Here is a 70304-nt window from a genome sequence, read left to right as displayed (position 1 = left end):
CTCACCTTTCTTAGTCCCTACTCTGCTCACCTCCTGGCTCTTTTGAAAACTGATGACTTTATGTTACATGAGCTCAAGTCATGGAAAAAACTGACCAGTGAGGTAAAAGGGATTTCAGTCATGGCAGATACTTGAATTTTTCAGGACTTGTGTCAGTTTGGCTCATGCTGTTGTTACGTAGATGATCCTATATAATGCCACCTGATTCTAATTACATAGTGTGGGTACTGATGCGGGAGGAGAAGGGATAGAGAAAACTGACACTTACAGCCTGGCTATTTCGGCACAAGGCACCTTAGCCATCATGACAGCTGCATGAGTGAGATCAGTGACTGTGCCTCTGTTGTGAAAACAGTACAAGTTCTGAGGACAGGAGCCAGTGCCTGAGATCTCTCACTGCTCTGTGAGGAAACTCCAAAGACTCCAGCCATCTGCTGTGCTGTGTGGACCAGTACAGGCCTAAGATTGGCATCCTGGAGAAGGGTAGGAGGCTTCTGTGTAGCAGCCTAGAGAGGTGGCATGGAAATGGACTCAAAAGTGCAGAATGCAGCAGTGGACACAAGATCTGGTGCATTTGAAGGTGACACATTGTAAACAAAGGCATGGTGACCCCAACATTTACAGGAGGGAAGGAAACACAGATTCTACAGAGAGAGAGTACCAGAACGTGCTACACAGATCAGCTGGTGAGATGGCAGGAAACACAGGATGATGTGGATGGGCAAGGAATTGCCTACGGGGAATATCTTTGAACATTTGGGATGGAACCATATGGAACGTTCTGCCACTAGTGACACAGCCCTGTTTATGGAAAGCAAGGGTTTTGTGCTTCCAGTGCCAGACTAGCCATGTGATATATTCTTTTGGCACTCGGGAGAGCTGCTAGAGAACACATTCTAGAGACCTACTAGCCCCAGCAAGATCTCCTGTTTTGGTTTCTGGTTAAGGGAAACCGACCATGTCAAAGTCCATTGCACCCCTTAGCTTCTCCAGCCTTGCTGCATTGTATCTGGTTAAACGTACACAGAGAAAATTGGTCACTGGTATGAAGGTTCTGTGGTGGCAGATATGATCTCACTGATAGATTCCATAGGAATATCCCCCTCACATGGGATCTCCTTGACCTCTTTCAGATCAGGAGTCATTTGTGTTCCTATTTTATCCTGGTTTTCTCTACAATCCAGAAGATGCTTTACACACAACACTTGTGATGCTCAATGCCTTTGAGCATGAAAACATACTGGTCCCAGGAAGAAGATCACTGGATTCTTAGCTGCCTGGTTTTTGATGAGGCTAAGAGAAAATCCTGATCCCAAAAGGAAATTTGACTGTAAATTTGTTCTTCTATAAAGGAATTGGGAAAAATGAGGGAAGAAATAGGATTCATTTCTCAAGAGATACTTTGTCTTTTTCATGTCTAGCTTTTTACAAGGATTATTGATCCATTTGGCTGAAAAATAAGGTAAGCAGTATTAGTATCTTGGAAGAAAATAATATCTAGGATTTTTGTGCCCACAACAACTGTAATAGTTTCAAGTATGTGTTCATGTGTAGATAATACATGCACAATGCACAAATCAAGACAACTTCGTTTCACACAACAGAAAATAATATCTTTTAAAACATAAAAAGGGAAACAATGGATAAACTCTCTTTTCCGAGACTGGGTGAGCCTGCAAAGTGACAGGTGCTGATGCAAGGTGAGAAAATTTTTGGGTGAGAGTGGAGTATAGAGTGCCCTGGGCTGCCAAGGCAGATTGTAACATGGGAACCTGGGCCACTGTCAGCCAGCCAGATCCCACCAAGACGACTTTAGCTCTTGCCTTTCAAACTTTTCAATATCCTTTCTTCCAGCTATGGAGGATGGGCAAGGTGCCCTGACTGACATCCAGCCAGCTGAGGAAGGTCTGCTGTTTCAGGATGAAGTTATACAGGCCTTTGGACTTCATGGCGTAGAAGACATTGCTGCCTTCAGGGATCTTGAATACTGTGGGAATGAGCAAAGAGCTGGTCATTGGTGCTCATAGGGGACCATTTCAAGCACCCCCAGCTGTGGAAGTCCTCCTCCTAGAAAGACCTGCAAGTTTTCCAGTCAAGCCCCAGCTCCATCTAGGACAGCTCCTGAGGACTATGTGTCAAGGCCTGATACAGCATAAAGACTTCTCATTTGAAAGAAGTTTTGAACTAGAATATCCCATCTCAGCCTGGAAATGGAAAAAGCTTACCATCCTGCAAACTCTAGGTCTTTACTGGTCAGGACTCTGGAAGTAGGCTTACCAGATCCATAGGCAACTCTTGAATGCTCCCTGAGACTCTGGAATACTCTGCCAAAGACCAGGCCTCATCACGGTTTTCTTGGTCCAAGGCTGAGGAGGCCTCCACATCTGGTTTATCTTAGATATCCAAAAAGTCCTACCTCTGGACTCTTCCTCAGCCCTTTCCTCTGGCCAAGAGTGAGCTGTCAGCCAGTGCTGAGAGGACTTGGGCAGCTCTGTCTCCACTTGTGTCTCCCCAAGACTCAGTCTTGATTTTCTGCAAGTATACTGGCCATCTAACATGTCTGCCTAACCACAGTGAAGCAAGAATATTCAAGACCATTTAGGATATAATTCTAGTGATGCTGATTGTCCCTATGGACAACCTGCACTAATGACTACTGTGTGTATCCAGCCACACTGGAAAGAATACACTGCATTGACAACACTTGCACAGACCTAAAATGTACTTCCCTGTATGTGTGAACCATTGGTCATTCTGGTCTCCTTGAGGCAAGGAGGTTATAGAAGCAGAGGGCTGGGAACCTGCCCAGTGTCTCAGCCTATGCTTGTTCTGGGTTCTGCCCACTCCCAGTTCTAACACACTGACTTGGCTTCTGAAACGTCTGCATCTCCTGACTCAGACTTGGATTTCACACAGAATGCCTCAGTCCAGGGCAGCACCCATTCTTTCAGAAACACATTTACTTCCTAGCAAGCAGGCATTCCTTCCTTGGACCATGTGAGCAACCTACCCTCTGGGACAAGCCTTGGCTCTTCTTTCCTCACTAAGTTAGTTTTGATCTGCAAGTTCACACCCAACAGGGGACAAAGGAGCAGAGAGGATCATGAGCTCCTGGGAGAACAATGGATTAACAGGAGGTCAAGAGCCTTGCTGGCAGATGGCTTTGTGTGTTGTGCCTGCTGACTTTCAGCTGGTTTGTACCACAGCTGGCCACACCCTGACTTACTCTCTCTGTCAGAAACAATCTGCAGGAGCTCATAATATTTGGGGTCATCTTCAATCAAGTGCTTCTCCATAGCCTTCTGGATGATGTTGGAAGTCCGATCATTGCAGGTCACCTGGGTTAAGGCAGGGAAAGTGCCTCAGAGTAGGCTCTCCTGTTGCTCCCCCAGGGTTCAGTAGCAAGGGACTCTCCAAGGTGCAGTAGCACTGAGCCCAAAGGCTCTTGGCTGTATTTACTGGCCTATCCCCTTCTCCTGCTTCCCAAGGACAGCTTCCATGTAATGCATTGTGCCCAATCCCACACATCAACAGTCTCTTGGCTTTCAGCATCTTGCCTCCCCTCTATGCCACCTTGAGAAGCTACTTGAGCTCATAAATAATGTTTCATAATTCTGGGCAACAGAAATGGCCAGGTCAACCCGATTGGGGATCCATCACCATGGCAGGCCCGATCCTCATTGCAGACTGCACAATTGAATGACACAAAATGGACCCATGGATAGCTGGACCCAGAAGGCCAGAGCACAGATGGTGCCATGAGGTCCATATGGATGGTATCACATTTGCAAATGATTCCTCATCTGCCAGAGTGGGGCCATAGGAGAGTAGTCCTGCTCCGTGCCCATACCCATAATGTGAGCATCCACTGCAGGCTCGTGTTCAGTGATATCCACACTGACTGTACTGCTCACCAACCTTTTGAGACCCTACTCTGGACTGCAACTTCCACCACCCAATGAGCCTCCCCTGTTTTCTGGCAGCAGTTCCTCTCTGACAGAGTCCCAATGTCATGGCTCTCCTGATTGGCTTCAGCCCCCAGTGTCTCAGTGTCCCTCTGAGAAAGTCAGTGTCCTCACAGTACAGAATGACCCAGGGACACTTGCCTGAAGTCATCCTCCCTGCTTCTACTCCCACACCCGAGTTTTTGGTCACCACTTACGGCAGCTCAAAGACTCCTGGGGTCAGATAATCAGTTGTCCTCTCTCCTCTCAGCTCACATACAGAGTTTGGCCTCTGACACTTTTGTGATTATCTGGCTGTCCTAGCTCACTAGAAAGGCAACTCCAGGAAGGCAGAAGCATATATGATGCTTGGTATATGTTGACCCATAGCTATGTGTGGCCCGAAAAAGAGCCCCTACAGCCTGCTCACCAGAATACTTTTGTACATGTTTCCTTTGGCCTCCTCTATGCTGACCCTGATGATGCAGGAGTCACCGACTTGCTGGTTGTAAAGAGGCCCCACTTGGGCCATCTGCTCCTTGATCTGTGTAGGACAAAATTATCAGCAGAGTCCATGACCCTACAGGTTCCCCACCCAGAAAGACAGCCAGCTCTGAAGCTTCTAAAAGCTCTGTTCAGGAGGAGCTTGGGTTGTTTCTTGCAAGGTGGAGGGGGTCGTGATGCTACTAAAAAGAGCAGAGTCAGTCGCCTTGTTTTCCTGGATATCAGAAGTCCTCGAAGCCTTATGCAGCACAACCCAGCCACATTACTGCAGAGCTGCTTTACCTGGGCTCAGTCTAGAGCTGCTGTCCTGCAGGCCCCATGGGAAGAGTGGGTTTGACTCCACTGCAGAGTGGGGGAGAGAGTTACAAACTGTGGGATCCAGGTATTCTTTGCCTCCTTGTTTCCCTGAAACTAGGTTGAATCCATACCAGGATAGAGACCATGGCCTGGGGATGAAGCTTGGGAAGCCAAGCCTTGTGATTCAAGACTCCTTGAAACACTGGGTACTGCTCCGACTATGAAAAAAAATGGTGAATAGGACTGACCCAGGATGGTGTGATGGCAAGAAGGGAGACTGGCAGTATCTTTCTCTAAGGTTTATGCCAGATCTTGGCACAGAGCTGCTGGGACCAGGCATGCCTTGTGTCTCCACCTCTAAATCTGTTGCTGTGTTCACCTGTATGAGCGCTACCACTAGGGGCTTCTTTGAGTGAGGTCTCCAGGTTCAGTGCTCTTCAGGTGTCTAATGAGCGCTAAGGCTGCTGAAGTGTTCTGGGAGACAGAAGTGTCCCAGACATACTGCACTGACCACCATGCCCCAAGGGCTAGGTCTCTGGAGCCTGTCTTTACTGCTTTTTGCAACCCTTTCCTGGAGAGACAGAGACTTCACCAAGTCTCCTGCCAAGAGGGAATCAGAAACCTCAGGGTTCAGAAATGTGACCAGTCATATGATGTGCGATGGTAGAGCAGGATTTGAACAGGAACACAAGCTACACAGCGTGGAAAAAGATTTGGATGGCTGGTACCTGCAGAAAGCCTGCCTTTGCCCTGCCCTGATGACCCAACCACTGGCTGAATTCCTTAGCATTAACTGTTCCCTCACCAGCTTAGAAGGGGATAAGAGAAAGTATGGCTTCTCTTCCCTCACCTTGTTAGCTGTGGCCACAGATGAAGACTTCAGTGGCTCTAATGATGCCGGTGGCACTGGGTTTGACTCCATCTCCAGAGTCTGTGACACAACTGACTTCTTCTCTGGAAGTGATGACAGAGATGCATGGCAAAATGATCCCAAAATCAGCCTGCTCTGAACCATTCCCTGCTTGCCAAAGACTGCTTGGTCCCTGACCCCACTTCAGGACCACAGGCCAGACAGCTCCTTCACCTAACAGGCCAAAAGGTCCTCCTGTTGCAGGCACAGTGCAGGCCGAACCTCCTCAATGGGAGCCCATCCCAGCCCTTTATCATGTTCTCTAATGAGCTCTCCTTACCCCAGTCTTCCTCACTCTCTGAATCAGCCTCTGAGGAAATTGGCTTCTGCAGCTGTGCTAGGAGAAATTGGGCACGGTTCTCCAGGTCCGAGCCAGGGAAGTGCAGCTGCACAAATTGCACCAGCTGCTTCAGGCAAGGGAAGTTTGGAGGATCATGGAAGTGCTGCTGATAGGTGTCCAACCAGGTGCCCAGTATGGTGGAGATGGCACTGGGGGAAGGCAGGCAAGAGCAGTGTCAGAGGTCTGCACTCTGCTTCCTCATGCTGAAGACCTCAGCCTTGCAGCAGGAATCACAATTGTGGGACCCCAGGTTTGCTTCACCCTCCCGCATCACAGGTCCCCCTAGTCAGACAAGGGAGCCCCTTTCTTAACCAAAGCCCACTCACTTTCTTAGCTGTCTTTGGCGTTCACCTCCTTTGCCAAAGCAGGCCAGGATGTGGCTATGTCGGCAGGACTTCATGAGTTTATCACATCTGTAACCAGCATGAAGAAAAGAGAACTTTGGTGGCTAGAACTTTTTCCTGCAGGCGAAAGTGGGCTCTCTCAAGAGCCTTGAACCTAGATCCTCAATGCTAGCCCATCTTTACTTGTGCTCAGAGTAACAGAACATGCAAATTGAGGCTTCAAGAAGTCTGGGCCCAGTTTCATTGCTGACTGAGAGAATGGAGCAAACTCCGCAATGTGTGCTGTTACTTATCACACCTGTCTTCTGTGTCTCTAATATAAAAAATTCTGACACCCCAGGTCAATGTGATTTCACGCAAAGGGCCCCTCCGTCACCTCAGAGCTGGCTTTAAACAAGACCTTTCTGCTTCTCAACATTTAATGTCCTGCTTTGCCTTGGTGAGCAGGCGCAAATGAAACTCACCTTGTGGACCAGAGTAGCAGGTAAAACAAGGACTGTCCCTAGTCCTGAGGTTTTTGTCAATGACTGACTTTGTGATGGAATTGGAGCCCAAGAGAGAAGGAATTCTTGCTCTTTTCCCTGGATTATGCTAAAGACCCAGTAGTGAGCCTGCTTTCCCCATGAGCTTCATTTGTGTGTGTGTGTGTGTGTGTGTGTGTGTGTGTGCATTGAGTGCAATCAACCAGCTTCTTCCTAGATAACTTCCAGGTTCCTGTGCCCTTCAGACCAGCCCCAGGATTCCTGGTCTAGACAGGGATCCTCAGGATGCCATGCAGAACCTCCTTTACAAATGGGGAGACTGCTTTGTGTCAGGCCTCAGGTAAGTGCTACCCAATGTGATCATTGTTTCCCCAAGGGGTGTGAAAGTTACATATGAGAGGCCCAAGGTAGGTGCTTCCAAGGCTCAGATTCCTTGGTTCTGGCAATACCCCTAAGTCTGCTCTGAGCATCTCAGTTTCCATAGAGTATACTTCTCATGGCATTCCAAAGATCCAGCCAAAAATTAATGAACCCCCACCCATGCTTATGAGGTGGGACACACACCTTTTCAGCAGAAGCTCCAGCACCTGCTGTGTGGTGCCAACTGATCGGTAGCTTTGGAAAAATCTGTGGACGAACCAGGTGTCCCCACGAAGCACAGAAGGCACTAGGTCATTCACCATGCTCGTACGTGCATCCTCCATCAGTATTTCCAAACAGCCACGCACTTCCAATTTCTGGCTCCATGTACAATTGTGGGTTGGGACCAATGACAGAGGTTCAGACACAGAAACAGTAGCTCTATTAGTCTCTCTTTTTTTGATCACTGAGTACAAAGATTCAAATCTGAAACAATGCAGGAAAGGTCTACTCTGCCTCAAGGTTTTAGAGTGTTCAGTTCATTTCTGATGGGTTCCAAGGTGGATATGGCAAGGTGCAAGGCCATGATGGAGGAAAGCTGCTCAAACAATAGCAACCCTGCAGAATAGGAGGGAGGAGCAGGGGGATAAACTTGCAGGTGACCCAAGTGACCCACCTCCACAAAGTAGCCTCCATTCCTAAGGTCACCTTCTGATATTGCTGTACACTAGCAAAAAGTGCTTCGTTATGTTTGTGTTATGCCTAAGTTATATGACCAAATTACATGTAACTTTGCCAGACTGTTCTGTATGCATTTCTTTTTTTTTTTTTTTCTGGGTGACATAATTGATATATTAATCAACGATCCCCTCTGTAAAGAATTGTAAATCCCCGGGAACCTGACCAAATTGATATATTAACCATTGCTGCCTTCTACAAATAACAGATGTTGAACTAATATAAATTGACAAAAGGTTCTTAATTGCTGCTATATTTCTCTGTCCTCTGCAAAGGGAAACAAAGTCTTCCTCATTGCTTATCAGATTTTCTGATCCATTCCCATAACCCCTTACTTTGTAAATTGTGCTTTCTACAAAAAGTCTAAAACATTTTGAGAGACAGCTTTTGCGAACTGCAACTGCACTGTCTCGCTACCAAGATAAAATAAATCAGCACTGCTGTTTTAAAAATCATGTCTTGCCCCACTTTTGGTCTCGAGGTTGGGGACTACAGGAGGCTTGTTTGTGGGTTATAAGAATATGAGCTCATTGATTGTAACCCACTGATGAGAACTATCTGAAGATCTAATCTAACTCCAAACCCCACCTTGAACATATGGGACAAGAGGGTGACATTTTAGATGTAAAGCACAACCTGAGCAAACTGCCAAACTGCTGCGTTAAACAACAAAGTTCAAACAGCATGGAGAGATTTTTCAGTACTCACACATGGAGATGGGCACACAATGACACACCTATACTCACACCAGGGAGGGGCTGAGCACACACAAGGAGTAGTTCAAACAATGGGTCACCTTTCGATTCAGTGAAAATGTCCACAGGCGTCCAGGACGATGTGAGACTAATGATTTCCAAAAGTTGCCAAAGCCTCTTCTGTTAGGTCTCCTGAGGTCTGAGCCTCGGGAAGTCTGGAGACAAGACAAAAACATCCTGTTTTATCGAGGCTCTCCAGACAAGTGAGCTCACTACAGTTGGCTGTTAGAAAAGGTCCCCTGGAAACAGAGTTCTGAGTTCTATTTCATCATTAAGGAAGTGAGGTCATCTCTTGGGGTCCCCTTAACCGAGTAGGATTAGGTATTAGGTATTAGGAGTTAGGATTCAAGAATAAATTCAGGGTTACACTTAGAGGTTAGTCTAAGTGTTAAAATTAGTGCTAAGTCTTTGCTTTGGGATTATAGTTTACAATAAACTTTACAATAGTGATTACAGTTAGAATTTGAGTTTGTAGTTAGGAAAGGTGTTACGGGGTTAAATTCAGGTTTAGGTCTAGAGTTAGGCCTATGGTTAGGGCTTGATTTTGTTCTAGGATTTGGATTTGTACTTACATTTTGTTGCAGGTTACTTTAAAGTGTTAGTTGAAGAGTTAGGAATTAGGTTTATGATTAGCTTCATTAATTAGCTATACAGACGGTAATTTTCACAGTTTGAAAGCATTGGAAAATTTTCTAGATATTTAGTTGAGTAATCCTTCTTAATGTCTGAAATCAAATTTTCCTACATACAGTTATTTCATTGCATGGGGAGTCTCCCTATTTCACCCAGTCTCTGAAACATACATCAGGCCTACATTATGCACAGACATGTCCCTCATCCTGCTTGGGATCTGACTTCTCATCCAGGTCCTCCATGGCCCAGCTGGGCCCTGTACCATAAAGATATCATCCCTATCACATCAGGTCAATCCGTGCATGGTGACCTATTCACTCTGCTTGGGCTCTGAATTCTAGCTCACGGTGGAACCGTTCGGTGTGTGGGTGCTGTCCTCAAATCTTCCTGATGCTGAGCCCCCACTTTGGCTGCCATTCCACAAAGACTCTATCCTCAAACACTTTGACCTCTGTGCTTCCATAAAACCTCTGGCAGAGTTGCCCCTCTGCATGCCCAAGCTCACATTGCACGCTACCACCTACTACACAAATGACATCTGCTCACCTTCAAGTCTTCCTAAAACCGCAGAAGACATCTTTCCCACCCTCTGGATAGCCTTCTCAGTCCTCTTATTGACAGTGCTCTGTGACAGGCCAATCCCATGAGTGGCCATTATGTTCAAGCTCTGCTTCTGCATGCCAAGTGATGATATTTCCAATCCCCATGATGATATGTTTCTCATTCTTCCTGGTTCGATTTTCCTGACAAACTCTGCATAATTACCCTGTTCCTGAGACCGACCATTGCTGCTCACCACTGCACCATGACCCAGACACCTACTGTGTCACATCCAACCCATTGCTTTATTCAGGACTGGTCTATGCTGTAAGGAAAGAGAAAAGAATGAAGCAAAGTATAAGAGAGGATAAGGTAGTTTCAGGTTCTCTACAGTTCATTATTGGACTGAACCTGTGGCTGATTGAGGACAGATGTGTATGTTCTTCCCCTCATTTCAGTGACAGCCACTTATTCAGACCCTTCACTACCAAAAGAGAGTGTATATTTCTAAATTTCTCTCTCTCTTCTAATGGCCATTTTGAATGTATCATGTTGTGATACAAATAAGCCTAACATCAGAGTGGCTTACAGAAACACTTTCATTTCAGTATTACTTACATGCTCAGGGTCTGTTTAGGTGTTACTATGAATTTTCTTTGCTCCACAGAATGAATCTTCTCATTCTGGGTCACCCCAATGCAAGTTGTACTATGCAGTAGATTTGCTATTTGGATACAGACATACAGTATATTTGCTCAGATTTTATCGGCCAGTGGAAGTCAGATGTATATGCCTGTGACTGGGATAGAAAACACATCCTGCCTACAAGAAGGCATTTCAAGGCATCAAAGTTTAACCATTCAGAGCTCCCCAATGTCTACCTTATCTAGGTTGGTTATCATTTTGCACTGACATGATAAATGGGCCACTAGCACAACACGTGCTGAAAAGAGGAACATTTATATCAAAATAAAGTACTCAAAATTGTGTTTATGTTTGCTCCTCCTTGTCATCTCTCCCTTTCACCATCTGCACCTCTTCCTGAGAACACTGTAGCTAGGCAGAAATAAGAGCTGTCTTTGTCAGGTCTGCCCTTAACCTAGAAGCCTGACCTTCCTTCAAATGGCTGGGGTCACAGTCATTGTTATATTTAAGTAGTATTAATTCCACCAAAGGAAAACATTTACTACATTTTTCACAACAGTTTTTAATGAGATTATAAGTGATCTTTTTGATTACTTTGACATATTACTTAGAACACAGGAGACTTGTTAACTATTTTTATTCTTCGCTTTTTTTTGTTTTTTAAAGAAGTCAGGTGCTCCAGTTTCATTCACTTTTTTCATGTTATGAAATGTGGAGTAATATGCAGATGGGCAGATGTTAAAACACATGAATGGATACATGCACACTAATTTGTTCTTTCAAGGTATGCATTACATTGTAACAAAAACATTCCCTACACAGAGGACTTACTGGGAACAAATTTTAGAAATAAATGTTTCTCTATGTTAATTTTTCCTTTGTCATAAACCGATGAAAAAATAGCTACTCAGCTGTTTTTTCTATAAATTTCTGAAATGAATCAGCGTATACAAGATTAACTCAAACTGTTTCCAGGACCTAAATGTTAGTCCTGAATCCATGAAACCATCAAAAGGAAAAATATGGAAATAATTTCAAGATATAAATAAAAACAAAGGTTTTTTTCTTTTAATGTGATGATGAAAGCACATACAACAAACAAAGCTACACAAAGGACACTGTACCATGTAAGAGGCTTCTTCATAGCAAGCAAACAAAGAACAAACACAGAGACAACCAACAGGCTGAGGGGAAATATTTGTCTACTACATTTATAAAGGATCAATATTCAGCACAGTGAAAAAACAGGAAAAACTGAACAATGAGTCAAAATCCAGTTAAAATGAGTAAATGCTCTGAGTAGACATTCCTCAGAAGAAGAGATAGAAGTGGTCAACATTTATATGAAAAATTGCTCAACACCAACAAGTGTGACACAAATGCAAATCAAAACCGTGGCGAGTACAATCCACTTCTCCCACTCCCCCATGTCTTCATGTTTCTACATTACACCTCTGCCCTCTGGAGTGACCTGCACAGTTAGAGTGAATTGTCCTCTTTCCTCATGCTGCATACACATGCAAAATTGCAAATTTAAAGAAGCAAAAGTTTTAGTACAAAAAACTAACAAGCTGACAAAATTTGTAATGTATTTTGAGGGAAAGCATTCAACTACTAAGATTTAGGGTTCACACAGACACAGAGGTTTGTGTGGTTTGTCAGCTGCTATTTCCTCCCCTCTCTAAGCATGGTCAGCACATGGCACTTGCTCTAAAAGGACCTCAAAATGGACGCATGGTTGGGTAGCTGTGATCTTTTATGGTAACATTTAGCTCTCACAGAGTTATGACTCTGAGCACTTTTTCAGTAGATGTTATTAATTTAAACGTCCCATCTTTCTTCTTGCATATTTTCTATGCTCTTTTCCTACTAAGGATGCCTGATTCTTGCACTCTGTTTCCTCACAGGCGACGGTCTGCTCAGGTGTTCTTCAGGCCACATTTCCCACTTCATAACATGACTATTTGTAGTTGTTCTAAGTGCTGTCATATTCCTTTAGGAAAACAATTGACACAATTCTTACTAATATGGCCGATATACTTCAAAGTGTCCACAGAAATTATTAGTTTTCAAAGCAGGAGGGATATGGTCTTGAAGTCCAAACCCTAATAGTCTGTCTTTAAACACCATGATCTTAAGCACCAACCACAGCAAAAGGACCAATCACCATGCAACCTTACACAACTTCTGAAGCTTCACACTTGCAGAGACTTTCAATCTTCTCTTCTGATGTGCTTGAAAAGGTTAGTGGCTGTATGCCTTAGGAGGAAGTGTTTTAAATGTCAAAATCAATTACAAAACAGCGCTTTTCTGAAGTGTTAATATATGCAAGCTCTCTCCTTAAAGATATTTAAGAATAAGGTTACTCTGACTTTAGTTGTGTTAAGTGCACAAAAGTTGAAAGGAAGAAGTAGGATTCACATGACTCCTTAAACACATGGGATAACTGAGCCATCTCATGCGTTAGAAACACGCTTTTTCCTCCAGGGGCTTTTTACTATTTCCATAGATTGGGAAATTTGTTCTACATTCTTAACCTTATTGTATAATGGACATATTAGAATAACTTAAAACTATCTAAGAAGATTTGAGTGTCTTGCAAAATTCGAATGGTTGAAGTTTACTCCTCAGGGCAGCAGTACTGGGAGGTGCTGTGGACTGGAGAGAGGCGAGGCCTGGTACAGGTTCTGAGGTCACTGATGACTCAGTTTCCCAGATTTTCTCCGCTCTCTGGTTTCCGCCATAGATGTCATCCTCACTGAATACCCAAACCACAAGGCCAGCTGACATTTACTTGAGGTTCCAGGTTCGTGAGCACAAATAAGCAGCTCTTTAGTCTATGTGTGACCCATTTCAGGGATTTTGTCATAGTGACGGAAAGGTAACTAAAATATCTTTACTAGTAAATGGCATTTGACTAACAAGAAGAGAGTAACTAGTGACTGATATGTATCAGTAGATAATGATCATTATCATAGTCAATGTTTTACTGATGAAGAAACGGGGATCATGCATGTTAATAATGATTAAAGTTCAATACTAATAATAATTAATATTATTAGTAATAATTAAAATTCAAATTAACTATATACTGAAAATTTAATATTCACTTACCAAAATACGTATATTCATTGTTTTATCTTCATCTGTGAGACTACACTAATTATACCTCTGTGTATTTCACTGGGCTATTTCCCAGTGTGCACACATTGTGTCCAAACCTTTCTTCTGCCCTCACCCAGTAGCCCTGTGAGAGCTTTAGTATTCCTTATTCTTCCATTCACTGTTGTGGTGTTATTTTAAAACTGTTCCATTAGACTAACTTAATGGAAATAAAAACTAAAATTTTTATCTTTGCTCATTTCTTTTCTAATTTTTCCATCTTAATATAGAACCAGTTTCTAACCAACAGAATTCCCTGCTGTCAAGCGAGCTTTGAAGATGTCTTTTAGGGCAGCTGTGCTGACATCACACTTCCTCCACATATATGTGCTTGGTAAGAGCACTGATTGAAACAGTAGTTTTACTGGGTAGAGAATTCGTCGTGTTGGCTTATTCTTCCAATGCCTTAAATTAAATTTTATTTCATCATTTTCTTGAGTGCATGATTTCTGTGAAAATTCAAGTGTAATTCTTATATTTATTCCTGAACAGGTATGGTAACCTTCTTTCTGACTCCCTGTCTGAATTTTTTTCTTTATCTTTAATTTTTTGGAGAGAATCTGATGTCTAAGTGTATGTATGTGTATATACATATTTTCCTCTAATGATATAAAATGAAAACGTCAGAAATTCATTACTTAAATATGTGTCTGAACTTGTCAGAACATTTTTTTCCCTGTTAGTGTTTCGGCCTGTAATTGCATATATAAACACTGAGTAATTCTTTTTCTGTACAATCGTGACATGATGAAAGTGAACTGAAACGTATTTACCCATCTTGTGCTTTGATCCTCTGCTTCCTGCTATCTGTGACTTTCCATATCATTAAGTACTAGAAAACAGGAAACTTTACATGCTACTACATTTGCATCAGACCAAAGCAAGTGCTTTATAAATATACCATGTTCAGTGGAGATGCTCTGGTTTGAAACACAGTCTATTCACCTGCTTTTGGGAATGTTTATTGCATAATAAGATTTTCAGGAGAATCTTTTTCTCTAGTTTTATCAGTTACACTAGTGTTTATCACTTAATTTGAATTATAACACTTTTATTCTGCTTGTCACTATCCTTTTTATGTTTTAGGAACAAAGTTTTATCCTTTCATTAAATGCACCTGGTTTTCGTGGCTACTATCAAGATGGGGATTTTATCATTGGAGGGCTCTTCTCGCTAAGAGTGACTGTTGGTCACACAAGTAGCACATTTGGATTTCAAGATACATATTCTATATCACATTATGTACATTTGTAAATGTGAGACTTCCCTTCATACCAGATTATGTAAGTGTGTGAGTGCTCTTAAGTGCCTACTAAAGTAAGCTTCAAAGCACTCTGCAGCTAGGAAGTATTTTGTACAAAATGGAAGACATTCTATTGAAATCGTTTTTGTATATATATATCATTTCAATGTGTGTGTTTGTATAACTCTTGGGCAAACTAACAAAATATTGTATTTCCAAATTCTTACCCTGAAATAAAGATAAGAATGTATATGAAATTCTACATTGTTATTTTGGCCATTTTCCATTTATTTCATTTGCTAAGTTTAGGTACCCAGAAGAAAGCTACACTGAGCATCATAAAGCCAAAATAGTGCCTTGATGGTAAGTCTGACCTTGTAACCACCATATTTGTCAACCATTTCGATATATGATTCTCACTTTACTTCTTAGATTACTGTGCACATCATTTGCATGGTTGTTTCCTTTTTTAGAAATAAAGGCTTAGACACTGCCTTTTCACACTGTATTTTAGGGAACTTACTAAGCATTAGCAGCAGCTGCTGGCTGTGGTTTTTGTTGTGAATGAGATCAATGATAACTTGAATTTGCTGTTCAGTATGTCCCTGGGATTCTACCTCTTCAACGATGACTACATTGGGATGAAGGCCGTGGAGAGTTCTCTGTCTCTGCTTTCCAGAGAGAGTCTTCAGGTTCCTAATTACAGCTGCAGGCCTGAGAAGAGGGACGAGCTGGTGGCTGTGATAGGATGCATCTCCACAGGAATATCAACCCAGATTTCCCGAGTGTTAAGTCTCTACAGTGTTTCACAGGTAGACTGAAATTTTTGGCCTTTGGGCTTAATCGAAAAAATAGAGCAATATATGCCAAGCACATTTCAATTTATGTTCACTGAAAAGGTTGTGACACCTTGACTTACCATTTAACTGTCTTTTTTCGACTTTGTCTAAGGTTTGACTTAACTTAAAATTGCATTTCTACAATAAGGTCATGATTAGAAAAATTTGAAGTGAAGAAAAACTTATATACCTGGAATAATTCCAATATAATCTCACTACCAGGGAGAAGTTTTATAGTATTTATTCATGTTAGCATTCAGCTTGTTTTCCTTGGCAGTTGTAAAAACTGATCAATATATTGGTATTTGAACATTCAGTCACATATTGTTTTTAAACTAAAAAAACATGAAGAGCTTGCATTAATTGTTTTTCCCTTATAGTACTTTAAATTGCAACATGAAATTGTTTTCTACAGAACCTATTTAACTGATTTACTATGGTCAGACAGTTTTCAATTCCTTTCTAACATAAACAGTGTTTCAATTCATGTTCTTGTTTACAAAAATTTTATTGATACATGATAACTTCATTTAAGTATTTTTGAAATGGTGGTACCTGTGAGTCAAATGTGTTCACATTATAAGGCTTACAATAAGCACTGCTTTACGAAATGCAAGTTAACTCTATCAACAACTGACTATTTATTCCTGATTTATAGACCTAGACTTCCTTTATAAATCCTTATTAATTATATGAACCCTAATGTTGCATATTCTGCTTGTTTAATTTTTTTCTTGTATTCACGAGTTACTTTTATTTCTTTCTTTTTGTTCTTTAAACCTTACTCTTTGTTTACATCATGGTGGAAAATAATTTAATTATTTTCCTACTGACTGAAAAAAATCTTTTTTGAATAATAGTTTGGAATAAATTATAATATTCAAAGAATACTGAAAAAAGGAAGCCTTTTTTCTCATATGGGTCTCAAGCATGCATAGTTTCAAATTCATAATGTAAATGTTAAAAGAAGATCAGGGGAATAAAAGAGGGATGAAGAGACCCAGGAGAGTACAGAAGGGTGGAGTGCTGAATACAGGCATGTGTAGGTGTGAAAGTGTCACAGTGAAACCCTTCAGTTTGTACAATTAACACGCATCAAATTTAAAAAAAATTCTCAAGAGGTTGAAAATATGATCCCTAATGTTTTAGAAACCTTTAAGTAAATATAAAGACAAATTAAATTGACCATCACACACTCATAATGAATCTTTCACAAATCCAGATAAAGATAATATTGTCTTATTTCAGCTATTAAAATGTTTTAATATTGAGTTTTCCTTTATATTTTTGCCTTGTGACTAAAGTATATATTCATCTTTATTTAGTCTTTATGATGTCTCTTCTTCCATTTGCTTTCTAAATATGTAAACCATCCATTTCTTCACCCATTTAGTTGAAAAGCATTTATGGAACTTCTCTAAAGATTATCATATTGGAATTTTTAAATATGAGAGTCTATAAAGTATTCAAGTTGAATGATTAGTATTTTTAAATTATTTAAAGTCATTATTAAGTCATGTAGGTAAAATATTAATTTAGGAGACCATTTGGTAAAGTGAACTTGTTACAAGAAGGGGAAACACGACTGCTAATCAATTCTGATAGTAAGATTAGGGAGATGTGGAAGTGCTATTAAAATAGTATTTCATACTCTGTTCTGGAAATAGAGTGCTTAAGGAAAAGGGGTCGTGAAACTGAGTAAGGATAATTTTTTTTAGAAAGAAAGAAATATTACCATTTTTATTTAAAGAATAAAAAATGAGAAAGAGTGGACATAATACGTAATTTAAGAAAAAATAAACAGTAAGAAATCACTAGTTGATAATTACATATTGTCTTCTTACAAATTGTTGTTCGTTACAAAAGTGAAGCATAAAAGTGGACATTCAAACAGTGAGACGGCAAACAGTTCTGTTCAACTATACAAAAAATTAACAATATGGTTATCAATTATATACACTTATACATACATGCAGCTATATCCTTTGGAAAATTTTCTTTTCCTCTTTTTTTTTTTTTTTTTTACAACAGCAATTACACATTTTAGATTTTACCTCCTGTATTTCTACTTTTTACACTAGAGACACAACGTGATATTTGTAAATCTGAATCTTAATATTTCACTAGTGGGAATAGCCTCAAGTTGTCTCAATCTGCCTATGTAGGACTCAAATCATCCTTTTTTACATTAGAGTAATATTCCATTATATAAAATATCACATCATTTTCAACCACTCTGTGGTTAATGGAAATCTTGGTTGTTTCCAAGAATTATTTATTACAAATTGTGCTACTATGAACATGGGTGCACATATATCGCTATGACATGAACTATTCAGTTTTTCTGTGAAAATACCCAGGAGACCAATAGCTGGGTTGAATGGAACTCCCAATCTTAGCCCTCTGAGAATTCTCCTAACTGATCCCACCAACAGTGGAGCAGTGTTTCTTTTCACCCCGCAGCATCGCCAACATTTGTTATCAGTTGATTTCTTGATGGCAGCCATTCATTGCTGAGTGAGATGAACTCTCAGTGCTGTTTAAATTTGCATTTCTCAAATGACCAGTGATGGTGAACATATCAAGTATTTACTTGCCATGTTTATGTTCCTCTGAGAACTGTGTGTACATCTCAGGTGCCCGTTTTTGGAGATAGTCTTTGAATATGGGAGGCTTGATGTTTTCCAGTTCATTATATGTTCTGGATATAAGTCCTTTGTCTGAGGGGTTGCTGGCTAAAATTCTTTCCCATTCTGTGGATTTTCTTTTCACTCTGTTGACGATTTCTATTGAAGTGCAGAATCTTTTCAATAATTTGAGATCCCAGATCTCAGGGCCACATTACCTGGCCTCCCAGGTCTTTTGAAACAGGGGTGAAATACTTTTCAAAGTCACTGCTCCGGTTTATGGTATGCACTGAAAATCAGCACCGTGTGGATGATGCTGAGGTCTGCTGCCTGCTTGAGCAGCATTTCCTCTCCCTTGAATACGGGGATTGTTTTAGTTAGGGGTTGTGCAAAGAAAAATTAAAAGAAGGATATGGAGTTTATAATGTTATTTTTCTGATGGTCCCCAGAGTTAACACAAGAAATGCAGGAAATCTTATCTACAACACTAAAGACAGAATATTTAGCCAAGGGCCTGAATCCCAAAGCAATGTCCCACATGAGTCCAGATGAAAACCCAGAGCTCAGTGACAATGCATCCTATGAGTCCAGCTGGAGGTTTGCAGTCCACAAAGGACTCATGCCAGTGTCTTTCATGGATCCATGCTGGATAGTACCAAAGGTCAGTGGTGGAAGCTTGGAAGTCTATGCCAGCAAGGTGAATGAGCTGTGCTGGTAGGTTCAGTGTTCTAAGCTGAAGCCGAGAAGGCACACTCACAACAAAGATGAGGTTTGTCCTAAAAAGCACCACAGCCATCCTCAGTGACACAGAGGCCTGAGCTCCTAAGACAACATGCACAGTGGAGTACATGCCAGGAAGCCAGCGTGATGAGTTCATACTGCAGATTAAGTGGCACACATCTTCCCCTCTGGAGCCAGGACTCAATGCTTATTGTAAGGACCAGAGCTTCTCCAGGAGAAGGGATGGCTCAAACAGCAACAGGCTCAAATAGCACAGTGCCTCACACATCTTAATGCAATAATGCCTAGCCTCTCCTTCTCCACATCTCTATTTATCCTGGCAGCTTTCCTCAGGTGAAATACCTATGCTCAGCAGCATGGTGCTTTAATTATGCTCACGTTAATTTGACCACCAGTTTTTAGTCCATAATAGGGGTCGACTACCTAGATCACTAAACACTCTGCATCAAATTCAAAGGAATAAATTTTTCATGCCACTGCCTTTCTGGAATATGGTCCAGCCACCACCTTTCTGGAACATGGAATGGCTGTCACCATTCTGCAACATTTTTCTCTGTAGCTTTTGCCTCAAGGCAAAGACTTTCAGTTTTGCGGATTTGAAGCAACAGACGTTTCAAATTTGTTGTTTTTTGTGAAATCTTTCAGCCATCTTTTCTATTTATATATTTCTTCTGAACAACTGAGATTTTCTCAGCTCCCTCTTCACAGTACAAACTTCATTGCAGCTTCCTTTCTGGCCAAAATCAGAATGTTTTATTTAGACCATCCTGATGGACTCTTTGCACTACATCTTGCAACATATGTCTGGCTAACAGCCCCCAAGAGTAGCCATGCCACAGTCTCAATGTTTCACTGCCTTGAAATTTCTTCTGTGAGATTAGTCTGCTGTCCTTCCTCATAGTCTCAGGAAAAGTCTCTGGACACAAGCAAAATGCAAACTTTCTGCCAAGCCATAACACACAACATGTAGACTATAGCAAGAAGTGCAATGCTTTCTATAAGAAAGTTTCCAAGCCTGGTCTTAACTGATTTTGTGGTATTCTGAGCTCAGACCAGAATCTCCCATACAGAACAGTCAAAGCTGCCCCAGGGCTACTCTTTCAGGTTATACCTTTGAACCTTTCTAAACTTGTGCATAAGCCATTGCCAAGGATATGGAACCATATGAGCAGATATGTTCACAGCAATGATCCCACTGGTCTGGTACCAAATTCTGTCTCGGTTACTTTTCTCTCATTTCTGGGGAAAAATACCAGACACCCAAAATGAAGAAAGGAAATATTTGTTTAGGTCACTGTTGTGGAGGTTTCAGTGCATACTTAGTTGGCTCCAAAGCCCAGTGGCTTCATACTGAGGAAATACTTCAAGGCAGTAGCCAGCAAAAACAATCAGAGAAAAAGGGAGAGCAAGCCTCTTAATCTACTCTTAGGTTGTAAGCAAGATACCACCCCTGCCACCCCCAGGGCTGGTGTAGCACTCAGGCTACCTTTCTGCCCTCCTCTTGCACAGGTTGAGGCATATACAAAGTAAGGATCCTGGCTCCCTGCTGAGTCTCTTAGTTAACATTTAAACTTCTCAGATTGACATAATGTATCAATCACAAAAAGTAGGCAACATAGTGAGCATCCTCAGAAGAATGTATTGAGAGAAAAATAATTCTAGCTAAGTTTTGGAAATCGCATGATACAGATACCACCTAATTTGGTTTAGTGTAAGGCCAACTATTTGAACTACCTAGCCTGAGAATCATCATGCAAACTAGAGTTTCACTTTGAGTAATCCAACACATTTTCTGCAGCTATGATAAAATTGTTGTCTATATGGTAAGACACAGCAACTCTTGCCATAATCTGGGTTAGAAAGCTCACAGAGAGTTTATGTCTTTGGTGGAAGTGAGAATGTCTGACTTAGATGAGAGAAATGAGATGAGTATTTGGGGACAAAAGTCATTAAGATTGGATGTCATGTTTATCATTTAAATTTAATGATTATATACACATATACTAAATTAAATCCCTTTTTAACTTTTATTCCTCCCAAAACCTTTCAGTACAATTTTAATAGCTCTTGGCTAAGCTGTTGTGGTGCAGAAAAGTTTGGCTAATCTCTCCTACCTGTATGGAGCTACTGAATCATGTTACTGTAGTAGATTTTCACTTCTCCTACTTCTTGTGCATATTCCCTCAGCTGTTTGCACCCCAATTGCCCTGATGGATTTAGAAAAAGTGCCATGGAAGGAAAATCATTCTGTTGCTTTCATTGTATTCCCTGTCCCAATGGAAAGATTGCAAATAAAATAGATAAACATTTTAGATATTCATTCTATCAAGATGTTACAAAAAGTATCACCTTAGAATATGTTTGCATAATTAACACACAGTATTTTATTTCTTGATTTCAGCTTAGTTTTCATTTTGAATTATTTTGAATGTGATCCATTCTAGCTTTGGACTCCTGGGCTCAAGGAACCTCTGTGACTCAGCCCTCTGCATAGCTGAGGACCTGACTGTGCACCACCATGTGAAGCTCCACTCTGGATTTGCCTATCTATAATGAATTCAGTTCTCTTTCTGCCTGTACTTCTCAGCAATTGCTTTGATATTGCTACAGCATAATTGTACTTAACAATTACTCACAACTCCTCAGATATTAAAATCAGTGAGGCAATAGTAACAATGACACTCTGAGAGATAAAAAACCAATTAAGATTTATCTCATTAAAATTTGCAAGGATCATGTAATAAGAGACACTTGCCACAATGTGTGTATGTAAGAGACAGTTTACACAGATGTGGAAAGCTCTTATTTCTAATAATCAAACCCTTTATCTTGTCTTTCTCATGCCTTACACTCATTAATAAACCCTGTCTTTATTTGTCATACATTCCACTTTCAGAAAACTTGTGAAATCTTTCAAAATGGATAAAAATGCAGAAGTGCCTCATTCAGAACTCATAAAATTTCTGAGTACTCTAATCAAAATATATTTATTACTGTGATTTGAATTTGAGGTTCCAGTTAACCTCATTCTCAACTCTTTCCTCCTCTTGCTCCAAACTCTTGGGGTAGCTTTAACAATACAGCAGTACAATTGTAGAAGTGTCATAGCTCCTGGTCAAGTTTGGTTTCTCTTTCTGCTGCTCGCTGGCATCTTGTACAAGTGCCTTTCCCTGAGGCAACATCCCCAGCAAGGTCATTCGGGGGCTGTTTATTACTGTCTCTGTTCCAATCTTTGTTATGACACTGTGCTTCTGTAATTGAAGCATGGTACAGTGTCCAAATGACTGTAGTTCTTTTAAGCTCTAACAGATTGTATTAGTCAAGGTGAGAGTGGATTTATAAGCTGTAGTGCATGCCAACAAATTTCAGTGTCTGTAATCACAGAAAATCCTTTTCTTTCACATAACACTGCAATGCGGTCATGATTGACAGTAAGTTTTATTGTACGTTTTATTCCATTTATAAGTAGTTTTCCATCTTGTGTCTCTGCTATGTCTAGAGCCTGGTCAAGATCAACCAAAGGAAGGAGTGGTGAGAACAGGTGAATAGTTCTTAGCCATCTGATCCCAGATTCATGTTAGTTCTATTGCCATTCATCAGTAGTCAGACAGATCCATTTTAGAATGTAGAATTTCATAACAGATTTCAGTAAGGTAGGTCTCAGGAAAGCATTTATGTTTCTTGCAAGCTATTCATTACGAAGAGGAATCTGGCAAGAGTGAAATATAGAGATAGAGTTCTGACCCAGGTAAACTCTGCCTCTAGGATAAAACAGCAGGCTGTGGTTTTCCTGTGGTCTGGCCTACATCTGCCCCCAAGCGGACACGGAGAGAACTGCTGGAGCCTGCCCTATTGGGTCCCAGAATCACTCATGATGAAAGGCATTCCACTGCTCAATGTGCAGCCTGATTTCACAGGTGCTTAAGAGAACAGAGGTGCGTTAGCATGATTAGATAAGTCTAGGTAACCAACGTACTATTCTTAAAGATTCATTTTTTAATAAACTATTTCAAGTTTCAATATGTTGATTTTGATGTATTTTATAGTTGCCACAAACATATAGTTAGTTGTATTAGATGTATTCATATTACATTTTCAAACAACTTGCTGATATATTACTGTGTCATTACAATTTTCATCAGTGTTCCTCATGAAATCACCATGGATACTGGACTGTATCTTCCTTTGTGTTGCCCTTGGTATATTTTTAATTTTATTTTCAAGATAGTGTTGGCTTTATACAAATAGTTTGAAAAAGGCACTTTTCTAATGTTTTAAATTACTGTAAAGAAGTACATTAGCTGTTATTCAGATATTCTCTCTATTCTGCAAATGAGCCATTAGGTCTTGAATTTTTCTTTGGTGGGACACTTTTTACTATTGATTCAAACTTATTAATCATTATAAGCCTGTTCATAATTTTTGTTTATTCCTGATTTGATTTTTGTTGATTCTATGTGCTTCCAATTTATCCAAGTTGCTCACAGTAAATTCTTACGATCATTTGTGTTGCCATGGTATTAGTTGTATCCACTTTCATGTTTTTTGAGTCTTCTATTTTTCCCTTTATCTTTCTAAAAGTTTTCAACTTTATTACTCTTCAAAAACAAACTGTTCACATCACTAATCTTTTGCATGTTTTAGTCTATATTTATTTCTAATTTCACGGTTACCATTGCTGTTCTACTAGGTTTGGCTTAGCTTGTTCTTGGGTTTCTGTTTTCTTGGGATGCTTCATTAACTTCCCTACTTGAGATCTTCCTACTTTGCAATATAGGTGTTTGGCTGTATAACATTTCCTCTTAGAATTGTTTTCTTCTGCATCATACAAGTTCCAGCATGTTTTATTTCCTCTTTAATATGTCTAAAGAAAGTTTTAAATTTGTCTTTTAATTTCTTCATTTCTGCCAGTTGTGTAAGGGCATGTACTTTACCTGTATTTTCATACATTTATTACAGTTCATACTGTTACTGATGTATTGGTTTGTTATATTTTATTTAGAAAAAAGAAGTGGTACGATTTCATTTTTTAAAAAAAATGGTAAGAATTGATTTTTGCCCATATATTTACCTTTCTGTAGATAATGCTGCATAGGCTGAGGAAAAAAAATGTGTATTCTGTAGCTATAGGATGGAAGGTTCTGTGAGTGTATGTTAGGTTTGTTTCATCTAGAGATAAATTTCAATGACAAATTTCATTACTTATTATTTGTATGATAATAGGCCCAGTAATGGATGTGGAGTGTACAAATCTTGCACTGTTATGTATTTCTCCTTTTACATGTACTAAAGTTTGCTTCATGTTTAAATTTTCCAATATTGAGTGAATATGCATTCATGACTATAATAACTTGTTGATGAGTTTAAGTTTAATAATTTTATATTTTCCTTTATGATCTGGTATAAGACAATAACACTATATTTCTATCACTTATATTTAAAATTGTATAGGAAATTCTAGTGAGAGGAGTTAGGGAGTCGAAAGAAATAAAATGTGTCTAAATTGGAAATCAAGAAGTCAGAGTACTTTTTTGCAGGTGAAATGACCTTGCACATAAAAACCCTAAAGACAATGTGAAATCTTGGTAGAACTAATAAATATTGTTAGCAAAATGGCAAGATATCCAGTAAACATTAATCTACAGTTTCATTATGTTGTCAGCAAGTTTTCAAGAAGAGAAATGTATTTTTAGAAATCCTATCAGAAAAGTTAGAAACATATCCAGGCATAGGTTTTGTCAGATGATAAAAGTTTTCCACACTGAAAATTTTAAAACATAATTGTACAAATAAGGGACCACAACTTAGTGGAAATATTTCTTATGTTATTAGATTAAAATAAATATTACTTAAATGTGAATAATATGCAAATTTTTCTGCAGAATAAATAATTTTCCCATAAAATTTCCAATGTTCTTCTACTTCAGATAAGTAGAATGCACAATCCTAAAATGCATATGGAAGCCCTAAAGACTTCAAATATCAAAAACAATCTTCAGCAAAAGGTATAAAGCTGGATGTTACCTGACTGTAAAATGCAGTAAAAATCAGTAGTAACTAAAGTAGGATGGCACTGACATCAAAGTAGACATGCAGACCAAGGGAAAAGATTGAAGATTCCCGATATAATCCCAAATTTACATCTTACTGAAAATTTCCAAAAGATCAACAGAGATTCTGTGGATTAATCATAATCTCTTTAATAAATGGTAGTGGAAAAATCAGTTATCCATACATGTTCAATAATGGAACGAGACTTTCTCTTGTTAACTACAAATAGTGATAAAGGATTTGAGCATCAGAGATGAAACTACGAAACTGCTAGAAGAAAACTGATAAAATAGTTCAGTACATTGACTGGAGCAAAGATTTTTTTGTACATCATTCCAGGAGCGGGAAACAAAAGAAAACATTAGTATACAGAGTTACATCAAAGTTTCTGCACATCAAATATAACAATAAGCAACAGAGCTAAAAAGAAACTGCCAAAACAGAAAGAAATTCTAAACAGTGTATCTGATTGGGGGTTGATATATTGGATACTAAAGCAACTGAATAATAAACCAATAAACTTCTTTTTAAAATTCAAATAACCAATATTAAGTGGGCTAATAATCTGAATAGATATTTTCAGAAGGAAGATTATAAATGATCAATAGGTACATGAAAACATGATCATTACTATCAGTTATGGGAATGCAAATTACAAACAATATTTTGGTAAAATGGGTCAGAACAGCAAACAATCCCAAATGGTGAAAAAGTTGCAGATGAAGTATTCATATGTTGTTAACAGAAATGTACATTTATAGAAACACTATAGACTGTATATGTACAATAGTACGGAAGTTCCTTAATAAACTAAAAATACAACTACGATATGATTCAACAGTACCTCCACTGGATACATATCTGAAGAATATAATATCAAAATGTCAAATAAATCCCTGAGCTCCCACATTTATTTTAGCACTATTCAAAATAGCTAGGATACGAATTTAAATGTTCATTAGTGGATGAAAGCATAGAAAAATGGTGTGTATAGGTACACAAAATAAATTTTACAGACATCAAAATAAAATCTTGTGAATGACATTGGGAAGCATTATTATTTTTGTTACTATTATTATTATTATTATTATTATTATTATTATTATTATATTTTTACTGGGGATCAAATTCAGAGTCCTGCATTTGCCAATCAAGCATTTATGCTGCTGAGCTATCTATCTGGCCCTGGAAACCTTTATGTTAAGTGAAGTTCAGACATGAAAGGACAATCACATCAAAAATGCGTGGAGTAACAAATTATTTGATATCACAAAATCAGTGCAGAATAATGGTTACTAGGGACTGCAAAAAGTATGAAGAATGGAAAACTTACTGAATGCAAATGTTATAGTTAGGTAAGTAATGATAATTTAGTCCAGAATTAAATTAAATTAGTTCTTATTGTGCTTGCTTCTTATATTTCATGAAGTCTCAAAGAACAGGAACTTTTCAAATAGTAAACCATTTTTTCCAGGAAGAATACAGTAGTAGAATGCTGTGAGATAATGATTATATCACTGTAAACTGATTAACACATAGTTGGCTGTGGCATACTTATCTCTACGTGCTTCATATAATTTTTCTTTGGAAATTATTTGCATTTATTTGATGTGTAATGATGGAGTTTCTCTAGGGGAGTTGCATGTAAAAAGATTGAATCTTAAATTTTGACTTCTCCTTCCTCATCCTCAGCACTTGGGAGACTGAGGTAATTGGATTTTAATGAATTCAAAGCCAGTCTGAAGTATGTAAGATTGGCTCAAATCAAACAAAAAAACCCTCACTGATTATAGGTAACCTATCTTGTTCTCTTCTCTTGATTTTTTTTTTTTTTTTTTTTTTTTTTTTTTTTGTACTAGGGATCGAACTCGGGACCGCCTGCTTGCAAGGCAGGTGCTTACGCCGCTGAGCTAAATCCCCAGCCCCTCTCTTCTCTTGATTTTGAAGCTGAGGAATTCAAGATAAGATTGACAAGGTCACTCAATTATCAGTGGAAACCCAGAAATCTCCAGTCACTACTCTAAATCTTAGGTCACTTTGGATTCCATCAGAGCCTTTGGAATACTGAGACTGTTCCTGGCAGAAATAAACATCTCATGGAGAGCATACTATCCTCTCAAGCAATAAGAACTTCTGCACAACCATCTTGCACAACTAGAACTAAGATAATGACCAACAACAGACTAGTCCTACTTAGCCCCTCTATGAAAACAGGTCACCTTCCTTTGTTAACAGGCCAGCCTGACCTTCTTCATCAGAGCTATGCCCCCTCTGCTGTTCAAATTCAAGGCCCTTCTCTATTTACCTTTATTTTCTAAATGTGCATAATGATGTTGTTTATGCTTCTCACTGTAGGAACCATCAAAAACCAGCACAGAGTGAGTAGGTTGAGGTCCCCATCTCCTCTTTGGGAGGACCTCCTCAGACCCCAGCTGGTGTTATAAGGACTGAGAATGCTCAGCTAAAGTACGTACTGGTAAATTTGTATCTATTTTATAGTGAAATTATATTATATATGGATTACATAAAATATACTGAGCTTGTTAACTGTAACCTTTATTTTCCTAGCAGAATTTCAGGTATCTTTATGGCACTATGTTTAGTTAGAGGTCCTGCTCCTGAAATCCATTGGTTAAGGAAATCAGCTCCATCTGTGTCTACACTGTCCTTGCTGCAGAAGGCATCAAGGCCCTTCTCTTTCTCCATATTTGCACAAAGAAAACCTGCCTGGCTCTACTTTGCCCAGCTAAAGAATGGTTTCAGTAAAGCTTTGTTAAGGCAGATATATACCTGCAATTCTAGAACTCTGGGGGAGTGGGAAAGGAGGATTTAAAATTTGAAACCAGTTTGGGCAAATCAGTGAGATCCTGCCTCAAAATAAATAAACAATAAGTTAAATTAAAGGAAACATAGGAAAAGGGACTGGAAAGGAGGGGAATGGAAGACCATGAACTTTATACTTGTCCTCTACTAAAGAAATCTTTTAGGAAATAGTGTCAGTGGATAATCATTAAAGCATAGAACATTGAAGTTCTAGCAGACTTTAATTTCACTTCAATTTTTCATTCCTATGTATGTATTTTTGCAGATCTTGGGAACAAACCCAGAGCCTCTTATATATTAAGCAAAGATGATTCTTTTTAAATGTATATGAGAAAGTCTGTGTGCCTATGTGTGTATGTGTGTTTGTTGCTTCTTTTTTTTCCATCTTTCTATCTCATTCTTGAAGCTTTGGAGGAGAAAATGGAATATATTTTTGTTCACCAAATGTCAAATCCATAGCAGAGGCCATTTACTCAGAGGACAGATTGACAAGAGCAAAGAAGACCCATTTTTTAAATGAAAGTTTTACATAACATAGGAATCTTAGAAAATGAAGTTTCAAAGAAACAGTAATGTATGTATTTTTTGCACCATCTGATAAAGAGGTAAACGTTCTGGGAAAAATGTGATCACACAAAGAGCACAGGCTATCATTAATAAACTGGGAAGAGGGGAACTTAGCAGGTCCAGTTTAACACATTCTTCTGACTTCCATCCAGTGATGCATCAGGGCCCTAGCACCTGTAGGTGTGCAGAGAAGGGAAAATTCCATAGTGAGTCTTTCCACAGACTACTTTAAAGAAGAAATGCAAGAAAAAGTGGAGAAAGACCTTCCTGCTTTTTCCATTTTCTTAGCTTTCAAATTGTCACAGTCCATCAAAATCATAACACTTCTCTGGAATTATACTCAAGTAATGTTTATGGTAATTATTTTGATAACTAGAGTTTGTAATTTTTGTCATTTTTATCTTTATAGAAGTGTCCTTTGTAGAAACTTGATAATGAACATGTGCATGTGCAAATTTTATGAAAAGTATTAGTGATTTTTCTTTAAAATATTTAAGAACCCCTTAGCATTTATGTCTAGGTATTTCCATAAAGCCTCATATGCTCAAGGGGGAACTGATACTTGTGCAAGTCTCAGTTTGTGGGTTCTGAGGCCCAGTGGTTCCATCACGCTTTCTAGTCCGCCGTGCTCATTCGTGGTTTTAGATCCAGAGTGAGAAGGTATGGGGAAGATGTGTACAATGATGGATTTGTTCCTTTGCACTACTTTCTCACATCAATCAAGGTTCCTTATTCCACAGAGTATTCTTTAACTTTTCTGTATTCTTTGACATAACAGTGCTGTAGTGAAGTGATTCTTCTAGAGATCAGCGTATGAGCTGCACTCTTAGAACTGTTGGTGAAGTCCTTTACTGATTCTGCCTTTTAGGGTCTTCCAATGCTCAGCGAAACCTAGTAACATTGATGTATTTTACAAAGTGGAAATTTTTGCAAAATGACATGAAAAAGAACTTTGAAAATTTAATATATTATAGTGCTGTAGAGGGCTTTTTAAAAAGATCTTAAGATGAGTGGTTACCATTTTCACAATCTAAGAATCTGCTATCTCATGTTATGTTTTTTACTTGCCTCATTTACAACCTTTTGCAGATAACGCACAATTTTACTTTTTTTCTCTTCTGCATTTTCACTCACAGATTCTTCCATTCTTATCTTGTTCTTGTTTTCATCTGTTATTTCCTTTGTATTCTTGAGACAGTCTCAGGGAGAGGAAGCTTCAGGGAACTGTACCTCTATTTTTCCCTCTAGACCATCTTCTTCCTAGTGGCACAAAAGATGGATCAGAATGTACTTTGTGTGACAAAATGAAGTTTGGAGCCCTAAACTCAAGAGTACTTAAACATTATGACTGCAAGTAGTTTTAAAATTTGCCAAGAAGATTCTTACTTCAGAAATGTGTGCCATCCACCCACTGTCACTGGCCCTCAACCACCTGGTCTGTCAATGCATTATAATATTCTTCCTATCTAGGATTTGTATATTAAAAGGATTCATGTGGAAGAGACGCAATCAAAAGCGAGGAAAACAGCTATTTCAGTTCTGAAGAGATTCTGAAAGCAATTTTTGTGAAAAGTAATAAGGTAGGATTGAAACTAGAGATAACATAAATAAACCTTAAATGTATAAGATCATCAGAGATTGTGTGTTAAATATTTTTGTGGTAAGTATACACAGCATAAAAAACTGAAAAGAAATAACTTCAAATAGTCTTCCAGTAATTATCTCATGTACATGTAGTGCTATTGGTATTCAAATCTCTGGTATATATCTTCTACAAAGCATTATCAGTCACAATTTAGAGATAATGCACAATAATTGCTTGCTCTATTTGATATAATATGCTCAATCCACTCCCAATCTTATATTTTCTTCTGTCCATCTAATAGAACTCCATGTGGAAATCAACTTTTTGTTAAATTATTCTAGTAACAAAGATCATTTAAAGTAGATATTGACTTACAGAGGTAGTAGGAATAGCATTCATGTCAATGTATTCATTGAAAATAGAATCTGTGAAATATGTCACACTAGCAGCAGAATCTCTACTTAAATTACCTGTCCTTATCTGTCTTGATAACCACAACATGAGCCCCATTTGTCTGAGCAGATTTTTAAACTTGATGCCAAGGTCATAGTGTTAGTAGAAAAGAAGTATCAGCTAGATTGGAAATGTTGTCAGTTCAGTGGACAGCAGTTCTTAATCCTAGGAGAGAAGCTTCAGCGAGTGTTTCAGCTGAAATGACCTAATACAATTTAACATTGCTTCCCAGTTTATAGAATCACACATTAGTAATTTAATTGTAATTAAAAGCATTGAAATCCCTTGTTCATATATCACATGTTACTATCTAAGGCTATGAATAATCCCATAGTCTATAAACATAAATGGCAATTTTCTTGGATTTTGAATGCAACTCATATTTTTAAGATACCAGTGCCAATAAACTCAATATTGCATGCAACCTATCTCATATGTGTATTTGAAATATGACTCTATCATTTGTTTTTAGTCTGCCAAGGTCAGAAATTACGTTACCCATTTTCTTGGGTGATTCTTAAACACCTCTCTACTATTACTTAACATTATAGTGATGTAAAGATAGTTAATTATTTTGGAATATAGAGCACAGACTGTGAAATTTATTTGAAATAAATGATTGTTTTCTCTTCATTTAATAATACAGAGAACAAAATCACACACCCTGTCATGTAGCTTTTTGATAATTCATGGAAGAAATATATAAGAGAATTGGGAGTATATTTCTGAGTTACTTCCAAAATCACTATCCATTTTTTTCTCCATTGAAAATGTGATTGAAAAGGAAAATTACACTTCAACTCAAATTTATTCTAATAAATCCTCATGCCTATGAGATTTCCTGTTGCAATACTAAGTGCATTTTCAAAATTTTATAACTTTACCCTTACCTTATTCAATTCCTTGGATACTACACGTGGAATATTACATTTTATATTTGAAAAACTTATAGATTTACTTATTCTATAGTAAAAATACAGAAAATGTTGATGTATAAATTTTGTTGTTCAAATTTAGGAGCAATTATATTTAATCTATCACTTTCGCAGGAAATTACTGGGAAATACTCATATCATCACAACCCTTTCTGCTGACAAATTGAAACTCTCTGATATGTTACTGTAATATAAAGGGCACATTTTGGCTAAAAATGAATTTTTTAGTTTTGTATTCACAACATAATTATCAATAATTTTGATTGTTTTTACTATCTACTCTTCCAAATGCAGAAGCACTGCAGTTCACTTCCTAAAAGAAATGACAGGGAATCCACATTTCATGATTTTCTTGATGTTGAAAGACAAATTTATTTTAACTCAGACTCACCTGCCCACTGCAAACTAAAATACTTGTACTAGTTCTTATGATAAGTAGAACCTCTCTGTTTTCCTTCCATAAAGTTGTTTGGTCTGTGCTCTTGACAGTAAACTCAAATTTCAAACTTCTGTCTCCAATAGAAGACTTTACTGATGATAGCGGTAGAAAAGAAAGAACTCAAGACCACTAAAGTAGTCATCATGAAAAAAAATGTGTCAGGGAGCACTGATATTTGGTCAAAGTGCTGTATCATTTGGGGTTTCTTGCTTGAAGTAAAGCCTCGAATCGATAGGGAAAATGTGAAATTAGAGACTTCCTTTGTAAGATTAAGAGAAATCTCAGGCATCACAGAAGATTTGATTCAATTAGAGTTTCATGATCCACCAACACAAAAGTGATGAAACGGAGTGAGAAGCAGGATGGAGATGCCAGTCACAGACCAGAAGAAGCCCTGCTAGAGAAGTGCTTTGCTCTCTAGAAAAAGTAAAGGCACCAACAGTCAGTTTTCCTGAAGCAAGATACAAAAAAGATGGTAGCAGTGTCCTACCCCTATTTTTACCCACATCCAGTGTACTAAGTAATTCCCAAATCACTTGGAGAGTTTATTGAAAGATTTTTGGACATGACTACCTGTGTTAACAATTCAGTAGGCCTCCTATGGAACCAAGAATGTTCTGAGGGTGGTGCTGACGCTGATGGACTAAGTGGAGGGTACCCTATTTCAAGAAACACTAGTTTAATCTATTCCTAATATGATGATTGGTGAAGTAGGGTTTGCGATTTGTCTTAAATTTCTGGTTAAAAAGATCATTTTCAAACTACTTCAGAAAACTTTCTTTAAGGCCTTTTCCCTTTTACTTTTTCTCTCTTTTTATGCCTTGCCACCTCAAGCTACTTCTGTCATCATTCTTGCTCTTGAAAGTGTTTCATTTTTCAGCGTCTTTTTTTAGATTAGACAGGTCATTGACAGTCACGGTGTAGTTCCTCCCTGCTTTATCCAAAAACTGAGTGCTTTAGAAGTGAAGCGACTTAACGTTGGGACCCCAAATGTCACAGAAAACAGAAATTGCTACACACAGGTCAGCAAGTTTTCCTCTGTGAATTAGTCTCTAATCTCTCTCTTTTTTTTTTACTTTTATCCCCCTTCCTTGTCTATCTCTTTTTTCACTCTGCTAAATAGCTTCTACTCTCCTGTCCCTCACCTGTACCAATATTTTTCACTTGTATCAATAACAGATCAGTGGAATGAAAGGAAGAATTTCAAACTTTACCTGCACAAGATTAGGAAGATTCATTTTTTCTTTCTCTGTCTTCCTCTCCCTGTTCTGTCTTCTCAGTATCTGGGCCCAGAAATATTTAATTAGTAAGGTTTTAGAGTAAACCAATATAGAAAGAAGAATACTTCCTCTGTTTTTATAAAGTCCAACTGTAAAAGACCTAGATTATGAACTTGTTCTGTGGCTGTGCACTGAGCTTGGGATTTCCTTTCTTGCTTAAAGGGGGAAGTGGAGGGTACCAGGCAGCATGCCAACCGTCTTCACTGCAGAAAACAACAAAATGTGGAAAAGATGAAGGATAATCATCAACCCGGGATGTTAACTATGAGGATGTAAAAGAGGCTGAAAGAATGTTTTAGCTTGTTTGACAAAATGTTTCATTTTCTTAAAGGTCTAACTCCTAACCTCCAATGTTTCCTTATGGCCTGGATCTGGTCGTGTTTTCCCAATTCTGCTTTTTTCTATACTCACGCAGCTGTTTACCTAAAGTAGGCTCAGACTCCAAATCCTCACTTTAAAAGAGCTGGGCATGGAGTGTGTGTATTTATGATTCAGAAATGAGAATTTTATGTTTTATTTTCTCCCCTCCTCCATTTGGATCTCTTGAACATTGTTGTGTTGTGGGTTTGTGTCTCTTTTCTCAAAGTGTTAACTGCAAGATTATGTCACACATTGGTCTCACCTGGCTCAGATCCACACACCCTCACACAGCATCTGAAGCTCTAGAGAAGCTGCAGGGCCTTTAACTCTTCTGATCTTTTTGAAAAGTTCAGCTCTGCAGGGTTGACTACTTGAGGAGAAATGGATTTAAGTGTCAAAAGAAACAACCACAGAGTAGCTCTTCTCTGGAATGTTAAATATCCACTATTTTCGCCCTTAAAGATATTAAAGAATAAGATTACTCTGTCCTCAGTTGTGTTAATTTCACAAAGGTTGAGAGGGAATCCTAGGATCCGCATGACTCCTTAATCTCCACATGTGATAACTCAAACATCCCGTGTGTGAGAAACTATTTTTGGTCTTAAAAGGACTTTTTATTATTTCCATAGATCAAACAATTTCTTCTATAATCTTAATTCCATTGCATTATAAATATATTAGAATATTCTAAAACTATCTAAGTAAGTTGCTATGATTGGTTTGTAGGTTAAAATTTGCTCCCAAGAGCAGCAGTACTAAGAAGTATTGTTGGCTTGTGAAAGGCAAGGCCTAGTGCAGGTTCTTAGGTGAGCGATGACTCAGTTTCTCAGCTTTTCTCTGCTTCCTGGTTTCTGCCATGAGTGTCATCCTCACTGGGTACCCAAACCACAAGGCCAATTGAAGTTGTACTTGAGTTACAGATTTATGAGAAAAAATATGCATCTCTCTTTTCTTTCCATTTCTGGGATTTTGTTCCAGTGATGGAAAGATAACTAATACTTATTTATTAGCAAATAGCATTAGATTAGTAACAAGATAGGAACTATCTAATAAATGGATGCTATTAATCAATAGTTAATTATAATTATCACAGTCAGTGTTTTACCAACAATGATCAATCAGTAACCATCAATGTCAATAATTACTGTTTTCTAGTTTACTATGTACTAATAATTGAATATTCGCTTATTAAAATTTTTTTTTCTTTGTTTTGTATTTTTTAGTATTTTTGTTGTTATTTTTTGGTACCAAAATTCAAACTAAGGACCTTGCTTTTTTATTTTAAATAGGAAAAAAAAAACTATTAAAGACAATTCTAAATTTCAAAGCAAGATTATAGGTAATAAACTATGGTTAATATTTTGCATCAAAGTAGTTGCGTCAAAGTAGTTGCTCAGGTTTCAACATATAGGCATGAATAATTGATCAGATAATATAAGCACAAATCTTTTTAATGAGTAAAATGAATAGCAGAACTAAGCTATGTTTTGTATATGTACTATATATATACATATATAGTACATGCATACTTTTCCCTTCCTTCTTTTCTCCTTTCACCCATCCCATTTGTTTTTTCCTTTTGAACAGTTTCTTTCCCTTTCGCAATTTCTGTGGCAGATTTTGGATATTATTTACTTTTTCAGTTTCTTACACTAAGGAGACAATATGATTTTTACACATGAAATTTTTCTTTCACTTATGAGTATGGTCTCTAGTTAAAACCATTTACCTATAAAAGCTGTAAGTTTATATTTCTTTGTAACTGAGTAGTACTTTTTTATTGACATGCTCCAATCATACAGATCCATGGGATTCACGGTGGTATTTCCCTGTGTGCAAACCTTGGGTATCAGCTGTATCCATTCACTTTTCTTCTGTCCTCAGACTCCCCTCACCTGGGAATCCTCTGAGATGCTTACTAAATCTTACTCTTCCTTCTTCACTATTGAGAGTGTTATTTGTAACTTCTCTTCTGTTATTAGATTAACTTAATCAAAATAAAATTTTTACCTTTACTAATTTATTCTCTGTCTTTATTATTAATATAGATTTGGTTTGCAAGAGATATCATTTCCCACATTTAAGATGTCTTTTAAGGCAGCTGTCCAGGCAGCAAACTTCCTCCACATGTATTTCCTTGATAAAAGTATTTGTTCTCTTTCATTTTTGAGCAGTATTTTACTGCTTGTCAGGTCTATTCTTTTAATACCTCGAATTAAATTTGACTCCATTCTCTTTTTGCTTACATGGTTTCTGTAGAAAACCATGGATAATTCTTTTATTTACTCCTCTTCAGGTAAAGTGACCCTCTGTCTGGTTGTCAGAAATTTTAATCATCTTTGATTTTTTGTAGCAGTTAAAGAATCACATGCCTAAGTGTATGTGTATATACATATTTTCTCATAATATATTCAATTTTTTCTAGTGAAAATGCTTTGGCTTATTATTGCATGTGAGAGCACTGAGTAATTTCTCTTTTGTCTGAGATTGTACCAGCATTATGTGATTAAAAGTAAAGTGAAAAATGTTATGCTCTGGTACTCTCCTTCCTAATATCTGTGGCTTCCTACATCACTAAGTGCTTAACAATAATAAAGACATTTCTCAGGTGAAGCTTCTTGGTTCATGACAGTTTAAAGACAACATTGTAAACTACAGTCTTTGGCTTGGGATAACTAGCTCAGAACCCAAGGAAAATACAAAGTCCCTAGGAATTTTCCATGATTTGGAGTTTGTTTTCCTTGAAATGGTTTTCTTAGTAGAATCAGGTCCTGAGGTGTAACAACAGAGAATTTTAACTCCTTGGAGACTTATACAAACTCTATGTAGGGAAAGAGAATAGAACATTGAGCAGGTGAACAACAACTATTTCTTGAAAACAAAGGAAAGTTTACAAACTAATACATTCAGGACAGATTAAATCTAGGGCTTTATAAACACCACACATTCCCTGGAGAGGACCATGCTTGAAAATAGTCTGTTATTGGGAAAGATTAGTACGTAACAGGATTTTCAATATATTATATTTTTCTGGTTATATCTATTAGACTAGCTAGTCATCTGTTAAATGAAATTATCTAACACTTTTCCCCTGCTTGTTGCTTTTCTCTTTATATACCAGGAACAAAGTTCTATTTTTTCATTAAATGCACCTGGTTCTCCTGGCTACTATCAAGATGGGGATTTTATAGGCACACTCTTCTTGCTGAGAGTGACTGATGGTGACATGAGAAACACATTTGGATTTCAAGATACATATTCTAGGCCACATTATGTACATGTGTTAGACTTCACACATACCAGGTTATAATAATGCATAAGTGTATGACTGCCCTAAAGTGCATAAGGAGAGGACTTGCAAAGCAACCTACAGAAAAAAAGTATTTTTTTGTTGTTCAAAAATACAAGATGTTGTATTGAAACTACTTTTATTTTTGCTATTTTAACACATTTATTTAGCATCTCTTTTGGGTTTTTTCTTGTATATTATAACATAATACTATTTTACTGAAATGTAACCTGATATTCAAGGCAAGAATATATACAATTCTAAACTTTTATTTTTGTCATTTTCCATTTACTTCATTTATGATCTTAATTTCTCAGAAGCAAGCTATGTTGCACATCAAAATGCCAAAAATAACAAATTTGACTGTAAGTCTGAGTGTAGTAACCAAATTTCTCAACTTTTTTTTTTTTTTTTTTTTTTTGGTACTGGGAATTGAACTTAGGAGCTCACTCATGCCAAGCAGGCACTGTACCACTGAGCTAAATCCCAGGCCCTCTCTCAACATTTTTAATGTAACATTTCTCTTTATTTCTTAGATTATTGTAGACATCCTTTGCATGGCTCTTGTCTTTTGTAGAATTAAAATTTTAGAAAACTGCCTTTTCACACTGTATTTTAGGGAACTTACTAAGCATTATCAGCAGCTGCTGGCTGTGGTTTTTGCTGTGAATGAGATCAATAAGAACTTGAATTTGCTATTCAACATGTCCCTGGGATTCTACCTCTTCAACGTTGACTACATTGAGATGAAGGCCGTGCAGAGTTCTCTGTCTCTGCTTCCAGGAGAGAGTCCTCCGGTTCCTAATTACAACTGCAGGCCTAAGAAGAGGGACAAGCTGGTGGCTGTGATAGGAGGCATCTCCACAGGAACATCAACCCAGATTTCCCGGGTATTAAGTCTCTATAGTGTTCCACAGGTAGACTGAAAATTCTGGCATTTGGGCTTAAATACAAAAATAGAGTAATCAATGCCTAGTGAAATTCAGTTTACGTTCATTGAAAAGACTGTGACATCTTGGCTTATGATTCAACTGTCTTTTTTCTCTGATATGATTTAGACAACATAAAATTGTATTTCTACAATGGAATCTCCATTTGAAAACATTTGAAGTGGAGAAAAAATTATAGACCTGAAATAATTATAATCTCACTCTTAGAATTTTTACACTATTTATTTTTGGTAGCATTCAGTCTACTGTCTTTCTAGGTAATTATAAAACATGATAAATTTATAAGGATATTGACATTCTAGTCACTTGTTTTCACTCTTTTTAATCTATAAAAATAATTTGAAGTTTTATTAGTTAAGTCTTTTATTTTAAAGAGGATAAAACCAAGGAAAATAAAACTGAATAAAACCAATCAAAATAAGCCATTATAAGTGACATACGACTTTAAAACCTTACAAAATCTGCAATAGTTACTGTAACACCTTTGTTGTCTTCAAAATAGCTGCAGATACCTTCAGACATCGTAAAAATTGAACAGAACAGATTGAGTAGAAACAATAAAACAAAACAATGAATGCAATAAAGAACTTCAAAATAAGCTAATAGTAAATCCAAAATGGCTATTATAATATGTATTGCTATCTTTTAAATAGCTGCTCACACTATCAGATTTAGTATAATCAAATAAAACAAAAAAAAAACAATAAAACTCAACCCAAAAACACAATGAAAATATTATGATTTCCAGGAGGGTATTACCTCTTGGTGAGACCTTATTCTCTCCCACGCAGTCCACTAATGGCGCTGACTCATGGAGAGGCTTGCATGTGGCTGTCCTCACTCTGGCAGTGGTCCACACATGGCGCTGGTTTCTAGGCTGGAATCACGTCCTTACAGGATCTTGTTCCCCCACCCCCATGCCTGTGAAATCAACTTTTTTCTTTAATATCATTTTAAATTGCAACATGACATTTCTTTCTACAAAAAGTATTTAACTGACTTACTATAATCAGACATTTGTTTTCAATTCTTTTCTGTTACAAAGAATGTTTCACTAGAAGATCTTATTTACAAAATTTATTAATCTATGGCAATCTCTTTTAAATATTTTTCTAGTGGTGGTATTTATGAGTCAAATGTGTTTATATTTTAAGACCTAAAATACGTAAAAACTATTATTTAGAAATATAAGCCTAGCAACAGCTGAGAATCTGTTTACTTCCACTTTTCTATAACTGAAATAATTTTTTAAAAATTTTTGTCATGTTAAATTTTCTCGTGTAACTTTTTATATTCATGAATTAATTTTATTTCTTCCTGACTGTATTTTAACCTTATTCTTTGTATCATGGTGAGAAATAATTTTATTCTGTTTTTGGAATGAAAACAGTTCTTATTTTTGACTTTTGAACAAATACTAATGTTCAAAGAACATTGAAGAAGGTAATTCTTTTTTTTTATCATGTGGGCCTCAAACATTTATAGCTTCAAATTCGTAATGTAAAAGTTAAAAGAAGAGAACCAAGGAAAATAAAAGAGAAATGGGAGGAACAAATAGGGTAGAGGAGGGTAGGATGATCAATGTGAGCATGTGCAGATATGAAAATGTCACAGTAAAACGCTTTAGTTTGTACACTTAATATGCAACAATGATTTGTAAAAAATTATCCACTGGTAAAACATTGGTCTCTAACTTTTTAGAGAATTTAAGAAATATAAAGATAGATTAAAATGATGAACAGCATACACTCCTCATCTAGTTTTGACAAACACAAATTTTAAAATATTATCTTGTTTCAAATATTAAAAACCTATTTAAATATTGAGGTTTGTTTTATCCTTTTTCCTTTTTCCTAAAGTATATATTCATGGTTTTCCTAAAGTATATATTCGTGTTTATTTAAGTTTTTGTGTATCTTCTATCTTGCTCTCTAAATGTCTAAATCATCCATTTATTCACCTAGTTAGTTGGGAGGATTTGTTGAGCCTCTTTGAAGATTATCGTTTTGACATTTTTTAATAGGTCAGGAAGATGACTATATTTTGTGGTTCTATTTTGGGTCTGTTTTTTAAAACTATAAAGACATGTGTATATAATATAGGCAATAAAATTCACGTGATTGATGTTATGTAATAAGCTAGTATTTATTAGTCATTTATTCAGTTGTTTCATTACAGTACATGTAAGAGAGGGGGTAAATTAAATCATTAGTGAACAAATATCCTGATTCAGTGTATGCAGTAACTATGCTTTCTATTTAGATCAGCTACGGTCCGTTTGATTGCAGTCTCAGAGACAGTGTCCAGCTCCAGTCTATTTTCTAGTTTCCTGTGAACACTGCAGCTCTCTATCAGGGCCTCATTCAACTATTGTTGCATTTTTGCTGGGTCTGGGTTGGCTTGTGGTTCCAGATGACATCAGGAGAAAAATGTTTCTCCAAGACATGACAGAAGAGATGAACAGCAATGGACTCTGTGTTGCATTTACAGAAAAAGTTCCAGAGTTTTCTGCTAAAGATTCACCTAGCAGACAATCTTTTCTGAAAGATTCACAGCTACACACATCAGCATTGCATTTTGTGACACATACTGTCTTCTAAGATTTGTATATAACATCTATTGCTATACTCCATTTGGTAATATCTGGGTCACAACTTTTGATTGGGATATAACTACATTGCACACAGTCTAAGTTACACATATTTTGGAGGAGTCTAAGTTTGAACAGTCTAAGTTACACATATTTTGGAGGAGGATTATCTTTTTCTTTCCACACAGAATAGATTCTTGGTTTTAAAGATTTTCTTAGAAGTGTTCAGCCTACAAAATGTCCTCATGATATATTTATCCAGGATGTGTTGTCTATGTTATTTGAATGTCCATAATTGAATCAAATGCAATCAAGACACTGAGTCAATAGGAACAAAATGGTAGTTGAAAACTTGGATTCTGCATGTTTTGGGATATGAGTACTTCACCCCAGAGTTACAATGCTTATGCTGCTGTGAATGTCATTGCTCGGGCTCTTCACAAAGAACTCAGAGTGGAAGAAGAATCACTGACAAAGGTGCCTATGTCACTCCTCATCCGTGGCAGGTAACCAAAATCATTATTCAGTATTCCTAGCAAAAGGCCATGCATTGTCTTTTCTGGTTTGTGACTCATGTTTTTAAAGAATTATCTTTAAATTAGTGGGAAACTGTCTAAATTTTCTAGTGTGGAATAATTAATGTCACTACGTTTCCTTGTTCTCTTTCCACGGAGTTAATGTGTTGCTCTATCTACAGTCTTTTACTAAGACAAACGTTTTTCTCCCATTTTTTGTCTTCAAAATAATTTGATGTTAAATTTCCTAAAGAATTAGAAAAGTTAGTAATTCAAATTACTTCCTAATTATTTTGAGAAATGTCACCACTTTTACTATGGCAATGAAAAGATTAGCATAAATATTGCAGTTCATTTTATTTTATTTAAGGATTGTTCTTTTGTTACAGGTATTCTTAATCATTTCAATGCCTCATGTCTTTAGCTTTTGTAGCTTTAAAAAATTTAGTGGTGCACCCCAAACTATCTTTTTTTTATATTACTGAAGACCTACGCTGTACATTCTAGTTATCCTATTAGCAAAATGGAGTTGATTTTCTTAGAGACCACTAAATTAAGTTTGTTGTGTATTCTCCTAGAGATAACTCATATTTATGCTTAAATAGGCAAGCATGAGTAGATAGCCACTTAATTTTCTTAAAAATTTAATAACCTGCTTTACACTTGTTATGAATATAATTTTTATCAGTGCATGAAAGTGGATTGGCATGAAAATACTTCATTCTCATTTATTTTGTGGTTTGGCATTTTACTCTAGATAGAGATGACTAGTCAGTCATTTATTTATTAAATACAGAATACTTTTTGGTATGTCCATTTTTCATTTGGGTCTTTTACTCAATTTTATATATTTTCCATGGTTTTCATTTATAAAAGTTTAAATAATGCTTTATTGTATACTTTTAGTTATTTGTATTGAGAATATCTTCTCTGTGATCTGACTTCTCATTTTCTCTTTTGGTTAAGAAAAGTACTTAATTTCAAAATAATATATCTTATTATTTTTCCATTTTATAGTTTATGTTTTCTGTCCTGTGACAAGTCTGCTTACATCAAAGTAGTGAAGATTATTCTATAGCTTCTTAGCTTCCTTCTAAACATTTCATTACTATTTTTAATTAGAAAGCAATGCGTTTGGAACTAACTTGTATGTGTGTTGTAAAATGAAGGGAGCAAGATGATTTTTCTACAGTGTGTAAAACCAGTTAACCTAACAAAATTTATGGAAGAAATATTTTTCTAGCCCTCTGTATTATCATGTTTAAATAGGTATTTGTATATAAAACTCTTTTTGATTCTTTATTTTGCTCCACTGGTCAGTTTCCTATTGTGCAGGTTTAAACTATGAATTCCTAGAATTTCTTAAGTTTATAAATTTTCTTTTCAATTTAATTTCTACATTGTTGATATTAATAACATGTATTTACAGTTAATTTGAATGGATTCATTCCAATTTATGTTTCAATTTTAAATTTAATTTATATTTTATTAGAAATATAATTTTTATTTTACAATGTCTTGCAGCTCAAAATTTTTATGTAGAAACTTGCAGCTCTTCTATCTGCATAATTAGATAAGTTGAAAGTATAACATTTATTTATTTCTAGTTTTATTGATCTATAATATTCTTTTTTTTGCCTTGTTAGACTAACAAGGCCCTCTTCTAAACTGAATACTATTGACCATAACTGGAACATGAACTTGTTCACAACCTTACAGTGAAAAATTTAGAACTTTACAATTTTAATGAGTTTTGCTTCTAGACACAATTTGTTAATTTTTAATACCATTTACTAAGTGATGAAAGTTTTATATGCCAAATTCTCTAAGAATTTAAACTTTAATGTTTTGCAAATTTGATGAATATTTTCTAAATCTTGTATGATGGCCATATCATTTTAATATTGTTTCATATATGAACAAAATAAGTTGCTCTAACATCAAAATGTTAAAGTATGTTTAATTATGCTGTATTAACTTTCTTTTTTTAGACACCATTTAACTTGTACATTATTGAGAAAAGTTAGCTTGTACTTTTCACTTTTTTCTGGGTATATGAGATACATTTGACAAAACGTTACATATTCCATATTCCTTATGTTGCAACCAACATAGTTTTATGCAATGTACTCCTGTGATGTGCCCTTATCGAGTTCGTGGCCTCAGTGATTTGCTTATTTTCTTTACAACCCATGTAGTAGTTGTTTACTGAAAGCCAGCAATTTCCTAAAAACCACAATTGTCCTTCGCTATGAGGTTTAGAGTAGTCAATCCAAGAGCCTCATTAAGTTCTCCTTGATGCTCATTGGCTGCCTTATGCAACCCTTCTCAGAGAGATGAGCCTGCATCTCCTACTGGTACCATTTTACTGTAGCCTACAGGTGTCCAGTGTCCTTGGCTATGTTCTTCTTCTAAGATGTCATCACAATGCCTGGCACCTTCTAAGTTTTTACTAATAATGTTTTATTTAATTAAACTATATAACTACAGTAAACAACATATTTAGGATTTGAAGTATTAAGAAAGGCTTCTATAGACATTTATCTGACAGTATCCAAAATACATGTTTTCACAATTTGAAGGTGCTCTAGGAAAATAAACCCTGAGAATTTTGGCTGACAATTGTGTATGTAAACATTATAAAAATTATCAAAATGAAGCTAATTAGCACATCCATAGCTCATCAGTTACTTGTGTGATTTCCTTCTTAGTGGATATATAATACATAATTCTAAAATTTTAGCCCCCAGGCTGTTAATTAGGTTTCCGACACTGATTAATCTTATAACAGCAAGTTTCTTCTCTTTGACTAACATCTCCCCGTTTCTGCCCACACTCAGTCCCTGCTGGCTTCCATGGTACTCTCTGCTTTTCTGAGTTCAAAATTATGTTACAAATCCTAGGATTTTCTTCTTTTTTGAGACTGAATATTATTCCTGTTTGATACATTTTCCAAAAAATCTATCCATTTACTAAGTGATAGTTAAACTGTTTCTGGGTTGTGGCTCTTAGACATAACACTGACTTTATAAAATGTATTTGGGAATTTTCTCTTCAGTTCAAGTATTTTGGAAAAGTTTGAGAAATATTAGCAATCATTATGTTATAAGTATTTGTAGAATTCACTCATGAAGCCATTTGGTTCTGGGTTTTTCTTTGTTAGGAGACTTTTGAGTTTTGTTCCTATTGCTTCAGCTGTTATTGATGTGTTCAGATTTTGTACTTTTGGTGACTTAGTTGTTCATAGAAGTCTTTTATAATTCATTGTATTTTTGTTTTTATTAGATATTATGTTTTTATATTTGTGTAACCTTTTATTATCTGTTTGCAGCATATAATGGTTACATTCATATCGGGGAGTTAATATATGTACACACATCTTAATCCTTTTTTCTTCTTTTTACTTTTTTCTTTCAGTTTTTTTTAATTTTAATCTTCTCTATTTCTTCAAAATTTTATGTTTAATAGCTTATTATTTAACTTTTTAAAATCATCTCAATTTTATTTATTATTGTTTTCCAATGTTCACATCATGTATTTCTGGTCTGATACTTGTTTTGTTCTACTAACTTTATCTCGTTCCTAGAAGTATAGCATTCAAAGGAGATTTTCTCTTATTGTTAATGTGTTTCTTTTTGAAAATTTATTTTTTCAAAATGCTTTTGTGTTATTGCTTAAGTTTCATGCTGTCTTTACATTTACCTTTTAAGATAGATTTATTTCTAATATTCTTTATATTTCTTTTCATTTTCTGTGAGCAACATGTTACGTTTCACATGTTTATGAAATTTCCATTTTTCCTCCTACTATTTTTTCTACTTTTCTATCATATGTTTAGAAAGGCTGTTTTATATAGTTTAAGTTTTCTTAAACTGGTCAAAGTGTTGTCTGACATAGCAATCCTGAAAAGTATATATGTATATATATCCACATACGGTACATGTTAATTCCTGTATAAAGATAATCCTATAAAAGTAACTTGTTCTAACATATAATTAGAGGAAAAGAAAGCTATTGAAATAATGCTTTATTTCTATTTCTATGTCTTGCTTCCTAAAATTCTGAGAGTTATTTTTCAATTTTAGCTCCATCCCCTATTGCAAAACTCTCCACTTGAAAGAAGTAACAATAAACAGAAAATTATCAATGACAGAATTTAAACAGCCAAGCTTGACATCTTTAATTACCAGTCCTTGCTAAATGGTGCATTTGTTACTGGTTGATTTCTGATGGCAGCTATTCTTTCTAGAGTGAGATGAAATCACAGTGTTGTTTTAATTTGCATTTCTCGAATGACCAGTGATGTTGAAGATTTCTTCATGTATTTATTTGCCATTTTTATTTATTCAGTTGAGAATGGAAGTCCAGGTATGGGGAAAACCTGAAATTTGAATTTATGAACTATAAACTAATTGACCTAACAGAGACATATCAAGGCTGGAAAACATCCACGCTGCCACTTGGGAACTACTGGATGCTCTTAGATAGATTTATAAATGAGAATCATGAGTGAAAAGCAGAACAGTTGAAAATTGTAAACTTTTGTCCAAAAATAACTGTGTGTAAAGTTGAAGCCAATGGAGGTGTTAGTCCTAATGAAATTAGTGGGTGCATATAATTCAATCTGTAGTAACACCAAAATAAAAATGGATCTAAGATAGATACAAAATTAGACAGTTTGAAACCACTGGAAGGTAACATGGGAAATATTTGAAGACATTATATGCAGGCAAAGACTTCCTGAACAGAATTCAGAAAATAGTATCAAAAATGGAATTACATCAAATTAAAAAGCTTCCATATGGCAAAGTTAGCCACTTTAATATTAAAAGACATTCATTAGAGTGCGGAAGTTAATTTTATGAGCTACTCTTCTGCTAGAAAACTAATTGAAATACATCAAGAACTAAATAAAAGTAATGCCTGGAAATGAATGGCCTGATCAACAAATTGGCAAATTCATCAGAATAGACTCTTCTCAAAAAAGAACAAATGTATTGTTAGAATTTGAAAAAAAGTTTTATCATCTTACAGCCATTGCAGAAAGGAAAAAAAAAAAGTACGAATAACTGAGTTTCCATCTGAACCCAGTTAGAATGAGTATGAAGAAAACAAAAACAATGAATGCCTGTGAAAGTGTACATAAAAGGCAACTGCTCTAGAGTGTTAGTGGGAACATGAAACACTACAACCACTATGGAACTTTCTCTAGAGATTTCTGAAAAAAAAACAACAACAACAAAAAAAAAAAACAAAAAAAAAAAACAGCAATTTCATTTAGCCCAGGTATTCTTGAGTATATCCCCAAAAAGTTAAAGACACTTTTCTATAGTGATACATTAATATCTGTGTTTCTACCAGCCCAATTCTCAATATCTAAACTCTGGGGAAAGCCTAAATGCCCATCAATGTATATCTGTACAAAGAAAATAGGGTGCATACACATGATCTAAAGTCAATCATAAACAACAAAGAAATGATGCCATTTGCAGAAAAATGGATGACATTCAACAATGTTATATGACATAATTCATACACAGTAAATTAAATATTGCAAGGTTTCTCATATGAGAAATAAAATATGAGTAAACTAAAGGAGAGATAGTAAACACGGAGGTAGAATATTTCATTTAGAGAAGATGATCAGAGGGAGGAGAGATAGGAAAAATAGGGATTATAAGAATCAAAATGATCAACATATGTTTTATATGTGTAACACTTTTCTAAAATGGATGTAAGATCATATAATGCTAATGTGCATTAGAAAGAAAAAAAAAACAAGTAATTTGTACTGCAATAGGAAGAATGATAACTTGAAGTATCTTAGGAATCATGAAAACTCTATCCCTGCCTGCTCCAGAGTACAAAAATATCAAATTTTCATTTCTGAAGAGAGCCCTTGCAACTCCTGCTCAATAAAGGCCGCTTACAAAATTGGTTTCCTGACATTCATTTCACTTTGCTCATTTAGAGCCTGGATTCAGAAGCCACTATAGCCATATCTGAAGAAGGCCTGCCTGTGCCTCCAGCTGTCAACATACTTAGCAGGTTTTATAGGCCTCAAGGGTGCAAAAGTTGCTAGGCAAACTACTCTTCGACAGACAACTTACAAAATCAAGCACTCTGTCCCTAGCAGGTGGTTGCATGAAGTGTGTGAATGAATTTAAAATAGCAGGAAGGCCATAAAAGTTGAAGAGGCCAAGAACGTTGATACCTGATGAAAAAAATCACTGGGCATGAGTGATTCCAGTTCAAACACCACGTTAGCTGCAAGAGGCTTCACCAATAATGGGAAACCTTTTAGAGTCTCAGTGACAACAAACAGCTTGGTGCATCACACATGCTATAGGTTTTCCACTACTGGGCCAGGCCATCAGGGAGGGATCCTATCCTCATGTGAAGCACTGGGGAACTAATGCCTAGTCACTATGTTACATGGATAATAAACATGAGTCAGAGTACTTACTGGTTGATCTGGTGGGTTTCAGTTTTGCCGTGATGTCCTCTTTTTCTGCCTCCTTATTTTTTTTCTTTTAGGAACAGCAATGTTTATCATTTACAGTTGTATATTGTGACTATTTAACTTCGGCTTTGAATTTTCTATGATTTACAGCTAAGAGTTTGCCTTGAAAATTTGAATCTTTAAGAAACATAGATATATTGGGGAATAAGATTACTACATTTTGGATTGTATCCAGTATTATTGTATCCTTGTAGGTAGAATTATGAAGATTAAATATGGTTAAGAGATATGCTTGAGTGTGAAATTGACAAGAGTTGGAAAGTACTAATTAATCTGCATTCAGTCTTCTCAAGTTGAGAGCCACCTAGATTAGTAAACTACAATTCCGAGAGTCTCTGGTGAGTTATGGAGATGAGCCCTTGAGTATTAAATCTCGTCCCTTGATACCCTCCTCATTTCTATGGTTGCTCTGTTTTGTTTGAATGCAACTATGAAGTGAGCATGTTTGCTCCATGCTGCTCCCTATGCTATAACATGCTGTCTTGGAGTCAGACAATCATGGGTTGAAACCTCTGACAATATGAACCAAAATAACTTGTATATATTAGGTATTTAGTCCTAGTGTTGGGAAAGCTGAACAATACACGTATGTTAGAATGGATACGCAAGACATGAGGTAATGGTGTACGTAATGGCTAATTTTATTAATGTTTGATAATGATCACAAAGAATTCATTATTCCTATGATTTATATCACTTCTCTGCAAGTAGATTAGCAACATATAAAATACTGGAACATTTTTTAAATCTTACTATGAAAATTTTGGGGAATATACTCTCAGCATAATATGTAATTATTTTTTAGATATAACAACAGCTCCTATACAAATGTCTCACCATGAATGATGTCAAAGCTTAAAGGGGAAAGTGTAAATTTTATGTGTTTTGTTTTGACATTTCTTCAAAATATTTGTATAAATTACTTCTTTCAAGAAATTATGTGAAAAATTGAGTTCTTGAATAAATAAAACTATAAAAATACATTAAATGATAAGTTCAAAATTATTTTATATTTTAATAAAATTCTGATTAAAATTTCAGTAAAATTTTTGTAGAATGACCCAAATAAATACATTTTATCATAAGGAAACACATTGTCCTATAAAATGTATTTCTTTTTAAATATTATTAATTTAATAATTTAAGAAATTATTAATTTATCTTTTAAATACTTTTTCAGTATTATAATCCAGTGAATATAACTTGAATTGTTTTCTTTATAATTCAAACACAGTTCAAGATACATTGCTTTGATTTTTTATTATTTATTTTTTGGTGTCAGGAATCAAAGTTTTGATTATATATGTTCAACTTATCTATTCATATATATATAACATATATATAATGAAATATATATATATATATATATATATATATATATATATATTTGTTCTAGGAATGAAACACTGTTTTTATACTGTTGAGAATGTCCTGATCTAACACAATTAAGTCCATTCTCTTTCAGATTTGAATTCAGTGTGTGAAGTGTCCTGCAGACCAGTATCCAAATATGCAGAGGAATTAGTGTCTCCCAAAGTTATGATATTTTTATCCCATGATGATACTCTGAGAGCTGCTTTGGCTTTTACAGCCATTAGTTTATCTGTCCTCACTGCTCTGATTTTAGGACTTTTTATCAGATACCTAGATACACCCATCGTGAGAGCAAACAACAGGACCCTCAGTTATATTCTCCTCAAATCCTCTGCTTCTTTTGCTCCCTGATGTTTATTGGTCTGCCCAGTCCATTTACTTGCATTATGAGACAAACATTCTTTGGAGTTGTATTTTCTATAGCTGTGTCTGCTATTTTAGCAAAGACTTTCATTGTGGTTGTGGCTTTCAAATCTATCAAACCAGGAAACTCAATACAAATGTGGATGGTGACTCGATTTTCAAATGCTGTAGTCTGCAGTTGCTCACTCATTCAAGTGTGCATCTGCACAGTCTGGCTGATAACCTCTCCTCCCTTTCCAGACACTGACACACAATCAGAGTTTGACCAAATCATACTTCAGTGTACTGAGGGGTCAACTGTTGCCTTCTACTGTGTTCTAGGTTATTTAGGATTTCTGGCATTTCTGAGCTTAGTTCTTGCTTTTCTGGCCAGGAGACTGCCAGACAGATTCAATCAGGCCAAAACGATCATGTTTAGCATGCTGGTGTTCTGTAGTGTGTGGATTTCTTTTATACCTTCCTTCCTACCTGAGCACTAAAGGAAAACCCATCGTGGCTCTGGAAATTTTTGCAATTCTGTCTTCCAGTGCTGGATTATTGGGTTGTATATTTCTTCCCAAGTGTTATGTCATTCTTCTGAGATCAGATAACACTTCAAGGAAAAACTCACTTGAACCAGTTACTTGCACCAAAAGATGAATCAAAGTTCAAGTGATGTCATTAATATGAAATGAACAATAATATATATATATAATTAAATGAGGACAATTGTTCTTCACACAAATGTCCCTGTCTTGGTGAGAGGGAGCTAGTTACAGTCAACAAAAAAGAGTCAAATGTTCAATACCAGTGCTGACTGACTGATTTTCCGATGTCTGCTAAACACATCTTTCAATCAGAACTTTTCTTAAAATTTTACAGCATGTAACAAGTCTAGCAATGTATTATATTAAGACTCAATAAAATGATTTATTTCAAAATGTCATGGATGATCAAAAATATGATTCTCCTCTGTCAAACTCTTATCACTTTCTTTTTGTTTAAATGGAAATCAGTTTTTCAAAAAGTTATGTATATCCACCAAACTTGGGAAGACAACTATTTGGTGAAGCTTTCCTCCACTAAATTACTTCTGTCAAAAGTTTTCTATGCATATCTGTGAGTTCTCTGTTCTGTCGCACTGATATATGTCTATCTCTCTGTGTATGCCGTGTCTTGGATATGGTAGCTATGTGACATTTTAAAATCAGGTAGACTGATTACTCTGAGTTTTATGTGTTTCAAAATTGTTTTATCTAAAAGCAGATACCTTTTTGTTAGTATAACATTGCCTCTATTCAGCATTCATGCAGGGATCTTGATATATATTGCATTAGACAGATCAATTTAAATGAAATCCATGAGAAACAGTTTAAAGAAAATTCATGAGTAAAATTCATTACTGTGTTGTGAATCAATTCATAATTGTTGCATATTTACCCATTTTTCCAAATCTTCAGTTTACTTGCATTGCATAGATTACAACTTGTAATTTCCATAGATATAAGTAATTAAAAATGAAATTATATTTTTGTGTCTACACATTCATTGCTAATAAACTGCAACTTATTTTTGTATGAAAATATAAAGAATTATATATGATATTTGCTTCTCCCTTGGATACATAAGCACTAAAAATGTATGAAGTTGACAGAAAGAATGTTTCAGAAACATGCAAATAACTGGCAGAAATTCAGTCTTCTGACAGGAGCTTATCCACATGTTGAAGCGACTATTCATCAAATGTATATTTCTAAGCAAACGTTCACAAATTGGAATGCATTGTCGTTAGCCATACATGCAGCAATCATTGCATGGCTAAGTGATAATGCCCCACCCTAGAACAGTCTTCTAAAATGCATCTATATTTACTTTATTGTCTGTAATGTGTGACATGTAAGTAATATCCACGAGTTCTTGAGAGAATTTTCATTATGTAACACCCGCTTGGCCACCTTGCTTCAGAAATACCAGTATATGTGAGTTTTCCTATGTATATTTTCTTAAGGACACTATATTCCTTGAAGTTCTCTAATGGGAGAGTTTATTCTAAATTTTGATTCAATAATTTCCTGTTTTTAATTTGTATTCCTTCTCAAAAAATTATGCATATAATTGAATTTTGTCATGTTTCAATTTTATATATACTATACTGCATTCAATCTTTGGTGACACATCAATTTCTTAAAACCACTAATAAGGGCATACACATGTGTTTGCATATTCTATCCCTATATTTTATAGCTTTTACCACTGTATGCTGCATTTCGATATTTAACAATATATTAACAATTAACGAATTTTCATTTTGACAAATTTTGAACTATTTTCATATTTTCCTTTTGTAAACAATATTTATTCTAATATAAAAAATCTTAGAGTACATATATGCATATATTCTCTAGAAATACACATTATAAAAATTTTCTGTGGTATATAATATTCCTTTATGGGTAACACTAAAATGTTTTAAATTTATATGTATAACAATTTGAATTTTCAATGCTATGTGTATTTATTTTTATTAGTCTACATCTTTACCAAATCTCAGTGACTGTCATATTTTTAACTTTGTTTCTTCGAGATTAAAGTATTATTTCTTTTTGTGTAAACTTTCAGTGGTATGATTAATAATGATACTGTCAGTTTTACTTCTCTATTTCTTTGAAATTTTGTGATTCAACAATGACAAATCAATAGATTCCCTTGTATATCCTTCAAGGATTTTCTGGTTTTCCTAAAAACGTGGATAATCTATCTTACTTTGGGAAAGCCCTTTTCTATGATTTCTTCTATATTTTGTTCTTATTCTCTCTTCTGCTTTGGAATTTAATTATAAAATGTATTCATCATCAATATTTTTTAAATTGTTTTATATTCTTTATTGAAGGGAAAATGATGTGATTATCACCATAAATGTCTTCAGCATTCAAATCCCTTGAAAAAAAAATCAATGCTTGTACTTAACAAAAATGTGCATTAAATATGACCTGGCTATTTCTACAGTCACTAACTTACTGTATAAACACAAAGAATTTACCACTAATGTCATGAAGGTAAAAATCTCATTGTTTCCATTTTTTTTTTTTTTCCATTTTTAACACCGTGGTAGAAATACAGGCCAAGGCAGTTTTTGAAAAAAGCAAATACCTGGAAGGATAACAGCTGGAAGAAAGATCCAGAGACATCCTGTGGGCACATTACATCATAATATGCATGGAAAATCCCAATGAATTAGTAATAAAACTAAAGCAAGCAGTAAAAAATATTTATCAAGAGAATGGAATAGAATATTAACTTCCAAATCAATGTGCATACAGGAAATAAGCAGTTAGAATAAACAGTGGAAGATTTCATTTATAATACCACAATAAAGACAGCAGTTAGCTAGGTAAAAGTACAACAAGATATATGAAAAACCAGTGTGAGACCAGCTTCAGCACACTACCGCAAGTTGTTAGTAATAGAATGGCATCCCTAGTTAATGTCAATCTCTACAAGTTAAGAGAAATTAAACACTTTTGTATTTTTTTAATAAAAAAAGGAACAAGCACAAGTTGTTCATTTTCCTTGAACAAAACAGCTGATTCCAAAGTTAATACTATAGGAAACATACTAGGAAATACATTAACACCCTGTAAGAAAATGTGACATCATTAAAATTGTTCTTGCGGATAATGAGTAAACTGATGTCTGTTTCTTTAAAAGTATTTGAAAAAGGCAAATGCTATATGAGGTCAAACTCCGAGAAACAGAATGGAAAGGGTAGTTGTGTGATAGAAGGGAGAGGTCAGTATTGAAGGTGAAGTTTTAAGATGAATCGGTTATGAAAGTCTCACGTGCAGCTTGTTGACTGTATTTAATAATAAGTCACAGTTAAAATTCATTAAGAATAAATCTTTATTCTCTCTAGAAAATGCATCAGTGTAAGGTAAAGTTAATTAGCTTGATTGTGGGAATCACTTCACAATTTATATATGTGCCAAGACATATTGTGCATCTCAAATGTGTATAAGTTTTAATTTCAGTTATATGTTAAGTAACATGGAAAAAGTAGTGTCATAGCATCAAAATATACATGCATATCAATGGAATAAAGAAAATTTCAAAAATGATATAAGTACATAAGAATATGTGTTTCCTAAGAAGATAAAAAAATATTTATTTTCTTTTAAGTACATGAAATTAGAATAATTAGAAAAACACTGTAATTTTGTCAAACATCAAAATAATTTTTAGAATTATTAGATACAAATAGAATAACATTATAAGTATAAGAAAAAGATATGTTTACGTATTATATAACCTCTTGGAGAACTCAAATATGACTGTCAGGAATTTAACCTCCAAGTGCTACAAGGTATAACAACACCATAAGAACTGAAAAAGAGAAAGGTAAAAATAGGAAAGATACATTTGCAATATGTTCCATGGATAAATAACTAATATGCAAAGCTCTTTTTTTTTTTTTTTTTTTTTGGCTTTTTCGTTTTTACCGGTACCAGGGATCGAACTCACGACTGCCTGCTTTTGAGGCAGGCGCTTATGCCGCTGAGCTAAATCCCCAGCCCCTGCAAAGCTCTTAAGACTAAAGAATAAAGTGATATATTTATGGCAACAGAACACCAGTCTATACACTGGGTGTATGTGCCACTTCTCATTAAAACACAAGCGAGTTTTTGTGAAAGAGACTGATTCTGTGACTGACAGAGGGTTGTACAAAAAGCCTGATTCATCTATTGTTTAATTTTTTTAAATTACAAAAAGAGAGTCATTGTTCAAAGGTCGAAGTATGTAACAGGAGCAGGAATGAAAGTGAAAGTTGAAGTTGTACTGCCCCGGAATAGATTATAGAACATGAAAGAAAAGTTGAATTCATGAGTCTATATTACAAACATAGAGAGGAAATAGGGAGATTTTCTTTATAAAAAGAATGTCAACTAATAAGTATGCAAAGAATGGCAGAAATAGAAAATCATGAATTTATATCAATTTTTTGGTTTTAATAACTGTTTCATGCAAGAAAGAAGACACAGAGAGGAGGGTGTGAAGTGGTCGGATGTTGTGGAGCCCTGAAGTCTTTATGAAGACTGAAGTTCTATCACACCAAAATTAAAAATTCCTTAAATTTAGACAAATGAAATATAAACTAGTTTAAACACTTTATTAATTGAGAAATTATCCTGCCATGTTGCATAAAATCTTGAAATTAAATGATGATCCTCCTATGTCTATTTCCTGTGTAGATGACACTATCAGCATGTGCCACTGTGTTTGGATTTAATGCTAAAAAATGTGTCTCTCAGAATATACCAGAAGTGAGGCAAAAAGGAAGGCGGGATTTTTCAGGGTGTTAATGATATCCCAAAAACAGGGAAGGTAAGTGGTGGCGTTACAGAACAGAAGTGCAAACTCAGCATGAGAATTAAATGTAGGGCTGGGGATGTGGCTTAGTGGTAGAGCACTTGTCTCGTATGTGCAAGGCCCTGCCAAAAATGATTAATTAATTGATTAGTTAATTATATGAGTCACTTTGCTATCCGGGTGTGCTTGTGTGGACAAGTCAATATGGGATTCACATTTGAATGAATAAACTCAGTAAATCATATTGGTTTGCCTAGTGTGGGTAGACGTCATCCAATTTTTAGACGGTAGTGATAGAAAAGGAGGTGAAGGAAAAGGAAATTTGTTTTTTTCCTGTCTTACTGATATCTTTGGATATGGACATCATTTTTTTTTTTTTTTTTTCATTCCCTTCTCAGCCTCTATACCATCAGACATTCTGGCCTTTGAACTCAAACTGAATTATACCCACAATTTTTGGTTATCTGGCTTGTAAATGGCAGACTATGAGACTGTTCAGCCTTCATTCATTGTGTTCCAAGTTCTTAAAACAACTCTGCTTTATTGATTTTATCTTTCTCTCTCTCTCTCTCTCTCTCTCTCTTTTCTTTTCTTTTCTTTTTCTTCCTTCCTTCCTTCCTTCTTTCCTTTTCTATTTCTTTCTCCCTTTTTTCTTTTTTCTTCCTTCCTTATTCTCTCCTCTCCCCTCCTGTCCCCTCCTCTCCTGTCCTCTCCCCTCCTCTCCTCTCCTCTCCTCTCCTGTCCTCTCCCCTCCTCTCCTCTCCTCTCCCCTCCTCTCCTCTCCTCTCCTCTCCTCTCCTCTCCTCTCCCCTCCCCTCCCCTCCCCTCCTCTCCTCTCCTCTCCCCACCTCCCCTCCCCTCCCCTCCCCTCCCCTCCTCTCCTCTTCTCCCCTCCTCTCCTCTTCTCCTCTCCTCTCCTCTCCTCTCCTCTCCTCTCCTCTCCTCTCCTCTCCTCTCCTCTCCTCTCCCCTCCTCTCCCCTCCCCTCCTCTCCTCTCCTCTCCTCTCCCCACCTCCCCTCCCCTCCCCTCCCCTCCTCTCCTCTTCTCCCCTCCTCTCCTCTCCTCTCCCCTCCTCTCCTCTCCTCTCCTCTCCCCTCCTCTCCCCTCCCCTCCTCTCCTCTCCTCTCCTCTCCTCTCCTCTCCCCTCCTCTCCCCTCCCCTCCTCTCCTCTCCTCTCCTCTCCCCACCTCCCCTCCCCTCCCCTCCCCTCCTCTCCTCTTCTCCCCTCCTCTCTTCTCCTCTCCTCTCCTCTCCTCTCCCCTCCTCTCCTCTCCTCTCCCCTCCTCTCCTCTCCTCTCCTCTCCCCTCCTCTCCCCTCCCCTCCTCTCCTCTCCTCTCCTCTCCTCTCCCCACCTCCCCTCCCCTCCCCTCCCCTCCTCTCCTCTTCTCCCTTCCTCTCCTCTTCTCCTCTCCTCTCCTCTCCTCTCCTCTCCTCTCCTCTCCTCTCCTCTCTTCTCCTCTTCTCTCCTCTTCTACCTTCCCATCCTCTTCCCCTCCCTGTTCTCCCTTCTCCTATTTTCTTCACTTCTTATTTTGGGCAGGATCTCACTTTATTACGCAGTCTACCCTGCGGCACTTGGGATCAAGCCATCCTCATGTCTCAGCCTCAGCCCAGTGCTGGGACTACAGGGCCTGGCCACTGTAGCTATATGGTTTACCAAGGTAAAAGTGACTTTTAAGTTACTCCTAAGAAGGGTAAATGGCAACTGTCCCCCTATATTAGAAAGAGGGAGAGACAGACAGAAAGAGAGAGACAGAGAGAGAAAATGAACCATTTACCTGTGGCTGGCCTGCTAGGGGCAGGGAAAAGAATTATGAAACAGGTTCTGATCCACTCCAGTATACACATGGTGGTGAGAATTGCTCATTTAATAATTGCTTTTGCCTTACTATTCTACATCCTGGATATATAGTAGTGACAAAGGAGACAATAATCTGTCTTCAGAATAAAAATTTTCTCACCGGTGAAAAAACAAAAAAACAAAAAAAAAAATCAAGCAATTATATAAACTACACAGTATATTGAAAAGTAGTAAATGATATAGAGAAAAAAATAAAGCAGAAAAAACAGGTAGGAGCTACTTAGAAGCTGGGAAATGAGTATTTGAATAGGGTAGCCAAGGCAGGCCTCAGTGAGGAGCTGTGTTTTTTCTGTCCAGTAACATGGGAGCAGATTACCCCAGATTGTGGAGCCCTGCAGTGGAGAGCAATGTCTCCTTCCCGACCAGCTCAACAGAGGCTCAAGTGCGAGGTGGGCACACGCCCCGCCCCCAATGCATTGTTGTGCTGCAGCGCAGATCAGTGGGAGGGGGCAAGAACTAAGAAATCTAAACTTCAAGACCCAAGTAACTTACGTGATCCGATGTTTTCACCTTCACATAATTTTGAATCTGAGGACTTTTTCATTGAGTGAATAAATGTTTACTGACTATATAATACGCCCAGTGAATATTTTAAGAGCCATTTACTTGAACAAACCAGAAATAATGACAGGAGGCTAAGTCAATAATGTTGTCCTATAATTGAGTTTTGTTTCTGGAGTTATATTGCCCTCTTGTGGCTATAATATGCTATCACAACATTTGTTAAATTCTGAAATTCAATGTGCTTAAGCTAACAATGAACAACAATTTGAGCATTCAAATAAATTTTCATCACATTCTATATTTTAGATCACAGGTTCCATCAAGCATTACATTTATTGCATTTTTTCTCTTAGGAAAATAGCATCAACATGTTGAAAGTATACATTTGTGTGTGAGGGAACATGTGTGCTGATGACTGGATTTTTCCTTGAGCCTGGATTAGAGCAACTGTGCTTGGTTCTTCCCGTTGACCTTTATCTCAGTGTTGTTTCAGTGTCAGAATTCCAGTATAATTCAAGTAGTGACGTCATTAACTATTGTAATTATAATGGAAGGGAAAAGAATGTTTCCAATTGGTGGCTCTGGGAGTTAAAAATAGACACTACTGCCAATTAATACCACTGAACATTATGAATGTTTATATTTAGCTCGAAATATATATCATCTGCATAACATGAAGGATACATTTTTTCATAGTCACTGGAAATCTATATCTGCATGGAAATATAAGATTATAAATTTCATTGAAAGTATTTTAGAAAAAGATACTCTGAGAGATATCAAATATCTTGTCTTATTCTTGAAGGCTGATAACCTGTGAGTCAGTTAAGCCTTTTTCTACAAAAATGTTATAGCAGATACTGCAAGTTAGCTCTTATCTCTGACACCTGGTCTCTTTATCTAGTCTTTTTCATGCCTTAGGCTCATTAATTAACCCTGCCTTTATTTGTCATATGTTCCACTTTCAGAAAGGCTGAAAAAAATTGTTAGTGTTGAAAACAAGTACAAACTGCAGAAGTGCTTCCTCCAAAACTCACAATAGTTTAGAATAATGGAAATAAAATACATTCTTCTCGTGCTTTGGATTTGGGGTTTCTGTTAACCTCATTCTCAACTTTCTACTCCTTTTCTAATAATTTTTGGGTAGCTTTAAAAACTTATCAGTAAAATTTTAGAAGTAGTCTCATAACTCCTAGTCAACTGTTGTTTTCAATTTTTGCTATTTCCTAATAGCTTGCTCAGTGCCTTCACCTGAGGTAAACTTCACCAGCGATACCATTTTCGGGCTGTTTATTTCTGCCTCTGTCCCAATCTCTGTTGTGATACTCTGCTTCTATTTATGAAGTTTTAGATTCCTTCACCATGGCATAGTGTATAAAAGATATAGCTTTCTCATGTGCTAACATTGTATAGCCAAGCTAAGAGTGGAACGATCAGCTGTAATGCCTAGACTCATATTTCAGGATTTGGGACTATAGAAGTCAATTTTCTGTCACATAATTTTTTCCTGAAGTTCAAGTCATTGCTGGCGGACAGCATGCTACTGGTTTATATCTATTAGATTCACATCCTGCCACTTGGTTATATTCTTTATTAGTTCTATGTATCCCAGGAGACCCTCCCTAGCTCTCCTCTTCATGCATAGCTCCTAAGTCTGTCTCTCATCTGCTCTCTGTGTTAGGTTGTGGTTTTATCTCTAAAGCAGTACTCTCTTTCTGACTATCGCTCCTGTCTCCAATCAAGTCAGTCTACTGGCTGTCACCTCTGTCGCCCTATTCTTTGGAGGCCCAGGAGCAGGACTGCATGAGCTGAGAGCGGGAGCCATGGTCCCAGCCTCCTGCCTGGCTCAGGTGTGGGCCTGCATGGGAGGGAGGCAGTGTCAGTAGTGCTGACTCAGCGTTGTCTCTTTGTTCTGAATATTTGGAACTATGACTGGTGAGTGGTGAGGGGCTGTTTTTTGCTGTTATTTTGGGGGGGCTATATGCCTTATTTATTGAAAAAAGAATATTTTTGTCTAGTTTTGGAAATTTTTCTGCTATCAATTATCTGAATATTTGTTTAATTTTATTTTAAAGAAGGTAAAAGTAAATAGAACAAAACATAACATAAGAAAACAATGTATGAGACACAGATTTCAAAGCAAGAAAACAGATCTTCACTGTCTATCATATTGTCTCTTGTTTTCTTCCAAATAGTTGTCCACATCTTTGTATACAATGAATTCATACAAAGCAACATAGTATACAACTGATGAGAACAGGTGATGAAGGCATTTTAGGTCTTCAAGACCAGATAATAAGGAAGTCAACAATGGCTATCATAGTGTCTCTCATTCTCTTGTTCTGAATATATTTTTTATATCTTCAAGTCATATTTAATTTTTTTCTTTACTCCTATAATTCTAACGTTATTTTTGTGTGTCATCTAGAAGCTGTTGTTCCTGGCTTCCATAATGTCTTTTTGTTAGTGATAAGTGAATACATGGTCCATGATTCCCACCTTTTCTTCAAGTATAGAACTCTTTCCTCACATTGGTCATACCATCCTCCCACTTTAAACTTACTTCTTGATATTCTGGTTTCTGCCAGACTTCTTTGTATAATAATTCTTTACTGAAATGGAGATACATATCTTGTATTATCTGGTTAAATTCAATAAGCCTTTTGTTTCTGCCTTTTTTAAGCTTATTGAACATTTAAAATTGTTTAATAGTTTACAGCTTGTATGAGTTAATAACTTGTGATTTTTTTTCCTGCTTTGATCTCTGATTTTACTCATTTAGGCTTTGAACTATTTGCCATAATAAATTCTGCCCTTTTAATGTCTGTTAGTCCAGCTTTTAGAGTTAAGAATTTTTGAAGGCATTTAGTTGCTTTGTTTTCTCATGTTGCTAATGTTTTTATGCTGAGGGCTGAAGGTCATTTAGGGCGAGACCTCCCAGCACTGGAGAGATCTCTTTTCTTGGTGTATGATTTGAGCTTGTCTTTGTTCATGCTTTGGGGTTCACATACCTTTTAACCTATTAGACATTATAGGTTCAGTCCAAATCTGTGTTGCAAGGAGAAAGTAACTATTGATGACTGTAGCATCTACAAAGGAACATCCTTCACAAAATTTAGCATTTGTTTGACTATTTCACACGTTTTTGTTTGACCCAGAAAAACAAAGGGATTGTACAGGCAGCAAATGGGCTGGGATGTAGAGAATGACTGAAGGAGAAAGTAAGAAATAAAGGAAGAAAATAGTTAAGTAAAGGTAGGGAAACATGCAACAAATCAAAGAAAAAGACAGCTTGGATTTTCATGAAATTAGTTTTATATTTGGATTAGAGGGAAGGGAGTAAGTACGTTTGAGAGAGTATATATAGGAATGAGGAAGAGGACGAAGAAGAAGAAAATACATTTATAAATTGAGATGAGTTGTTACAGTGTGTAATGAAACTGCTGGCACAAACTTTGTATTTAAATCTTCCATACATATCATTTCACAGGGGTTAATCTGATAAAATCAAATAAAATACTATCTAATATAAAACACTAAATTAATTCTTATTCTCCCATTTAAATGTACAAACATCTTCCTCTTAAAAACTAGTTGGATAAAAAGTAAAAAGGAAAACAACACAAAATGAAACACAGCCAGGAAACGCACACAAGTACAAATACTCAAAAGTACAGACTCTTCTTGGTTCTCAGAATTTGGGCCAGAGTGCCCTGAGCCCTTAGTTCTGAAATGTCTCACAGCCCGGGTGGCAAACTGACCTCCAGCCCTGCGTTGCTGGAAGGGTGAAGCTGCTTGTGTTGCCTCCCCTCTGAAAATCTGTTCTCTCTTACACAAAAAGTGTAAGCTGAGTAGACCAGACTGTCCCAGGGGCCTGCTTCTCATTGCCTTAGAAGGAGGAAGGGAAATTCACCTCCTTTCCTGTGGGCGTGACTATGCAGGTGTGTTTTTCTTGATGTTGTGATTGGAGCAACTGCATTTGTTTTGGCGGATGGGCGAGCACAGCTCAAACACTTCCTCTTCTCACCTCTGTCTCCTTCTCAACCCCTGAAGCTCCCTAACTGCTCTTCTCTCTCCTAGGTGAGTGCACTGTGGAGCACTTTCTGATCTTGTTTTTTTCTGCGATTTTGGCTTGCACCAAACTCAACCTGAAAATTAATTGGCATTTAAAACTCAATGGAGAAGGGTCCTTCTATCTATGAACCAGAATGCTTAAAAGCCAGTGAAAGAAATCTTAAATGAGTGCTGGGCACAGTCCTCTTTGTTAGAACTGGGAGGGAGGAATTCCAAGCTCTTGGCGTTAATGTTGGAAGCAATAGGCAGGATAGCACAGGGCACAGAAGTAGCAGCATTTTGGAGAAAGATAGAAGAGTGCTCACTCTGACATGGCTACAGTGTTTTATTTTTCCTCTACCCCTGGATCACACCAGTCAGGATAATTCAATGTCCCTCATATAACGGCCCCAGTACCTAGTGTTGTATAAGTAACGATGACTATGCCCTATTCTTTTCTGTTCTTATTTCTCATTGGTTCTCAGTATGACACCACTCTGTGAGTTTCTCTGGCCAGTGGCTTCCTCAGTACCTTAATATGTGGTAAGGAACAGGGACAACCAATCATGGAACAAGACCAAGAACTGTGAACCCAAATAAACTTCTTTCTTCATACATTGATTAGTTATCTCCAGTGTTTACAGTAGTTACGATATTTACATAGTTAACAGTTTTTGGAATTCTAAATGTATAGCCTCTTCAATCTAGCTCACATGTTGAAGCTTGTATCATCAGTGTAACTTGATGTGGACATAGGACTGTGAGAATATTATAAAGCCTAACTAGCTCATCCGCATGGGGCTCTCATCTGGTTGGGCTGGTGCCATTATAAGGGGATAAGGAAACACCAGAGCCCTCCTCTCCAGTTCAAACCACATGTGTACCCCTAGGGGAGGATGTGGGAGCACAGGATGAGATGGCACACAGCTACAGTGCAGGGGAAGCTCTCAAAATGAAACTCCTCTGCACAGGTGAAATTTGGACATCTCAGGCTTCCGAACTATTTTTAATCCACCCCCTATACATTAACTTATTATAACACACTGTGCAGACTGAGGACCAAAGGCAAAAATTGACCTATGATGATAGAGATGCTGTGACAATTCTAAATTCTTACACTTTTTGTAATACTTCAAAATAGCAACAAAGCAATAACAAAGTAATACAAGACCTAAATGCATCTAAATCTTAGGTGTTTATCTTATATGTAATAAATACAAGCTTTATATATATATATACACACTTATATATGCATCTGCAGAACATACTCACCCATATAGCATATATTTACATCTATGTAACTATCTATATAATATATACATCTGTTAATATGGTATAATGAAACTATATGGTGAATGAATGTTTAAAATTTGAAAATAATTACAGTAAAAATCACATTACAGTTAGTATCCCTCAAAACACTCCCCCTAACTGCACTTATCCCTCATTCTTGTCAGTTTCTGAAGCAGTTCTTGAAGTCCTCTATTGCGAGTATAAGTTGTGATGTTGTGATTGCTTTGATGCAAGTGACATGCTCACCATAAATGACACACTTTCTTACTTCCTCAGCATATTGCCTTTAAAATTCTTGCATATCTTTACACATGCCAGAATCTCATCTCCTTCATATTTTGGATTCAGTGCCACTATATAACATGCTCCACTTGGTTTATACATTTACATGTTACTGTACTTCATGTCGCTTTTAGTGTTTGGCTACCATGAGTGAAGCAGCGTAGTATAGTACTTTTTAATAGAATTGAATATCTAATTTTCTGCCACAGTAACCAAAGCAAACATAATATCATTATTATTCTTCATATAGTAAATTAAATTCTAGGATGCAATAATCTGCCTTGGAATTATTACACAGAAAAAGGCTGAATTAATAAACAGTGCATTTTAAAATTTTTTCTCTTGACTATGTATTAACATATATTTATTTGACAGCACTTCTCCTGGCTTTGATTTTTCTTTTTGGTTCTTTTTTGTTGTATCGGGGACCAAACTCACAACCCTGTACATGGCAGGCAGGTGCTTATGCCACTAATCTAAATCTCTAGTCTTTGACATTTTTGTTTATATTTTTTGTTTTTTTTTTTTCTACAGGAAATGCTGTATTATCTTGTAATAAATAAAGGCAAAAATAACAAAAGAACAACACCACATATATTTCTAAAGAGCAAAATAAGTGAGAATACAATTCGGAAAAAATATGCATCAAATGTGATTTACTCAAGGTATACCATGATTTTTATTATTGTGATATAATACAGTACACTACTACTTGTGGGAAGAGTTTCATCTTAGAAATGCCTAGGCACCATGCAACGTAAACCTGGGTGCGGGCAACTCCTTGCACTAAGAGTTATGCTGTACTGTTGGATTGTTTTACCAACACAGACTATGTTATAATAAAAGACTCACCAAATATTTTGTGTCCAACTTTTTTGGCTTTTTTTTATTTTAAAGGAAATAAAATAAAAGTAACAATGAATCAATTTCCAAACAGTTTAGTAGGGGAGTTACAATAATTAATACATTGTAAAATATTATCTTCATTTCTTTTCCCAACAGTATTAGCACAAAACTTTATTTTCAATGAACTAAGAGAAAATAGCTTAATTATCTTAACTATCCCACGTATGAGTATTTTGTGTCTAACTTTTACATGCCAAACAGATACTCCAATGATTTATCATACTAACAGAGGGAATTTGAAGACACAACACATTATGTGAATCTACTTTTCCTTTGCAGTGATAACCATTGCCACTTAGTACTTCTTGTGAAAAAGCTCCCATATGGTAGAATATTTTCTATAGAAATTCTCTAAATTCTATAATTTGATACTATATTATACTTTTAACTAGTCTGCAAACAATAGTCTCAGTTGCTTCCTTTGTTTGACTATACTTTGTTCTGAGTCTAGACAAATTATGAAGTATGTGGACTGCTAGGATTATTTCCAAAAGATGAAAAATATTTCCAAAAGATGAGAAGTATAAAATAAAAAGCGGCCTTTATTCTGAGAACACAGAGAGAGATGACCGGCACCCCCACTGCTGGCATCTGGCGATCTCTCCGGGGTACACGTGGCTGGGGGCCTGTAAATAGCCTGGGTTTGGGGGTGGAACCTAAGGCGGGCGTTAGGGATACACAGGTAGCCCATTGGTCCTAGGTTTGGCGCCATATGTAAATTTACAGGGGCAGGAAGATGGCATCACAGGTAACTTCCAAGGGGCAGGGGAGATGGGGCTTCCTGCTTCCGGTTGTGGCTTTCTTGGCTACAGTGTCCTATCTGGGCCAAAACCCTTTCATGGACTTTTTCTTTTTCTTTTCTGTGATCTTTTCTTTTGAGACACTCAGTTCCTTTTCATGTCCTGATTTCTTACAACATGGAAATACGTGGTGATTATTGTATCTTTCTTGGTAAGATTTATTTTTATCATAAAATTTAGTTTTATAAAAATGCAGCTCCAGCCATTTGGCCACTGCCAAGATATGAATGTTTATTGAAACTTCTCCTTTATGCCTCTGATGCAGATAGTAGCTTAATCATTGGAGCCTCAGTATTGTTTTTAAATTGTGTATTGTGAAATTTTAGTTACATATGCCAAATAATAATGCCCAAACATATTTGGTTTTGTTTAGATTTTGCCTAGATAATTTTGCTAGTATTAAGCGTAAATTAACAATGTCAAGCAATAAGCTTATCCTTAAACTTATATTTTGAGGAACTGGAAGAAAATGGAGTGTCTTATACAAAAGTTTTGTATTTTTTTTTTTTTTTTTTTGAAAGACTATTTTGGTGCTTGTACTAATTTGTATTTCCAGAAGAGTTTACAGTATTGCCTACAGAGTTTTCTAACTGGAATAAGTTTACTAATTAATTAAAGTGAACAATTTAGACTGTAAAATTTGTTTTTATTTTGTTTCCATTTTTTGTTTCTACTGGATGACTAGACCTTGATTGATTCTACTGAATGAGACTATGACTTTGGTTTGGTTTAATTCAAAGAAAATTTTCAGTGTGTGATTTGCTCTTTGTGAACTTTTGAATTCATTCAGCATTAACCCCCAGGAAGCAATTTGAAACTTTACGCTTGGCCCACACAGGACACAATGTTTGAGGAAGAGACTAAAATTCCCACTCACAACTCTCCCTAGGCAGCTGGCTCTCACTAGAGGTTTGTAGTAAAACAAACATGTTTTTCTTTCATTTTCTCATTTTACTAGAAGCCAGGTGTAACACCACAGGGCAGAACTTCTTAAGGATTATAATTTTTGTTAGAAATTGGAAGGGGGGTGTAAAGGTAATCAAACGATTGAGTTTTCTTTAATAATAGTGGAAGTTACAGAGCTCACGGGCAGGTACCAAGCCTTGCATCAGTTTTTAACAAAGTGATGCAATAAACTCTCAGAGGAACCCCACTGTGGGGAACAATTACGGAGTTCCTAAAGCTTGTGTCAGCAGTAAGCATGATCTTGTCACAGTTCCTTTTCCGTTTACTAGAAATTTACAGTCCCAGCCCCTGAGGGAGGCCTTTTCAGTGTCTCATGAACCTGCCAGCTTTCTGGGGCTGCACTCTGTCCTCCAGGCCTCCACATAGTACTTGGGGCCTGTGAGAGCCTGGTGGTTACATGACTTGTCCCTTACAGTGCACATTCACAGACTCAGCTGAGGTGCCCTTGATGGTCACAGACATACAAAGTTTATGTCTCAGTAGGTACAAGGCCTCCAAGGGCCAAGTCAAGTAACATTAGGAATGTCAGCCACACCAATAGATCAGTAGGGAAGAGTAGTCTTTCCAGTGAAATCTGCTTTAGCTCTTATCTACTCAGATTTATTTGATTAAAGTCTTCCCTCTTATTTATTGTTTCTCCTTTCTCAAGAAATTGTGAACTAAATATGATCAATGATCAAATTCTTAGAAATTGATTGTCTGGAAAATGATGTGGCTTCTAAAGAGCTTTTATTATTAATAGAATACATAAAGTTAGATAAATATAAACAATGAATAATGTTTCATCATTTACTGTCTATTTTCTGTGAAACAATTCTTATTAAGATTTCTAGTGATATTGCTCTTCATCAGGTACTGTAATTCTATGGCTTGTAAATGATTTCTTGAACTGAGGAGAACTGGAGAGTGTTACACATTTTTCTATAAAACAAACTCAACTAATTGTTTAAAAATCACAATGCATACGTTTTTCTTACACTTTTCAATGCTCCACTCATGAAAGCAGATTACCTAAAGGTAAATATATTATGTCTTAATACTGGAGATCATGTAGTAGAACATACATTTTTCCAAGGCAGCTTTTCTAAATACCACATTTCTTATGGGAATAGTGACAAAAACCAGAGTGTTATGGATTTTAAGATAACTTTATATCCTTCAGTAAGAGAAGTAACTGGAACTGAAACCTAGTAACAGGATGGCAGTTTCCTTCCAAATGAACATTACTCCCAGCCGCTTTCTGGTACCTTTTGGTCTAAAATCTGTAGGTACCACTGAGTGGTAGTAAGACACTTTGTTAGAATTTTTTGTACACTTAGCTTGAAATCATGCTGAAGAAATTTTCGAAATGGTTGAACTTGAGACTTCAGAAACCCCAAAAGGCTTTGTAAAATTATAGTACTTTTTAATACATTTTAAATATGTATTAGTTGTGCACAATAATGGGATTCAGGAATATCTCCATTCAGGTTTGCAGCATGAACTGATCAAATCCAGTCACCTACACAGTTTCCCCAATCACTAAAATTACTTACTCTTCCCTTTTCATGTCAACTTTTCTTGGCTTTAGTATGAAACAGAACAAGTGCTACCTGGCTTTCTGTGTCTAGCTCGTGTTACTTAAAATGATGACTTCCAGTTTCATCCATTTGGCTACCAACAGCAAAATTTCACTGCTCTTCCTAGCTGAATAATACTCTTTACGTTTCTTAGTTATCTACTAATGGTAACTCTGCTGATTCTACAGCTTTGCTATTGTATTGTAAAGAGTACTACAGTAAACATGGGCACGCAAGCATTTCCTCAGTTTGCTGATTTCATTTCCTAAGTGAGACAGCTGACCTGCAGATGAATTCTTAGTTTTTGAGGAACTCCATACTGCTCTCCATAAGAATTGCACTAATTTGTATTTCCTCTAATATGGGTTTGTCTCACTTCCACATCTTCTCCAGCACTGGTTAGATTTTATAATTATAATGACTCTTTTAAACTTCAAAACTGCCTTAATTTTATGACAATATCATTCAAGCTGAATTTTTTTCTTGTTAACAGCATCACTGGGATATGTCCTTTCTCTATCACTTTCAGAGTCCAGTAATATTTGCTCCACTTGTTTTGACTTTGGAACTGAAAGTGACAATTAATAGTTTTTTTTTTTTTATTATCTGAGTGCTCTCTTTATTTTTAAGTATTCAAAAAATATACCTTCATGCCTCATGGAGAACAAATGAAAAATTTACAAAGATATCATTTGCAAAGGCATGAAATGATAAATTCAAAGAAATGTGCTTAGGATCAGTATATTGATCACACAGATATAATAACATTCAGATAGAAATTAAAGAAGACACAAGTATGTATGTTTTAGAGTCCTCCTTGATACTAAAATGTCCATTTCCCACAAGCTGATCTATTTATTCAATGCAATAAAAACAAAAATAAAAGCAAACTTTGAAAAAATGAAATTGAAAAAGGATTCTTAAAATTTATATAACATAGGGTTGGGGATTTAACTCAGTGGCATAAGCGCCTGCCTTGTAAAGCAGGCAGTCGTGAGTTCGACCCCTGATACCAATAAAAAGGAAAAATTATATAACATACAGAATGATTCAGATAGCTAAACAAGACTGAAAAAGAAAAACCAATTTGAAGAGTTCTTATACGTGATTTCAAGATTTATCATGAATATACTAAGAAAAAAAATAAGGGACATAAAGCTGAGGAATGTCTCTAATCTCCCCTGTTCAAGTGATGCCCACGGATTTTACCACTTGCTTGGGCTCTAATGTATTTGGCACAGCTTACTCCGTATGATTAAGAAGCCTTGGACTTCCGTTTTAATTAGGTCTTCAGATGGATATGTCAATATTACTTCACCAACGCAATGCACATCATTAAGTTCTGTCTATCTAAATAAAATCCAAGTTTCTTCTCACCAGGTACAGCAATAAGGATGATTTAGCTACGTACAGTTTTGGGCACATGTTCCAAAGGGTAAATTATAAAGGATTCAGTGTGAAGGCCTTGGGCTCAATTTCTAGTACTGGAAAGAAAAAGAAGAATAATCTGTCGGAACATAATAAATGTATATTGCAGTGCGTGCCACCAGCATACATAGTAACTTAGATTTCCTTTCTATCGTAGAAAGTAAAGCTTTCGACAAATAGACAACAGAACAGCACTTTCCTTTGGCTCCTACAAAGTTTGATTTGTCTACTGAGTACAACATGTGCTACTAGAGAAATAAAGTTTTGATAGTCTATAACATAGAATTGATCTCCAAAATAATCAGCTTTTCTTACAAGTCACACTGAGTGATGGATTAAATATGTGAACGTTAAAACTGCTGCACTTACCAGGTCCTTCATCAAAGTTGAAATCTCCATGCACGCATATTATTTAAATTGATCATGTGAGTGTTCTATGCAGTTGTAAAGCTCCTAGTCTAGAAGCCCAAAAATATAGAATGAAAAGCAAATGTGAGCATCCCCTTCCCAATGATGTGGGTAAAGAAATCCCTCCATTCAGATGTCATAATCAGTTAGAGAATGCATTCTGATAGGATGTAGGCACACATTACTTTTATTCATAAAACTTACTTCCATTCATACTTTTGCCTGTAAGTTTTCCTAATTTAGTTATGGAACCCTTGCACTATTCATGGGCAGGTTTGTGTATAACAATACATAAGTGCTTCAATAAAACTTTGTTCCCATACCAAGACTACTAAACCATTACAAAGCATATTATCTCATATTTTCTGCTGGAGAGAGCACCCACCCAGAAGCCAATCACTAGTGTCACTTCCTCTTCTCACTATTTTTTATTCTTTATTGGGGATATTCTTTATTCTTTATTGGGAATATTTTTAATCTGCATTGACTCCGAAAAGATTAAATAAGGTATAATCACAAAATTTAGTAATTAAAATTTCATAAATTTATTACAGTAAAGATGCATTGACATTTATCCCTCCTCAAAAACCCTTGTCCCTTTAAAAATATTTATGCCATCACTGTTTCACTTTCTGGAGCAGTTCTGGAAGTGTTTTTGGTTGTGCTGTCATGGCTGTCTCTAAACCCTGAATCAACTGAAAATTTTTACCTTTCATAATTGTTCTGACTTTGCAGAAATGACTGAAATTACTGTTCTTGAAAAACACAAATGAAGACACATTTTAAGTTTTTAAGAGCCTGTTTCTACTGGATGACACTATGCAACAGCATTTATCATATTTTTGCTCATAAAGACATAAAAAGTACTCTTAGAACTACTTCAGAATGCAGCAAGAATGATGAGATAGAGCTGTTCAAAGTGAGGGGAGGTATTTTGAGGGAGATTAATAACTTTTCTAGTATGTTGTAAAAAATGCAAATACTATATTCAGTAGTTAGTAGCTTTGATTTCAGATATTTCTCAGACATTTTAAATCACAGATTGTATATTTTTGGGGATAGCTATCAAGTTTTAAAGTTAGGATAAACTGAGTGAAATTGTTGTGAGCCTGTCAACAGTTTGAAGAGTCATAGAACAGTGTAAGCACCTAAAATGTTATAATGACCTGTTCGCCTTGTGGCACCCTCTTCTTCCTCCTTCTTCATGCCATTTGAAAAATTCAGTTATAACTTCTTGCACATTGTTTTCACTTCAGAAAAGTTTTTGATATGCAAGTAATTATGCATATACAAAAAGTTCTCATATGTTGCAAATGAATTTCTAATAACTTATATTAACATGCAACAGTTGTCATATTAATAAGCTAATTGGTTTATTATTATTAAGGAAAGTTTTTACTATATTAAAATTATCTTACCTAATTTCTTTTTCTGTTCTAGAATCCTATCTAGGAATTTTGGATGACAATTTTTGAAATTTTTGTGTTTCACATCTTTGACACTTGTCATAGAAATATTGTTTGGATTTGATAATTTACAGAATGTTTTGCAATCGAGATTAGTGAAAGGTTTTTCTCATAATTTAAGTACGCTTATGAGTCTGGGAAGGAAGACCATACAAGTAAAATGTCCATATCATTACACGATGTCAAAGGTACATACCGTAAATGATATGTCACTTTTGATATTAGACTTGAA

The 70304-nt window shown here is 36.4% G+C and overlaps 1 protein-coding gene and 1 pseudogene across 1 annotated transcript; one reads left to right on the top strand and one right to left on the bottom strand.

Moving 5' to 3' along the window:
• Positions 1-1835: 1835 nt before the first annotated feature.
• On the bottom strand, positions 1836-8897 carry LOC134473567 (ral guanine nucleotide dissociation stimulator-like). Its single transcript, XM_063238280.1, has 8 exons — positions 8716-8897; positions 7386-7558; positions 6322-6408; positions 5936-6144; positions 5596-5699; positions 4375-4488; positions 3227-3338; positions 1836-1987 (listed from the first exon to the last, which is right to left on the bottom strand). The coding sequence occupies exons 1-8, from the start codon at positions 8848-8850 to the stop codon at positions 1836-1838; spliced, it is 1086 nt and encodes a 361-aa protein (XP_063094350.1). The 5' UTR covers positions 8851-8897.
• A 27767-nt stretch (positions 8898-36664) lies between these two features.
• On the top strand, positions 36665-49840 carry LOC100726290 (vomeronasal type-2 receptor 26-like; annotated as a pseudogene).
• The last annotated feature ends 20464 nt before the right edge of the window (positions 49841-70304 follow it).

This window comes from Cavia porcellus, unplaced genomic scaffold (assembly GCF_034190915.1).
Source record: "Cavia porcellus strain 051 isolate PalLab524CR breed Dunkin Hartley unplaced genomic scaffold, mCavPor4.1 scaffold_27, whole genome shotgun sequence".
Classification (NCBI taxonomy): domain Eukaryota; kingdom Metazoa; phylum Chordata; class Mammalia; order Rodentia; family Caviidae; genus Cavia; species Cavia porcellus.
This window is presented reverse-complemented; position numbering and strand designations above follow the sequence as displayed.

Excerpts from the sequence above, each read along its gene's own strand:
- LOC134473567 (XM_063238280.1), bottom strand. The coding sequence starts at position 8,850 with ATGTTTTTGTCTTGTCTCCAGACTTCCCGAGGCTCAGACCTCAGGAGA. Across the intron at positions 6,145-6,321 it reads CGCCAAAGACAGCTAAGAAA|TGCCATCTCCACCATACTGG; the intron begins GTGAGTGGGCTT and ends GCCTTCCCCCAG. Across the intron at positions 4,489-5,595 it reads CTGTGGCCACAGCTAACAAG|ATCAAGGAGCAGATGGCCCA; the intron begins GTGAGGGAAGAG and ends TGTCCTACACAG.